We start from the raw sequence: 60,000 nt of genomic DNA, 5'->3' as shown, positions 1-60,000 counted from the left end.
CCAAATGCCAGGAGGTGGAGTCCTGCACAGCAGACCTGTAGGCCATGAGGACCAGAGGAAAGTGCGTGTCCCAGTCCCGTTGGTGCTCTGCGGTGAGGATGGCCAGCTGCTGCACTAGGGTTCTATTAAACCATTCTACGAGCTCATCACTATGGGGATGCAGGGCTGTGGTCCGAGTCTTATGCATCCCCAGACGCTCACGGATTGTGGCGAAGACTCGCGACTCAAAGATCCTTCTCTGGTCGCTGTGGATAGTCTCTGCCGCTCCAAACCTGCTTAACATCCCCTCAACGAGGGCATCCACCACAGTCTCTGCCACCTGATCCGGCACCGCATATGCTTCTGGCCCATGACGTCAACTGCTACTCTCTCCATCGGGGCCCCCACCGCCAGCTGTTGGAGCTGGGCATGGAACTGACCTGGGGGCAGCACTTATGGGCAGCACAGAGTTCACAGCGGTGACAAAATTCTTCAACATCCCTTTTGAACTGTCCCCAGTAGAACCCCTGACGAAGGCGCTGAAAGGTTTTGGAGACTCCAAAATGCCCTGCCCCAGCAGGACCATGACAGATTTTGAGCATGGCCTCTTTCAGTGTTCAGGGGACCACCACCTGCCACCATCCCTCTCCTGTAGCCAGCTTCTTCTAGGCCCTCTGTAGCACCCCATCACTCACCCGCAGAGCCTCAAACCTTGCCCACAGTCCCTTAGATGCCGGCTGGCGTTGGTACCCAGGATAGACAGCAGGGTGGGGTCTGGGGGAGTGAGGGTGGGGGACATAAACAATGCCCCCTGGAGAGAGCTGAAGGCCTGCTGGCACTCTAGTGTCCACATGAAACTCCTGTCCTTTTGCAGCAGACGCTACAGGGCAAGCTTTTCATCTGTATATATATTTATATTATGTGTGTGTGTGTGTGTGTGTGTGTGTGTGTGTGTGTGTGTGTGTGTGTGTGTGTGTGTGTGTGTGTGTGTGTGTGTGTGTGTGTGTGTGTGTGTCTGTGTGTGGCGGAGCAGCCGTGGCTGCAGACAGCTGCATGGCTTCCTTCCCACAGCTGCCCAGCTGCCCCCTTGTCGGCCTAATCAATGATTAGTCCTGTCCGGGGCAGGGAGCTTTCTTAATGTTTGTCTGTCTTGCAGAAGGGATTGGCGCACAAGCTTGTCAGCCATCCAGGAGCCAGTGTGAAACGCCATTCCTCCTGCGCACGGATCAATCCTTGTTTATTATTTATCCTTTTGGCCAGCAAGCCTTTTTGTTAAGCACTGTAATAAAAACTCTCACCATGTCGGCAGCCCAGTGCCAGTGCCATTCTGTCTCCCTACCTTAACCCCTACCAGTGGGCAGAAACTTGCACAAGTGTAATCCGAAAAGGGTGAGTGAAGGCCGAGTGAAGGTCCTCCGGAGCCAATCCGCTGACTGTGGAAGTGCCTCACGGACCCGCTGGCCAACGATCACCAACAGGGAGCCAGCCAGAGGACCAGACCCACGTTCAGCGACAGGTCCTACGCGGGCTTCACCTAGTCCCAGCCCCTCCTGACTCTCCGGAGGAGAATGGCCGGGGCCTGTTGCGTCTGACTCCAGGAGCCACACAGATCTCGTTGGGTCCCCAGCCCATCCCGACGCCCCGAAGCATAATCAGGGAAGCTGTGCAGACGTCTGTGCAGGGGTGCAGGCATGGGGATATTCACATGCATTTGATGGTGCGGTTTGAAATTCTTTACAAGAAGAAAAAGCATAGGGTAAAGGCTGCGGTTAGTTCCCGCCTGTCGCACTCCCTGATTTTGGGGACAGATTTGCCAGGTTTTGATGCGCTGATAAGAGAGGCTGGGGGAGTGCATCCACGGTTGGTAGGGAGATGTAAGTGTTGCGTGCAACGCAGTGACTCGGAGGGGTCATCAAGCCGGCGTGACAGGTCTGGATGGTGGAATCCCAAGTGGGATCTTCCCCGGTTCCCTTGACCTTCCTGATGGTTGATTTTCCACTGCAGCAGTCACGGGATGATACCCTACGCTGGGCCTTTGAGGAGGTAATTCAAATGCATGGCGTACTGATGCATCCAGACACAGCACTCACTCACCCGTATTTTCCGGTAATTAGGGACAGGTTATATCGAGTGAGCTGTGACACTCAGACAAGAGAGGAAAAAACCCAATTGTTGGCCCTGAAGAGCCACCAGGAAATGCTCTTCCAGGCGGCTCACCATAACATGAAGGTCAGTCACCTCAGTCATGATAAAACACGACACGACAAGATAATGGCTCGCTTCTATTGGCCAGGGATTTGGGCAGATGTGCGTAAATGGTGCGCAGTGTGTCCTGAATGCCAGTTACTCAACCCCCCAGCTACGCCAGGAGCACCGTTGAGGCCCATCCCCCTAGTTGAGATTCCTGTTCAAAAGGCTTGATATGGACCTCATCGGGCCGTTAGATCGCAGTGCCCACGGGTATCGTTTTGTGTAGTCCTAGTGGATTATGCAATCCAGTATCCCGCAGGCTAGCCTGTCTGGTCCGATCCCACATAAGAGCTACTGTAGCACAAATTGCTGAAAAAGTTAATGCTGTTATGATAGAAAGGTGTCAGAACACACAGTGCATCGCAGCTTGCTGTGTATGGGGCTGCATAGCCACACGGTCAGAGTGCCCATGCTGACCCCTGTCCACCGCTGAAAGTGCCAACAATAGGCATGTGAGCATCATAACTGGACCATGGAGCCATGGAAGAAGGTGGCCTGGTCTGATGAATTATGTTTCCTTCTACATTACGTGGATGGCCAGGGTTAGGGTCCGATCTGATCGAGCATCTGTGGGATGTTACACAATATTAGTGGTTATTAGTGGTGCTTTTAATGTTGTGGCTGATCGGTGTATATATACAAAAAGTAGTTTTGTGACATTCAGCAGCAATGCACAGGGCACTTCCCACTCTCTCCAAAGCCTCTCCAACCCAGGATCTGGCATCTTTCATTAGTGGGAAGGGTTTCACCCAGATTTCAGTCCTGGGACAAATGATTCTGCAATAGTCACGGGAATTTATCAGCTCCAGTTCCAATCACCAGTGATTGGAACTGGAACAGTGAACATGACACCCGGGTCGACATGCAAATTTTCGGTCCTTTACCGGCACGATGCAATGCGTATTGAAGTCCAGATGTTGAGGCATAAATAGACAGGAATAGCCATATATAATTTGATCATATCAAACCCAATTGAGAATCCAATATCAAAATCCGAACTGATTGATTTTTTTTCCCACATGCAGAACCATGAGATGTTTTGAGTGTGGGAACCGCTCTGTGGGTCACTACAGCTCGCTTGTTTTAGTGTGTATACCCGCGTTTAAAAAACCCGGGAATACCCGCTAATTTTGGTATAAAACATTAATTATTTAACATGCAGCACCATGGACTGATACTAACACTCTGTGCATCTATGCCTGAGCCACACCACTTCAGGACAACAAGGTGGAGTGTACACTGCCGGACCGTCTGCATTAACCCTCTCTTTCTCAGAGATTCACAGCAGGTGGTACGAACCTTGATGACATAGAGGATATGCTAACAGTTATCTGCATTTCCAGATAATGGAAATGCAAATTGAGACACCCTCCAAACAGCAACGTGGATCTTCACCTCCAGGTTCCTCTGACGCCTTCCAGCAACTAGGAATAGCGCGACATTGAGTATCTACCGATACCAATCCGATACCGATATTTTTCAATCTCATAAACAACTAAGCTGTTAATAAAACATTTGTCAGGATGCACTTTGTTTAACCTAGCTAAAAAACATCAGGCTCAAACTGTAAAACAAATATTCTACTCCCCTAAAGAAAGAAATACATAGCCCACAACATGACTCAGTCATGTTGAGTCAGAGTACCTATCTTCTCATTTAGCTTCTGGTTTTCTGGGACCTGAAACTCATACAGTAGTCTTGGTGAACACAGGTGTGAAATCTGCCACTTCCACTGCTGTCCTAAACACACAATGCTGCTGTTCCTAACACACGCGCATGCATGCGCGTGTGTCGCAGTCCCTACGGAGTGAGGGACTATTTTTCCATCTTTCTTCATGTTTAGAATTTATTTTGATGACGGGTATTGTTTTTTTGTTGTGGGTCCGCAGTGATGTAGGACTTCACCAGGTTGACACGGAAGCACAGCGTTAAGAGCTCCGCTGCTTTCCTGTGTTCTGTGGGCGCGGCGCAGGTTGTGACACATTTCTCTTCACGGCTTGCCACTCAAAGTTGAGTCAAGCATTTACATGAGAGTTCAGGCCAGGGTTGCCCACTCTTTTTTGGCTTGGGAGCTACTTTTAAAATGACCAGGTCAAAATGATCTACCTTCATTAAAAATGCTAATTATATTAATTTATATGTATATACTGAGTATACTTCATATATACAATATATGTTGGCGTACCTTGCATCCCTGCATGAACCCTTACGACAAAATAGCATTATATACATTTATGGTCACTACCTTACTCTGATGACTTGCACTGAATGGAGTTGGCCAGGGTTGCATAGTCTGTACAGTAGCTGCTGGTAGCCAGCCTCAAGCATGCTTCCAAATGATCATCCGTCATGGTGGAACGCTATTTGGACTCAAAAATCTTCATGTGGGAAAAGGCTGACTCACATAGCTAAGTAGAGCCGAATAATGCCGTCAAGGAGGTAGCACATTTCCTCATGTTTGGGTAAATTTTCCTCTGTGAGTAAGTTCCAAAACGGTCCATGAGCCCTGGACTTGAGCTGAATGTCAGCCTGTAGTGTCAACATCTCATCCTCCACTGCAGACCAGTTCAGGTGAAACAGTGTTGCAATTTTTGATGCGAGTGAATCAACCTCAATATCTTCCCTAAATGGGAAGCACATAAATGTAGCGATAGCCTCGAGTAAAGCACCTTGAAACCGTTTGTCAAAGTCTGACAGACAGTTTTCAATCTGCTCTGTGTAGCGGGTACTGTCGGGGCGCTCCTTGCACCCCTCCCCTCCCTGTCTTCCCTAGGGTCTCCAGCTTTGATGCAAGGTTTTTGAAAGTTCCCCAATTCATGGCGCCTCAGCTTTGAGAACAGAAGTTGCACTACTGAACTGAACTGATCATGTTGACCACGGTTTTGTCTTTTGTCCTTTGTCTCTATTTATTTATTTTTTTTGAATGGCGTGCGATCTACCCGCACTACCTTCGCGATCTACCGGTCAATCGCGATCGACGTATTGGGCACCCCTGGTTTAGGCTAATGGATCGGATTATCCTTTTTTTCGTGATATCCAATCCAGTGGTTTTGGCCAGTATTGGACCGATACCGATACTGAGTATCAGATCGGCATATCCCTAGGAGGTACCATGACTCTGTTTTGTTGTCTCGGCTGGGACTGTGACAACAAACGGCTCCGACTTTCACTCTCTTTCCCTCGCTTTTACCTACAACCCATTTTGTCCCCCTTTGATCAAGGCAGACCTCCCATGAACAGCCTGTCTCCAAGACTGGAAGGATTATTTAGGATTATTTCTGCAATTGTTTCTATGGAAAATGATCCAACTCCCATCACTGTACGATGTCAATTGGCGAAGTTACACAACCTTATTTAAAATGGATTAATTTATCATGTTGCCAGATTGCTATCTAGTGGCCGATGGGAGAAAGCGTAACAAACAATCAGTATTACAATATCCTATTGTGGGTGATATTTTCAGATTAAAGATGATGATTTAATTTTTTATTAGGAGTGTTGAAGTTATGTTTTTATAGTTCATAATTAGAAACAGTCTTAATAGTTAAGTAATAACGAATGTTATGTTACCGATGGAAGGATTTTTAAAGATGACTGATATTTGAATCATTTATTTTCTTTTTATTCTTTTTTTGTCGGCAGGGGTGTTGTGCGACCATGCAAGCCACGACTGGAGATGTGATCAGATACCAGAGAGAGGGAGAAAGCCGTTCTTTACATTTCTCAAAAAAAAAAAGTAAATTGTTGCCAATAGATTTTCTGATCTTATCTATTTATTGTGGCAGTTTCGCCTGCCGCATGCCACCCCAGTGTCGTTTTCAGGGCCCTCTGAGGCAGAGACACAGGCAGAGATGTTGCAAACGCACCAGTTTATTGTAGAGAGTGGCGAGATGGTACAAGCTGGGCGCCGATGAAACGTTGTCATGATGCTCTAATGAGCAACAGGCTACCCTGGTCCAGGGCCCAATTACCTAGACCCAAGACAGGTGCGGCTGCTTAAACCACACCACACCCACACCACATGTCCCCAACACTAGCCTTTTCCCCTGCCGGAGAGTTCCTGTTCAGCCTGTACAGACTCCCCCTGTGTGTGAGGGATGGGGGCTTTACCTTTTGCCCGTTGTTTGCTCTAACGAGCAACAGGCGTACAGCCATCTGGATCCCGGGCCCAATTACCTAGACCCAGGGCAGGTGTGGCTGCTTCAACCACATTACCCCCACACAACATTTATTGATTTGTTGCACGGTTATGATTATGATTATTCGTAGTATGGTTGTAATTATTTGTAATTATTTATAATTTTTTCTACAATGTGGATATATGTTTGACAAATGTTTTCTTTAATATTGATTTCACCTGCAGAATGCTACATGCACTGAATTCTAACACTATGGGCAAATATTTCCCAGCTCTGTGCACAACAACAAATATTCAATATAAAAAAAATCTCAGTCTGGGTTTAAGGGAAGCTAGAATGTCTCATCCTCCTGTGCTAGACCGATAGAGAGCAGAGAGCCTTTAGGGGAACACCAACTTAAAACAAATGACCAAACCCAGTGCTATCAGTGCTGCTATGGAGTGACTGACGGACAAGCTGGTCCTCGTGCTCAAAACGAATGAAACGTTTAAAATATTAAAACAGCTTCAGTTTATGAAAGAAGTAAGCTCTGTTTTGGGAGCCGCTTCTGTATTACAGCCAATAATTTTAGCCTGGCATGCCCACTGAGAATTTACATTTTGAATTAGTGTCTTTTAAATATTTATTATTTTGCTTTTCACACAACAAGCAATTAAAATTTTTTAATCCTCTCAATTAAATGCAAATAAGTGATTACCTTTCTCTTAGCTCTGAGTTGTCCGTGGTAGTTATCAGAGGAGTCCCCTGGGATCTCGCCTCCCCACAGCGTCACCCCTACGATGGTGTAGGTGATCCCCATCACCACTAGGGGCAGCAGGTACACCAGGAGGGTCACTATGATGTGATACCTGCGAGGAAAGTTGTAAAATAAACGAATATACAGAAAGGAATCCAGACCACAGATACGACTTCCAGATATCCGAACCTTTAAAAGGGAACTCCATAAGATTGTCTGTGTTGGGTGGATTATGTCACAAAGAACGCTACGAATTCCATTCGACAACTGCAACTAGGGATGCAAATTTGAAGGAATTTCTTTAATCGATAGTTGTTAACCTTAACAAACAATCATTGATTAATTGCTAACATAAATCTAATGATGTCACCAGGGGGCGGCGCCGTGGCGCGTGGGGACCTATGTAACGCCCCGCACCTCTGAGATTTTGTGACTTGGCGCAAGGAGCATTTCTCCTCATTTAATTTCATTGCAACAATAAACATATCGTTTTCTACGCACAGCCATGTTTGTTGTTCGTCATTTTTCCGGAAGCCTCCACCTAATTCTATGTCCTACTCCACTGGGAATTTTCTTTCTCCACTGCCCCCGGTCGTTCCGGTGAGTACTTCTACTTCCTGGCTGGGTATTTTCATTCTCGAGACGCCCTGCGCGCCACAAAGACGCCTGCTGATACAATAACCGATCGATTGATTCAATCCTTTTGGCAATTAATCGATAGTCAATTAATTGTTAACATCCCTAACTGCAACATTTGAGTTTACCCTCATCTTCGCTCTAAAACACTTTCACTTTCTTTTCACAAAAGTAAATCTTCTGATCGATTGATTTTTTTTGAATGAGGTTGTTGTTGGTGGTGGCGGACCCATGGGCTAACCCAAGGGTACCATTGAGGATCAATCACCACCAGCTCAACCAGGTGAAGGAATTCATCCTGATATGTAAAATATAAAGCTTGGGAAAAATATAAAGGGCAGAGCAGAGATACAATAAAAGGGTTAAGTCCTTACATGAAGGGGTCGTTGGCAGGTCGAGGCCAGGCCAGGTAGCAGAGCGTCCTGCCGGGAAGCGTCCGGATGGTGGAGAAGAAGCAGAGAGGGAAGGCCAGCACCACGGCCAGACTCCAGATACACACTATGATCACTTTGGTGGTGGTCGCCGACAGCCGCGGTTTGAGAGGATGGATGATGGCCATGTACCTGGAGGACAGCCAGTGGGTCAGGAACAAAGCCCAAATGTGTTGTCTCCAGAATCATGTCTTTGGCTTTGATGTCAGTCCAGGTGATGTGTGTTTCTTTTCACTTCAGACATTTCATAACAAATGCAATTGGATATACAATGGATGAGGTAACATGAAGGTTATACAAGGTTTTTCACCCAACAATTCATTGTTTTGAAAGCAAAAACCCAACGACACTTTCCTTTGGAGTCCAAAAGAGGAGACCTCCTTACAAGTGACAAAAGGAACTAAAGAAAGAAAACACAACACTCGCTGGTTTTTCAACCAAGCTCCAAGCGTCCAACTTTGGCCGTTATTATATCAGCCTTGATATCAAAATGCAAGCGGCTGGGGCTCCAAATTTAATCTATTCATGGGACGCCAACAGAATAGGTCCTTGAGGAAAAACGGATCTGGCACCCCGGCCACCTCAGGGATTGATCTCTTGAAGACATCATCACAGGTATCCTACCTATCCGCATCAGCGGCATCCTGGCATTTATCCTGAGTGGTTCTCCCGGTCCTTGTTGGGGACGGTGCATGAATAGCTTTCTAAATTCACAATCAGGTTGATAGCCTGTTGCTGTCTGGGTGTTTGAACCCTGCCATCCGTTGCTACCCAATAGACTTGATTGAATTGTCGGACCTGGTCGACAGTTGAAGTAAACATCAATAACCCTTGTATAGTGTCATTACGCTACACATATCTGACCGGTCCCTTGTGTAACCACTCGACCACATCAAAGCACAGCCAGACTTGGCATTAACAAAGCGTGACCACTGCGATGACACAGTGGCAGTGGAAATAATAAATTCAAGGGAGTTCTTTGAATCGTTTTATCTTCTGAAACGTATGCCTCATACTGTCAGAACAGGCCCTTGAGACAATGCCTTTCCAATCCCTTCTACCGAGACACTATTCTCGCGTGCAATGGCTGGTACTATTGCCTTTCAAACCGGTATTTACCTTGAAGTTGAGTTAAAGCGTACCGTAGTGTAAATGCTGTTAATCTGCAGTTGGCAAAAACTGTTAACTGGTCTTAGATTTGTTCCTTGTTTTCCAAAGAGCTCAGAAAACCCAAAGTCCATGAACCATATCGCTAACTGCGATTCCTTCCCCAAAAGCCAGCCATTTCTGGAAAGAGACCCCTCTCTATAGTATCAGTGATTACCAACCTTTTTTGTGCCAGGGCACACTTTTTACAACGAAATAATTGCACAGCATACCACTGTCTTTCTACAGTAACTGCTAAAAACTGTGTCTTATTATTATGGCTTACTCATAGCGATGCTATTTGTCCATAGTGAAAAAATCTTTTAAATGTGAATCTTCAATTCACAAACTGAACATAATTAACAATCACTGGAAGTCCTCCCTTGCTCACCAGGCATTAGATCAACCGAATTAAATGTACAAATAGTTTCAAAATTAAATGACTCATTTAACTGAGTGACTAGTCAAGAAACGAATCTCAAAAATTAGTCAAAACGTTCATAACTATGAATAATCATCACTTTCAGAGTGAAACTTGTTTGGCTGGAGCTGCTATTCCGGCAGGAACTGATCAATTATATGAATTAGTGCAGCCTTGTAATTTTGATCTTTTATCACAAAAGCTCCATTATTTCTTTTTTTTAAGTAAAATTTAAAAAATGTTCACGGCCATGTTGTGTTTTTTACTTCATCTAACACTGGTCTATATACAGTAAGTGCCAAACAAGGACACTTGAAATTATAAATCTCATCTATCCTAACTGTAAAATTGCCAAGCCTTCAGCAATGGCATCTTAAAATACTTCATACCTTTCCCGCTGTACAATAAACTGCTGTTATTCTGTTTAAAAAATGCCTGTGGGATTACTACGGTTATGGATAAAAGGCAAAGCCTGAAAAGGACGCAGATGTTCGCAAACTGTGGCCTCGTGCCATTTCAAGACTCCTTGAAGGGGGAGACAGCGCTGGACTTAACTAGACCTGAGGTTACATCTGCAGCACGGAGGTCGTATGAATGTTCCCTTCCTCGGTTCAACGGTTGACGAAAAATCAAAGGGACATTCGAGACCAGACCAAAAATACAAACACATTTAACTTGCTGCCTTGGCTGAAGGAGAGCCAAATTGAGCAGGGCCTGGGGTGGTGAACTGTCGTATGTAGGCAAGACAATCTCCAATATGGTCTACCACTACATAATCAATGCATTCTTCTTTTTTCTGGCATACTATACTACTACATAATTCATTTTATTTTGGTCTGTATCTCAGTAGCCTCCTGTGTCCCTCTGTTGTCTGTTGCATCACTGCTTATGTCACGGTTATGAATGGATATCAAAGCCTGTGGAAGCCCCTTTTGATAGTAATTGTGTCATTTTACGGGGTGCAGGAAACGGCATGGAGATGTACGGGGATGTACGGACGAGATGAGGGAAAAATGACGATATGTGTGTCCGAGAGGAAGAGGGAGTGTTGCACTTGAAGGTATTTACCGAACTTCAGCTTTTTAAAATACAGAAGCTCCATGCATGGATGAGTCATTCCTGGAGCCAACACCTGTGGACTATAGATTCTGTGGAGGAGGCGATGTTTGACACCTAGCGGAGCTGCTGCTATTCAACTATGATCTAAATCATGTGCGAGTAATAAAATAAACTTCAGTTCATTAAGTATTGAAATACACTAAACATCACACAATAAAAAAAGGCCATTGTGCTGGTTAAAATGGATGTAAAAGAACACATTGTGCAGGCTCCTAATTACCCACAAACACTTCCATCAAAGGAATTAATGGGTGCGTACGACTTTTGTGACACACACCCTGCAGTGGCCATAAATAAGTTATCACTGCCTGGATGAAAGCAGTTCTAGGGTGGGAAGAAAAGATAATTTGTCAAATGACTTCATTTGCATAACATTTTCGGGGCAGAATATTTTATGTGTGGCACCTATGTATGCCTTGAAATAAAAAGACAGATAAAACCCAAATCTTGGTCTTTTTTTGTGAAATGCAATTTGCCTTTTGCAGCCCCATTACCCTCCCCAAGTTGAAAAAGAGATAGATATCTATGATAATAATCAGTAAAGCTGCGATAAAATAACAACTGGGTGTCAAAGATACATATATGTCCAGATGTATATCCATGGTCTGCACATATGGCCTGGATATGGCTTCAGGCATATTGATGGCTGCAAGCCCGAATCATTCATTTTGGAATCAGGAATGTAGGGTCTATGTCTTAGTTTTCATGTTATTTCATAAGCAATGCTGAAATTAATCCTAGTCGGAGAAGAAAACTGCATTTATTCCCAGGTTTATATATCCATCTATCTCCCACCCGACACCATTAAGACTGGTGGGAGGGGAGAGCAAGAGGGGGAGAGAGTATCCACACACCATTCCTTCGGTAATGTCCAAGGGCCAAATGGTAAATAGTAAATGGACTGCATTCTTATAGCGCTTTTCTAGCCGTGCGAGCATTAAAAATTACTGTACTGTAGTTACTGTCCAAGCGTCACATTCAACCATTCCCACACATCCATACATTGACTGTGGCGGCAACCGTGCAAGGCTCAACGAGCGCAGTTAGGGGGTTCAGTGTCTTGCTCAAGGACACTTGGACGTGCGGCCAGGAGGGGCCGGGGATCTAACCGGGAACCCCTGGTGAACCTCAACCCCTTCTGGTCACTGGACGGCCCGCTCTACCCCCTGCGCCGCAGTCGCCGCGATAGTTTGGCAATGACTGTTGGTGCGTTCGTAAGATATTCGGACACAAGACATTACTGAGAAACAACCATTCATGTGCATATTATGCCCAAGCAGGTGGAGACAGCCCTAAAATACAGTCCTTACATTGAGATATTGCAATAATCAATATCCCAGACGATATCTATCTATATCGCAAAAAAATAAAAAATAAAATCGATACATCGCACACCCCCAGAATGCAGTCCTGACAACCATTTTGTACCCCAGGAGCACTAGCTGGACGTCGAGGTGTCAGCTCATATGGATCCTTATAATAAACAAATAAAACCAAGGAAATCATTTGACTATACCGCGATTTAAAAAAAAAACTAGAAGATGGAAAAAAAAAAAACCCGGCGATATATCGCCTCATATCGCGATATCAAGACTACAGGCACTTGTTTTTACTTCATCAGCCTTACCTGTCCACGGCTATGGCGGTCATGGAGTAGATGCTGGCGAACACCGCCGTGACGGGGAAGAAGTTGTGGAACCTGCAGTACGCCTCTCCGAAGTACCAATCCCCGTGGGCCGCGTAGATGAAGTTGATCAAGGTGTTGAACGCCGCCATGGAGGCGTCAGAGAAAGCCAAGTTCAGGAGGAAATAGTTGGTGACGGTGCGCATCCTCTTGTGCGCCAGGATGATCCACATGACCACCAGGTTCCCGAACACGGCCACCCCCAGCACCAGGCTGTACGCCACGGACCACAGCGCGACGCGCCACGGGGGCTGCACGAACTGGTTGGTGAAGTTGCCCGCGGTGGCGTTGGACGCGTTCTGTCCAGCAGCCATGCTCTCCTGTTTTTAGTTTCGTTCTTTTTAGTCACTCCGATGGATGCATTCACCTAAGGGACTCGGCCCCCAAACCCTGATTTGAGATTGAAGAGCGAGCGCCGTGCGTAAAAGGCACCATAGTGCGCCGAAACGCATCCAAAAAAGTCCGTCCCAGGTTGGGAGGGGGGTTGGATGCCTACCGGGATGTGGTGGTGGCGGATTCACTGGTGCGTCCAGTCCACGTCCACGTCCACAGGCTGCGGATGACTGGGGGTGTGAAGTGGGAAGGGAAGGGTTCTCTCTTCCCCTCTGGCAGCAGCAGCCGCCAGCCCAGTGCGCCCTGCGCCCCGTGACGCACGAGTGGCGCGCTTGGTGTCGGCGTGAGAGTCATTGATGGGTTATTCTGAATGATGTCCTTTTGTTTTTTTTAAACAGTAATGATAAATGCGATTGGCTACATATTTGTTCTTGTTATTATCGTCAGCATATCGATGGAATGCCAATAGTCTTAATCCTTTTGCATGTTTGAAGTCATGTCCGTTACCAGTTGGTCGTTAACAATCGATTCTCAGTTATTAATTGGTGGATCTGTCATTTACTTATGCTGTTAGGGAGCAAATTAACCTGTGTGTGTGTGTGTGTGTGTGTGTGTGTGTGTGTGTGTGTGTGTGTGTGTGTGTGTGTGTGTGTGTGTGTGTGTGTGTGTGTGTGTGTGTGTGTGTGTGTGTGTGTGTGTGTATACAGTATATGCGTGGTCTCATAATTTCCCATTTTTTGTCAAAATGGGAATTTAGGTGTACTCCCTGTATTATTATTACGTAATACGAATCTGTAAAATATATCAATGTTATTATTATTGGCTATTGTTTGATGTGGGCCGCAATTTCACTTCGCAGATGAATAAAGTATCTAATCCACTACTGTACTGTACTACTAATCTACTATGGTACTCTCAACTTTCAGCACACTTTCAATGAACAGCTGCACAGATTTATTGGGTTATGCTGTCCAGCAATACAAAAGCAAATTTATACAATTTACTCTTGTTGAGAAGATGCGTTGGCCGACAGATATACCAACTCAGTGTTCTGTGTTCTTCATTTATTGAACCAATTTTTTTATTTGTTAACCCTATTTTTACATTTGTTGCTTTACAAAGTGTTACGTGTATGTGGATGGATTATTAATTTGCACTGCATTGCGCAGGCCCACGTTCACATAGAATTCTTCGCTTTATGAAATAACAAATATATAGGGAAATTAATCTGAGTCCCTTGTGGTGATCAGTTATGATTAAAGGTTTTGATGGGACGAATTTCAGATTTCGAATTGGGCTCCGGAATTCTAACGTTTGGTAATGGCTGCTCTATGGAAGTAGTACCTTCATAGAAAAAGAAAAATACATTTGTTACTAACAGTACAGTATGCTGCTTTCACACATGCACTGTATACCTGAAATTATCCGGACATTACCCTAGCTGCTGCATAGGCTAGGGCAGATTTATGATTATCAGCGACCGATTCTATAGATCGCGATTGACATTGATGACGGACTATTTCTTGTTATTCTTTTGCATCCGTCAGGAAAAATCCGGGCATTGAAACAGCGTACGCACGGTTTACCGTGTTCTGAAACTGTAGCGGAGAGAGGGGGAGAGGGGGTTCTCGCCCTCTCCGCTCAGCGCTGTTGAGAAACAACCCCGGATCTCACTTCCCCTTCCTACAGTCCTGCACACAGACCCCCAGCTTCGGTTCTAGGCATTTTGCCACTCTAGGCAAACGGAGCAGCACAGCGGAGCCTGATCACTGGAAGGAGGTGACGACGCACTCGGCTGCCACTCTATATGCAGATCTTGTAATAATAGTTTAGCAACATGTAATATAGTCCCATATGGTAAGATTTCAATTTGATTTCTTTCCTAGTTTCTTACTTCTATGGAAAACAAAAAACATAAACCTAACCCAAAGAGTTGGAATTTCTTTCCTTTCTCCTCCAGACAGCGGTGCGCTACCAATCTTTTTATTTTAAAATGTATTTATTTTTGTTTGTTTCCTACATGTCTACAACAACATTTTCTTAAATACAACTGAGTGAAGGGACTGTCCCCTTCCGTTCCAAAAAAACCCCCATTGTTTCAATGCTTGGATTTTTCCTGATGGCTAAAAAAAATAATAAAAATAGTCTGTCGTCAATGTCAATGGCGATCGATGGAGTCGATCGCCGATAGACGATTTCATCGTAAATCGGCCAAGTCAGCTACGCTCTGTGCACGAAGATCTGCACGAAGGTAAATAACCGGTGCATGATAGAGACGTCATCAACACGCGACACGCCCACTCGCTCGCTGTGAATGATCCGGACAATTGCCTGCTCCATTCACACATGGGCCCAGCACCCTTGGACTTTGTACAAGGGTGCTGGGTGGTTAAAGTCTGGGTAGTGTCAGGTAATGTCTGGGTCAAATCAATTAGACATTTGTGTTCACACATACATCTCATCCGGGTATAGTCCGGATTATTTTAGGTTTACAGTGCATGTGTGGAAGCAGCTTAATACTGTCAGCTTGTTGTGGGAGCAGCAGCGATGCACTGTGGAGAAGCGTTGCGCATGTAATTTCTTTTTTAATATGTACAGTATATCTTAAACTTGCTTCAATATCCTTTGTTTGAACATACAGCATATTCCTGATAAGCAAGAAGGGCCATCAAAAATAGTCAATTCATTTAAAAGATTTAATCTGAGATTTATAGAATATAAAATTACTTTTCAACCGCATGGTCTAAATTAAAACCGTATTGCATTGTACGCCAAGGGGACAGACACAATTCAGAGAACAGCACATTTCTACACTATTTGAACATTTCAATAAATGAGGCCTGAGGTCTGAGGCCTGTAACACTTTGTTACACCAATAGCAACATTTTAATCCATGCCTGAAATTTTGAAGGCAACATTGGTTGAACTTAAGCACAACAAATGCTGTTCTGTATACTTGAAATGTCTGTTTTTGGTTATATTTTGTTCTGTTTGAGTAATGTTCAACAGTGTCATTGGTACAGTGGAACCTTGACTTACGACTGTAATTCCTTCTATAAGAACGGTCGTATGTTAAAACAGTCGTATGTCGAAGCAATTTTTCCCCATATAAATTATGAAAGCATGAAGGGTGAAAATAAACAAAATACACAGCACAAACACAGTAAATATGAAAAAAATATCGGTAAGCCACGAACTACATGCACACACGATGTAGGTCGCCCGCTGACTGACTGCTGACTGGCCGCCGACGCACCAACTGCAAATTATCACGGTCGTATCTCGGAGCAGTTGGTCGCAAGTCGATACAAATGTTCTCAATGCTGTTGCCCGGATCTCTGTCTTGAATCCTCACCAAAGATCTTCAAACGCTGAGAGAACAACCGAGAAAGCAGAAGTGTGGACATAAACTATCCTCCTTGGGAGTCTATTTAAAACAGCCAATACTATTCCAGGGTCACAAACTGCGACATTCCTGTATCAGGAAAACCTTTTATTTAAATTATGAAAACATTGTTGATTAAGTGGTCAACAGTTTAAGTGGCACAAGATCACAACTCTGTTCTTTTTCACTAATATATTACTAGTTGATTCTAAATGTATGTGTGTAACCCTTCCATACTACACATTTCTAAGTGTAATTACAATTGTAATGAAAAGTTGCACACAGCTTATGTATGACAATATTCAAGAAAGTGTGATAATTGAACATATTCTGGAAAATTAGATATTTTTATAGTAAACAAAGATAAAGAAAATGCTGCAAATTTTCATTGTCAGATGTTTTTATTTATTTTATTATTTTTAATTGTTTTTATAAAATTACACAAATATACATCTACACATGAACTGATGCTGGTCTTAGAAGTTTTCTTTGGGAACGAGAAAATAAATCCTTTTTTGCCCGAATATTCATTCTGTTCGTTCATTCTTCAACTTGAGACAGCAATCACCACAAACATCACACCCCGTTCTCATTTTGTTTCGTTGTTTTCCCATGGTATTCCACAGTAATAAAGCTTTCATTTATGGTAATTCATATGCTGAGAGCTGAACATGTGCTCGCAATTTGTAACAAGGGGGTGGCGGGGGTGGGGGTGGGGGTGGGATGTGGTGTGGGCGGGGGTATTATGGTCATTTTGGTGAGAATGTTTTTGAGCTTAGGAGCGACTGACAGCAATTCAGCAAAAGCAAACACAAACAATATTGACGCATTTAGGTCCATACCATGACACATCTCTTTGGAATACTCTGGAATTCTGATTGGTTGATGGAGCAATATAAGCCCCTTGAGAGTGATACAACACCCGAACACCCAGCTGCACATTACTCCTCCCATATTGCAGCTATGTCAGTTTTAACTACAGCAAAATGTGCTAAGCATTAAAATGGTGATGGACGGTAGTCCAAACAACAGCAGAGTATTCTTCCAAGGACCTGTAGAGGGGAAAAAATGCCCCCCGCTGGGAGTGTGAATCTCATGATGTCTTGTGACGGTTTTCCCTCAGGTGTACATGGTCCAGCCTGACTGAGAGGAACCTGATGAAGAGGGGCCAGGGGCCTTGGCTCAGCCTCGGTCCATCTCCTGGCCTCGGCAGCAGCAGATTTGCTCTCGTGACTGACATGATTTCGATTTCTGCTTTGTTGTTTCATTTGTTTTTGGATGGGTTCCGTAGTCCTGTTTTCGCAGCTTAATTTCTGTCAGGTTTAGTCTGTAATGATGGTTTAGGTTAGAGGGTTGAAACCCAGATCCTACAGCCCATTGTGAGTTGGTCTGGGGAGCTTCTCTTCGTTTTGTCACTTTTGGCCGGCCCATCAGTCTTTGTTATTGGCTGTTGGTGTTGATCTGTGGTTACTTTGGTGGTCAATTCTGCGACTACTCGACTCGTTTGGTCATGCTGGGCCTCATTTGTGGAGAGCCTTTCTCAGGGGTCGTACCACACAAATGATCCTAGTGTTAAAATGTGTTACCTTTGTTTTTGGTTGTTAAGCTCAAGACTCATGCATCCCTGAGTGGTCACTTGATGGAGGAGGGCGGGGTTGAGGAGTGCAAATTGTTCCAATCAGAAAATATTATGGAAAAAATATGTCAACACTATGTGGACTTTTTACTTTGTTTTGTACATCACGACTCTCATTTCGCGTTCAAACTGATTGAAGTTGCTCCAAGATTTGATTGTTTTGGTTGCAGTAAAGTGTAGAGTACATTTAATATTTTCCTCCACATCCCACTGCGGCTTTCATTTCCAATTCCATCAGAACAAACATTCCCTCACATTATTTTATTTTTTTGCTCATAATAATGGCAGATAGCAAACATTCTTGTCTCCGGTTGCTTTCTTTTTGAAGAACCGTCACTCAGGGTGATCCTGCGGTGTCTCACATCCCAAACACGGTATATCTAAAGATCAGAGCTTCGAGAACACAGCGACGAAACCACTTTCCGGTCGTAGGAACCGACGCCCCCCGCGTAGTATTTGGACCGCTCCTCGCAATATCCTCCTCGGGGATCCCTTTCTGTAAACCAGGTTAACAGTCCACGCCGTGGATTTGATAAGATGGTGTCAGTTTCCCCTCCTCTCTCTCCCGCTCAAAGGAGATTTCTAGGAGAGTTGAAAGAGGATCCCTAATTCACTTTGGTGAAAGACCAATCGGACAGTCAAGCTGATGATAACCTGAGGGTGATTCATTAATGTCGTGGGAGGGAGGTCTAATCTCACATGATAGCCCCTACACCGTGTGGACAAGCAGCCGTTTTGGGACCTTTTCATCACACCACCACCACCACCACCACCACCACCACTGACTCCTTTGAAGTGATGAAAATCTGAAAGAGACAGAGACCACCAGGTACATCCGGTCCAAACACAGTGTAAAGATTTGAAATAAACGGGGCGGAATGACCAAAACAGCCCGCAACACTCCCACCCCGTCCCACCCCACCGCTCCCGTTCTCATTTCATTCCTTTTTCTTTTACTTAAATCCTAATAATGCCTGCTGTTCGACGCGGTACACACCAAACAATCACTCTTGGAAACATCCCCTTTGGGAAATTGCCTTCTCTGTCTATATGGTCATTTCCGCCGAGACCAAGTGGACGCTGCATTCTAGTTTCAAATCACAATCCTACCCTGGCTTGACCTTTTTTTTTTTTTTTTTTTTTTCCCCCCACTTCCCAAGTAAAGACGCGTTGTAGGAGTGTGAAAGCCAATCAACAAACAACATTAGCGCCTAATGGCGTTCATAACAAATAGATTCTCGGGGACTTTTTAAACGAGTCTCTCTCTCTACTAGTGAGGACCAGCCAGCTCCGCTAAGGGATGATGGAGTCGTCTCTTCACGCTCCATCGCCATGGCGATGTTATCTAGAAATAAAATGTTGGGGGGGGGGGGGTTCTCTCAGCCACCTTTATAAATCTGGCTTTTGCACTTAAAAACCTGCTTGGTGGCGGTGGAGGCCGCCATCGAGGGTTTAATCAATGTTGTGTATTTTGATTTGATCATCACCACCACCGTCTTTGACGATTGGTGTGTTTACTTTTTCTTTAATTGTTTTCCATTGTGAGACACACACACACACACACACACACACACACACACACACACACACACACACACACACACACCGCACACACACACACACACACACACACACACACACACACACACACACACACACACACACACACACACACACACACACACACACACACACACACAATGAGTTGAATGCCCAAACAAAATCACACATGTCACCATCGATTATTTTAATTAATCTATTTTCACCACCCCGAAGCATGCGCCCACTCTAGAATCCCTGTGGCTGGAAGCCGTGTAATCAATATGTGTTCACACCACCCACCTCATACATAAATGAGAGAGCGGGCGGGCGAGAATCCAACCATCATCAGTGGCTGATCACAAGCCCAGGGTCGACTTTGTGGATTTTTTTGGTTTATTTTCGGTATCTTTATGGCAGTCAGATTTACCGCTCACTGTTTTGAATTGCACCATGTGCTCTCAGTAGGGCATCACATCAGATAATTGTTTTCTAATGAATTGATTGATGATTGATTTAGCTATTTATTTATATTTTCAAATGTTTTGTTTTCCATGTTTGCGATATTGCTCCTTTAGTTCCTGTATGCTTTCAAGGGATGTAAAAATATACAACAAAAGAAATAATTTATAATATACGATTTAATTGCATTTAAATACAACTGTATAATAGAGATGAGTCATCAACTTGGCGCAAAGGCCCAAGTATCAACATTTCTGAGTTTTGGAGAATATTGTAGAAAGACAACTAGCTACATAAAGTGGTCATTTTAATAACTACAATTAAAGCGTTTATTATGTGAGTGCTCTGGCTCGAATGACCTCTTCACTTCACCCCTTCACTCTGCTAACATGGTGGCGGTGGGGGATGGGGGGGTATGATGTGGCGAGGTCAAGTCATTTTCCGGGACAGGAATAAAGGCTGTGACGTCCAAAACACAACACTGTTTTTCGATAACATCACTGTTAACACTAAAATAGAACACCTGCAGCTTGGAGGGGTAAAACATGTCATTGAGCGGTGTTACTAATAAGAGCGGGGCATTCTAGCAGATAGATAGATAGAGAGATAGATAGTTCGATTACGCCTTAATGGTCGTAGGCCAAATTGTTAGTACTTACTAAGTACTTATAAGTAATCCCTTGCTATTCACTGTCCTCCTGTGGCCACTTTTGGTCACTGCAGTGGTAAGGTGAGTTCTGCAACAGTGAACAATATGAGGCCATTCATTCATGTTTCTTTATGAATTATGAGGACAATCTCAAAGAAAATTGTGCCACAGATATTTATTTGAACGTTGGCATTATCTTTGGCTGTGTTGGAATGATCTCTGCTCCATTTATGAAAATGTGGGGTTAGATAGAAACCAGAGCTAATTTTAAGATGCCTCGCGATTTTCTTCTCTCCTCCGACATGTGTTGAAAGGTTATATACATGTGTTACAGCTCACATTTAGCAAGCAAACCACAAGAGGAACACAAGTTCCTGAGGTGGTCAGACTGCTGGTCAGACTCTGACATACATCTCTACCATTGCCGTTGTCTCTACTTTTTCTCCTCTTCTTCAGCTTCATCTGTTCTCTCTTCTTCTTTTGCCGCCACAGCTTCCTTTTCATCTTTCTCCTCCTCTATTTTCTCCTCTTCCTTTGTCTCCGCCGCGTCCTTCTCATCTTTCTCTTGCTCTTTTTTCACGTCCCCGCCTTTCTCCTCGGCCGCTTCCTTTTCATCTCTCGCTCCCTCTTTTTTCACGTCCTCGCCTATCCCCTCCACCGTTTCCTCCTCGGCGCCTTTTACCCCCTCTTCCTTCCCGTCTTCCCCCTTCTTGTCCTCCCCCTTTTCCTCCTCCACGGCCACCTTTTCTTCCGTCTTCTGCTCCCCTTCGCCGTCGTCGTCTTCCTCCACCTCCTCTCCGGTCAGGCGCTCCATGTTGCTGATGCGCTCCTTCAGGTCCTTCTGCCTGGCCTTGTGCTTCCCCTGCAGCTTCTTCAGCTTGGTCTGCATCAGTTCCATGGTGCTGTACAGGCGGTTGACCTTCTCCTCCAGCTCCTTCACCTCTGGCATGATGTTGGCGGGGTCCAGGTCGATCAGGTTATCCTTCATGAGGATTTCACGACCTTTTTCCTCCAGCATGCCTTTGGCGTCCGGATACTCCGTTAGCGATTCCATCAGGTCGTCCTTCGACAGGCAGAAGAGATCAGAGTATCCGATGCTACGGATGTTGGCCGTCCGCCGGTTTCCCGCTTTACTGCCCTTGATGTTCAGGATACTGATCTCGCCAAAGTAGCTGCCGCTGCCCAGGACGACGAACTGCGTGACCCCGTCATCGGCGACAACCGCAAGCTTGCCATCTTTGATGATGTACATCTCCCGGCCAATGTCCCCCTTTTTGCAGATGTAGTCTCCGGGGCTAAAGACCTGGGGCTGGAGCTTGAGCACCAGCTCGATCAGGAGGCCGGCCTCGCAGTCTGCGAAGATGCGGACCTTCTTCAGTGTCTCCATGTGAACCTGGATGCCGATCTCAGCCTTGAGCTTGTCTGGAAGGTACCTCAGCACCTCCCTCTCATTCTGCGCCTTGCCATTGTTCCACAGGTAATCGAACCACTTGATGACCCGGATCTCAAGGTCCTTGCTGACCTTTCGCACCTATGAAGAGAGAGAAACCAATACTAAAATGTCAGTTGAATGAAATGGAAAGAAAGGTGCGAAGTCTGTGTTTGTTAGGTAATAGACCTACCTGCATGTACTGCTTGATGTTGTCAATGCGGGCTTGAAACTGGGCCTGGGCTGCGTTCATGTTGGAGATCATGGTGGCAATGTTTCCCACAATGGTGGCGAAGATCAGAACCCCCACCAAGAAGTCCACCACATGGAACAGGAACTCCGAGTCTAGGGCCGGGGGCGGTGTCTCTCCGATTGTGGTTAGGGTAAGTGTGGACCAGTACAGGCTGAAGGCGTACTTCCTCATGGGCTCTCCAAACGCAGGCTCCTCCGGGTCGTCCAGAGCCGGGTACACCCAGTCGTCGGCGCCAAAACCGATAGATTTGGAGAAGGAGAAGTACAGGCAGGCATTCCAATGGATAATGATGATGATGTACATGATGAGGTTGGCAATGCGGAAGATGTTGGGGTAGTTGGTTTTGGTCTCTGTCCTCGTAAAGAACTCCGTCATGCGGCCGATCCTCAGGAGCTTGTTGATGCGGATCTCCGGGTAGTCCAGGCCCAGGACGACGTAGAGAACGTCAGTGGGCAGCATGGAGGCCACGTCCAGACGGAACTGGAAACTGTTGATGTAACGATCCCTCAGAAGCTTCTTGTCTTTCACCATCAGGCCTTGCTCCAGATAGCCTGATGATGGAAAAGGAATTAATCAGCCCATCTTCCAATTATGAGAAATGGGTTCATAATGTTTCACAATATGCTTCAATTTAAATGTTTAAAATTACACTCAGATGGCCATTGACAAACATATACGTCTTATGTCACCTGTTCTGGTCCGAAAGGCCATGTCAGCAAGGTACATAATGTCAGAGGTGTAATCCAGAAAAACCCAGTAAAGGATGTAGTTATGTTGCAGCTCCTCAAAGGAAGCCCTAAATGCAAGAAAAGAGGCACAAAACCCAATAATTGTGTAGCAAATTACCCTGTAACTTAATACATAGTAGATACATACTTAATACACTAGTGCTTTCTTCTCTATATGACATTGAGGAATTTTACCTAATTGAGGGCACCATCCAATTTGTTTACTCCTTATTTTACCCCGTACTGTTTACAAATGCATGAGGATGGGTGTTGTGGAAGAATTCCCTATCATGGTCAACAAAGAACCATACACAATTTTTGGTTGCACTGAACTACATTAAACTACATTGAATAAAAAAGTATGATACAAGGATAAAAGTCAAGTTCAAGTTTTCAAATTGAACTCCCATACCTCATACCTACCCCCAAAGCTTATCAGTCATGTGTTCTTAAAACCAATCATTTCTAATATAAAATACGTTTAAAGGAAATCCAGTAATTTGAATAAAGATAATACATACTATAATGGCTCCATAAAGAATACATAAGTAATTGCCCTGAATGAAATTGAACAGGATAGAAGTGTTTGTCCAAGAGCCTAACTTATTCAGAAGCTTTGGAAATTTTGAAAAAGAGTGTGCAGATAGTGACCTGGCGATGATCATGGTCCAGTTGTACATGACGGGCAGAGTGATGATGAAAAGCCAGTTGTAGTACAGATTCCCTGCTGGGTTGATCACAAACAGCTCTTTGGGTCTAAGAGAAGAAGAGACGGGACGTCCATGGACAGTCTAAGATTTAAGGAACTTGAAAGGTTTCGGCTCAGTGCACTGGAATGTCGCTGGACCTACTTATCCTTCTCCCTCTGCTTCTCTTTCTCCTTCTCCTTCTCCAGCTTCTCCTTTGCCTCCTTTTCCCTGTCTTCCTTCTCCTTCGCTTCCTTCTCCCTCCTCTCCTCCTCCCTTTGTTAAAAAAAAACACAGACATTTTGACATCAAATGCTTTTCTCACACCAATGAAATGAAATTGGGACAAAGTGAAAGGGTCGATATTCTGCCTACTCTTTCTTCTCCTTCTCTTTCTTCTCCTTCTTCCTTTTTTTCTTTTTCTCCCTGGAAATGAAAGAAGTCGTATTGAGTAGACAAAGTGCAATAGCCTGCGTGACACATGAAAGGCGACTTGCATTCTCCTGTCTTTGTTCTTACTCTTCATTATTGTTGCTGTTGTTTGCGTTGAGGGGATTCTGAGAAAGAGTTGGAGGTTCCCCCCTGCAATACACAGAATATTAACCACCATTACAATTAAATGCACAGTTTTTATGCTATGATCCATTAGCTATAGATGGTTTCACCCACATTTCCCCCTCGCTCAGCTCCTTCATCTCTGGAGCCCAATGTTGAGTTAAATGAGGCACGGTGAGGTAGGTGGACACCCTGGCTGAGGCCATGGAGGCAGATGTGTTGTCTGGCCTAAGAACATACAAACCTTAAACAGTGAGTATCCATGTGTATCCCAAATAATATAGATACCCAATGAGCACCAAGTAATAATACACAACAGAAATACAATAATAACAAAACATTGTTTTTTTCCATTAACAATGGAATTCATTAATTTATGACACAGAAAGTATAAACAGACAAGGCATTGCTTTGATTTGGTAACAGGTTAAAAAACATATTGACATTATTAAGCATTTTGGTCAAACAAATAGGTTGTATCATTTCCTTTGACCGAATGATAATGAACCAGTATCCCATCCTTTTGCTGATATATAAGTTTTGCTTTTATTTTTTTGTTTCTTGCATATACATATTTATTTCTTCGTTTTCAATTATTTTATTAAAATTCTTTCTCACTACAGCCTTCGTAATCTGCCCTTTTATCATTTCAGAGCAGCGCTCTTGTAGGACTGCATGTGACGAATAAAAATCTTGAATCTTGAATCCTAAAGTGACAATTTATACTTGGAAAAAATAGAATGTGTTTAGCTTAATGACACTCACCTTACCTTTTCCTCTGGCTGTTTTAAAGGCACAAGTCCATATTCCTTAAATCTTCATAGAGGCTTTGGAAATGTTAAACCCTGTTTCGGTTGGGTAGTTTGTAAATTGATTAATAAATACATTTTACGCCTATTAAGACTTGGAAACACAGGTACTTGTGCTGCATTGAGACCAAGTAAGTGTGTCCTGAAGTCTGAGTGACCCTGAAAAGGATTTGTGGATTAGACGATGATAGAAGAGAGAGGTCACTCACTGCTTATTCACTCTGTCCACTGACAATGAAAGACAAAGGTATAAAATATTAAAGTGGTGAAATAAATCAATAAAATAAAAACTGCATTTAAAAAACACAACCTAAAAATTTGTAATTGGGTGATAAAATGTAAATTTAAATTCCAGGAAGCTCTTGGTTCACCTTTTCTCTGGGGGATAGAGAACAATAAATTTATATTTTTCAAGGCTCATCATTATTATATGCTGCAATTTAAACTTCTTCTTTATCGTGGCACGGCACACACAGACACACACACACACACACACACACACACACACACACACACACACACACACACACACAGACACACACCCACACACACACACACACACACACACACACACACACACACACACTAACCCACACAAACCCACACACACACACACACACGCACTTCCTGCTGACTCAGTGCTTTGTGTCATATCAACGGCTGATCCTATTACAGCGTGGCAGTGGAGAATTATCTGACCACAGATCTCAGAGCTCTTAGATCCACTGGCTTTTATGTTGATGAGAATCAGAATAATGGAATGGAGTCTGAAAAAAAATCAAAAGCCTCAGCCTCTGTCAACTTCGAAGGAGCAATTGTGCTTTTGTCTTTTGTCGTAGTCTTTTGATGTCTAATTTGTGACAAAATGGGCTACACAGCCTACACGGAAAATATAAAAATTGGATGTAGAGTCTGTGACATCACCAGTTGGTTTCTGAAGAGATGCTTTGAAATCTTGAGTTTGGCTTTGCGCTCACCACCCTGGCAGGAAGGAGCCAGACAGAACCTTACAGATTTGGGCAGAGGGGGTCGGAGTCTCACGGCCAAGGCCCACGGTGAATGAAACCATCAGATGGGTCAGAGGAGGGAAGAGACACGCCCACCTTGCTTGAACCAGAGCGTGAACGAGTGACCTGTCATTCAGGCCAGCCACGCCCCAGATATGCACATCTTTAAGCCAAAGGACCTTCTTAATCTAGGAATCGTTCTCAAAATCCATCCTGGAGGCCAATTATAAGAAGTAAAGTTAGATATTAAGGTCCTAAAGTCTTGTGGAAAAAATATTGACTATGTATTTCTAGTAAGAGCTGTGACAAGTCTGTTGTCGTGCAGGGTAGAAAGATGGACCTTGATGAAATCAGACTGTGCTGGCTGTTTATTTACCAGAAATAAAGACGTCACATAGCTCTGCAACGGGAGCCCAGCCTTGCTGTCAGGAGAGAGAAACAAAGAGAGAGGTGAAACCACAGCAGCTCTATAAGACCAAGACTCTCCTGCAGCTGTGTCCCCTTCCGGTTGCTAGTGCTGGCTCTCCCCACCTGCAGATGGTGCTCAAACCACTCCCCACTGCCACAGAGATTTCTCGCTTTTTCCATTGAATTCAAGTTGAAGGTTTTCTGGAGGAGCCTCCAGTGGCCATTAGCTACATACATGAACTGCAGTTTGAAGCACTTCTGCATGGGCTTCAACACCAGGACATAATGGCTGCTGCTTGATTGAATCATATTGGTTTCTGGTTTCCTGAACAGTTGAATAATTAAGTTGGCCAAACAAAATACCACATTCCACTTAGACATTAAATGTTTATTATCATAAAAAGTATCACAAAAAAAATTGTTCAAGTGTTAAAAATCAAATGACTGAAATCCATACTCCAGTGTGTGACATAACTACACCTGACATTTTCCATCTCTTTGTGCTGACAGCTTTCATTTGCAACAGAAATGAAAATCGAACAATTTTCAACATCAGAGTGCATGAACCGAACAAACCTCAGCATCAACAGGGAGCAACATCTACAGCAGCATCAACGGGAGCAACATCTACAGCAGCATCAATAGGAGCAACATCTGCAGCAGCCTCAACAGGAGCAACATCTACAGCAGCATCAACAGGAGCAACATCTGCAGCGGCATCAACAGGAGCAACATCTGCAGCAGCATCAACGGGGGCAACATCGACAGCAGCATCAACGGGAGCAACATCTACAGCAGCATCAACAGGAGCAACATCTGCAGCAGCATCAACAGGAGCAACATCTACAGCAGCATCAACAGGAGCAACATCTACAGCAGCATCAACGGGAGCAACATCTACAGCAGCATCAACAGGAGCAACAACAGGAGCAACATCTACAGCAGCATCAACAGGAGCAACATCTACAGCAGCATCAACAGGAGCAACATCTACAGCAGCATCAACAGGAGCAACATCTACAGCAGCATCAACAGGAGCAACACCTACAGCAGCATCAACGGGAGCAACAGCTACAGCAGCATCAACGGGAGCAACATCTACAGCAGCATCAACGGGAGCAACATCCGCAGGTTCTTCTTCTGATGCAGGTTCGACTTTTGCTCCCTCGACCTCTTCGGCCTCCTGTGCACCGTCCTCACTGGCCTCATCAGAGCCGAGGGCAGCACCAGCGCCATCAACAGCAGTAGCCTGGGAGATTTTAAAGATGTGACTTTGAATTAAAGCATTGAAAGTTCTGATTCTGTTCCAGTTTGTCTGAAAATGAATGCTGATGTTCAGGGCCTGACGATAACTGGTTGCCCAGTTGCCCTATATTTGGGCTATTGTCAGCAATCTTGAGTGGTCTAGTTTCCTCTGTGCTGCCGAGTTTTTGTATAGTGAGGATATTGAAATATGAATTATAATTATATGGGATCATTATCAATTGTAAAATGAGAAAGAATTGGCAACCATTTTGTCAGTCTTGGCAACCAACAGTTTATGTATGGTTGCCAATTTGGCAACCACCTCCAAAAGTCAATTTTGGGCTCTGCTTGTGTCTGTCAAAAATGGTGAGACATATTGAATTATGTGTTATAATTACATAGGATCATTATCAATGAATTATAAAATTATAAAAATAATTTGGAACCACTTTGTAAGTCTTGGCAAGGCTGTGGATGATCATGACTGCTCATGATCTGCCCATGTAGGAAATGTGACTGGACCGTCTGATTATCTCGCCATTTGACATCCTGCATAATTTTAGCAATCTTTTTTCTTCCTATATCTGGTTTACCACATTTTCCTACAATTGATATAGGAAATGTGTTAAGACCAGAAAAACAAACTGGGGCCCACCCCTTTCTCCTCCTCCTCCTCATCTGAAGTGTCTCCAGCCACCACGGGAGGCACTGCAGGAAGGATGGGTTTCACTGTTCCCTGGAGAAAACACACACACACACACACACACACACACACACACACACACATGGCATAGTTTTCATTATTCATTAAAATGATTAAAGAACCAAAACTTTCTTCATTAATTATGCTCATTCATTGCATCAGCAATTGTTGGGCCTCCAGGAAATGATTAAACCTTCTCTGTGCCCTGGTTGTAAAAAGACCACTGACCTGGTGCTTGAGATGTCTGTGTATCTTCATCCACTGCAGAGCAGCATTGGCACGCTCCAAGTAAGTAGAAGCATCATTACTCATCAAATATCACATTTGATTACAATAGATAGATAGATAGATAGATTGATTGATAGAAAGAAGAAACAGTCTTTATTTGTCACACGACACTCCACAACACATGCTTGCACACACACACACATGCACATGCTTGATGGTGGCCGGTGAAATGGCTCCTCTGCTTTTAACCCATCCTGGCTTGTCCTTCCTCTGGGGGCACAGCCAGGAGCAGTGGGCAGCATACGTGGACGCGCCCGGGGACCAGGTGATAAGTGTCCATCGCTGGTCAGACGATGATGGTTGCATGTTTTTTGGTGGGGGTCCTTACTGACGTGAGGTGGAGGAAACCCCATGTGAGCACGGGGAGAACATGCAAACTCCACACAGAAAGGCTCCTGTTTTTTTGGAAGATAACCCGCCGGAGCACGGTGCCAACAGCGCCCCAGGCGGGAATCGAACCCAGGACCTTCTTGCTGTGAAGCAGCAGTGCAATGCACTGCGCCACCGTGCCACAAATAGACAGATAGATAGATAGATAGATAGATAGATAGATAGATAGATAGATAGATAGATAGATAGATAGATAGATAGATAGATAGATAGATAGATAGATAGATAGATAGATAGATAGATAGATAGATAGATAGATAGATAGATAGATAGATAGATAGATAGATAGATAGATAGATAGATAGATAGATAGATAGATAGATAGATAGATAGATAGATAGATAGATAGATAGATAGATAGATAGATAGATAGATAGATAGATAGATAGATAGAGTACTAGTACTAGTACTTTGTCGATGAAGTCACGTTTTAAAAACTTTGAACCCAGACAGGTAATTAACACAATTACCATCCGCCTGACAGGAAAATAACAGTTTATGGCGTGACAGAAAAACATGATTTGACCTGCCGCATGATGGAAATCCTCATGGAAAAACAACCCCTCCCACCCTCCCAATAAATAAATATTATTATTATTAGTATTATTATTCTTATTATTATCATTATTATTAATAATAATAATAACAATAATAATAATAATTCTACTAATAACAATAATAATAATAAAAATAATAATAATAAAAACTCCACCTACATGATTCCTTTCACCCTCCGGAATCTGGAAAACCAAGAATTAGAACCAAGTGAACAAGAGACAGAGCCATGTATGGACTCCACTAATATATACTGTAATAAAAGTGACAATAATACTGTATTTTTTAAAGGTAAGTATCTGTAGTTAATTTTTTAATTCTGGAGAAAAAAACAACTTACTGGGCCAGCCAGGGCAACGGCCAGCATGCACAGCAAAGCCACAACTGGGGTCATCATTCTATTACTCCTGAGAGCACTGGAGGCAGAGAGCGAGAGACAGAGAGACAGGGAGGGAGAGAGAGAATTTGAGAAAAGAGGAAGAGAGAAAGGAGAATGAAGAGACACAAAAATCAAACACGAAAAAACACATGGCCTCCATCTCCCTTTGGAACTGTGGCACAAATCAACATATCCATAACCTGCAAAGTTTACGTCTGTTCATTCATTTCAACTCACCCTTTTTCCTGAGAAGTAGCTGAAAGTGTGTGTTTCGGGGAGAAGAAGAGGTAATCTACTTTAATCACTAAAATACACAAGGGCTATTTATATGTTGGAAGGTGCGCGTGTCAGCCAATCAGGTCGTGGTGCACACTGCAACGGCGGAGGCCTTTGTAGCGGGAGAAATGCCCTTACGTTTCAAAACTGGAGGAAAAAAAACAAAACTTGTAAGTTTCGATTCCCCTCTTATGTGTAATTAAATGCTGTGCACATATTTGCTTGGTAAACATACTTGTCTTAATTGCCCTGAGACCAAATTTAAAAAAAAAAAGAAAACAAAAAAAACAATGACCTTGAGTTATTATGTCAGGTTATTATACTGAAACTGAGTAGTCTCTGTCAGATCATTTGGATAAAGAACTGTTTGAAAGAGATTATTCTATTTGTGTATTTATTTATTTATTTATTTATTTATTTGCTTGTTTCTTTGTTTGTTTATTTATTATTATTATTATTTATTATTATTATTATTGTTATTATTATTATTATTATTATTATTAATAATAATAATAATGTGTGAATGTAAGAATGTAAAAATAAGTTTTATATTTAATATTTTTATCTTTTAATTTTATAAAAAAAATATATATATAAAATCATGTACATCAAATATAAAATAAAAAAATTAAAACATAAAAATATTATTATCATCATTATTTTGCTGTTAATTAATATTAGCAGCAAAATCTATGGCCTTTTTTTTTTCATGTTAAATTTAATGTTAAAATGTTAACACCTAACAGCTTAAATGTTCAAATAAAAAAGATAAGTGGCAGATGCAAACACAGCAGACACGTTTGTTTCCCTTTTTTTTCCATGTAGTCTGGATTGTTCTTCCAGAGGAATGCCCGGTGGTGGTGTAGCGTGTTGGTGGTCGGTATGTTTTTGTGAGCGTGATGTTTCCAAGTCAAATAATGAGAGACACGCGCTGTAATCTTCAAAACTGTGTTCCAGGAATTCCTCCACGTGAATCTGTCCCGAATGTGCTACGCCGATAGAGACGAGATGGAAATCTTATTGTTGAATTCTTTCGGAACTTTTCACGTTCTGTTGCCCTGCCAGTTTTTAAGCTGAGGAGGAAAGGAGAAGGACAAAATCATTTTCATCCATCGTGTGCCCTGAGCCCTGAAGTTTAGTACAGCGGAGAATAATACGTTTTTTTAACAGAAAAGGACAAACTAAATATCTCGCTTCAATCTCAGGCAAAAACCTCGGGGCCTGTTTTTTATCAGGACAGGTACAATCCTCGTGATCTGGGTGTTAAAATGGGCCGCAGGCTGTTCTCCCTCTCTAATCTCACCTGGTTTGGAACACTCACGGACTGTTTTAAGATATTGCAAACAACATTCACATATTGCTTAACAATTTGTGTTCAACAGTTTGTTTAGCCAGGAAGGGAAAGCCGAAAACAGCTACCTTACTCAGGCCAGGCGAGTTTCATCCTGCAACTAAAGGAGGCCATTGTCAACATCAGTACTACCAAAAAGAAAATGCTGATGGGTTTTCGTAGACGTTGGACAATAGTTTCTTTCCCAACTCCTTAGCAGTTATTACTCTAGAAGCAGCATGTACGGCTTGTAAGGGCTTTATTTGTCATACCATGTAACATTTAATCATATCAAGGAACGGCTATGCCTTTCTCCCATTCAAGGTTGGGGTCTGCCAACTAACCCAGCCCCAACCTGGATTGGGGCTGGTTTGGGGCTGCCTAGTTGCAGGAAGGGAATAATGAGGGCATACAGTGCATCTGGTTTCTTGTCCTCCAAATTCAACATCCTGCAACCCAACAGGTAATTTTCGACTACTTACTACCACAAGGAAGGGGCTGATGCTTTTTGAGGAATGTGAGGTAGTTTCTTTCTTTCCCCGCTGCCGAACCCAGCCCCAAGCGGCGACCGAGATTGGGTCTTCGTTGGAGCTGCCTAGTAAGCAGGAGGGGAAAAGTAGGATATGCAAGAGCCAAAAAGAACCAGCTGGACTGTTGGAATCGCGAAGGTAACAATGGCTTTTGGAATTGGCTTGATACAGTATCCATGTTTTTTTTTTTTTGTTTTTTACCTGTGCTGTCAGCATGCTGGGCACACAACACAGAGTATTTGTGCCATTGCATCAGGACGGAGTGAGTCTGCAAGTTGAGTTCAAGTTCTCAACCTGCAATGCCGCCTGTATGCGTGTGTGTGTGTGTGTGTGTGTGTGTGTGTGTGTGTGTGTGTGTGTGTGTGTGTGTGTGTGTGTGTGTGTGTGTGTGTGTGTGTGTGTGTGTGTGTGTGTGTGTGTGTGTGTGCGTGTGTGTGTGTGTGTGTGTGTGTGTGTGCCTTGCCACTATAAAGAAGTGTAAATTGCAGCATATAATAATGATGAGCCTTGAAAAATATAAATTTATTGTTCTCTATCCCCCAGAGAAAACGTGAACCTTCCTGGAATTAAAATTTACATTTTATCACCCAATTACAAATTTTTAGGTTGTGTTTTTTAAATGCAGCTTTTATTTTATTTATTTATTTCACCACTTTAATATTGAATACCTTTGTGTGTGTGTGTGTGAGGTGTCCGGGAGTGTACAGGACTAATCCCAATTGGTTCTGATGTATAAGGTCAGTATTATGTCGTGGCGCCTCCAAGCAGCGAAAATGTCCAGTGAGCCCACCTCTTTAATATTTTTTGGTACGGTGTTCCACCATTTAAGTGCATCGTGGATGAAGGCAGCCCTAACCCCAACCCTAACCCTAACCCTAACCCTAACCCAGCTAACCCTAACCCTAACCCAAATTATATTCTGGGGGACTATTGGAACGTTTAGGAGAGTGGCTATGGAGGACCTAAGGGTGCGAGTTCTGAATTAGCTGTAGTTGCTCGATTGACTTTTTTGGAAGCCCAGCAAAAACAGCATTACAGTAGTCCAGTCTACTTGAGATAAAAGCATGAATGAACAACGGAAATTGGCAATATTTCTTTGGTGGAAGAAATTGTCAAGCGCTGGCTTGAGAGACGGTAGTGGAACCCCGATGCAGACAAGACAAGAGGAGGTTGGGGTAAACTGAGAATAATCTTTACTGAGAAGCCAGGAAACATCAAAAATGGAGGGAGGACGAACTAGCACCAAGACACTGAGGGAAGGGGATAAAAACACATAGACAACCGCTGAACGAGACAGGAACCAGGGAGACAGGAGGGAGTTCTCCACGGGAACAAAGACAAACTGCAAGACAAGAGGGAGAAGGATGAGAAACACAAGGAATAATGACAGAACACACAAGAGACTAAGACTGAACAATGCCAAAAATGCTTTTTGCTTTTCCTTTGGCTTTGGGGCCAACTAAGAGTATATCTGTGTTATCTCTCATTTAATTTTCGAAAATAAATGCTCCACTAATGAATTGCAGACAGACAAGTAGTCAGGGAGCATAAGACATTTACGTCATTCAGCTCGTCAGAAATGTATAGGCAATGTAGTTGTAAGATTCAAGTTTCAAGAGGTTTATGTGTCACGTACATATACATAAGTTCATACAAACAGTATATGCAGTGAAATGTCAGAGTATATGCACAATAGTTACTAAACCGAACATAATAGCTAAACAAATTACTACCTAGATAAATAACTGAAACTAACAGATTCCTAAAACATATTGCAGTCAGTGAATAGAATAGAGATAAAATAAAATAAAAATAAAATTAAGTATAAATGTGCATCATCAGCATAGCTATGAAAATTGAACATGTGTTCTCTGTTAATATGACCTAGCGGTAGCCTATTATAATGTTGAGAGAAGGGGACTGTGGCCGGCCAAGGGGGGCGTGGTCAAGCCGCCGCTCCAGACGGGCGGTGCAGGCTCCCATCCCGGGGCCGCTCAGCTGCCGCGGATCGGGCGATCCCAAACGGAGGAATAATAAATGCTTTGTTGTCCCTGCAGTGAGGATCAGCGTGCGTGCGGGGCATGTTGGACGGGGCGAGACGAGCCCAATATGCAAGCCGCCGGGCACGACGCGGCGGGAGTGCTCTTAAGCACCCAACTGCGTACTATATTTATATTGCCTGCGAGCCGTGGATTTATCATTTTGGCCCACCAGCCACCCTTTGTTTAAACCTGTAATTAAAAAACACGCCGATCCGGCGCTGTTAGGCCTCCGCCCGCCTCCTCTTCCTCGTTGCCTGGCCCTGCGCCAGAACACACCCCCGCAGGGACCAAGACAGCTTCCTTGTGCAACACCAAAAGATACGTCATATTTCTTTGATATGCGATTTCCCAGACTAATGTAAAATTGTCTCTCTGCAATTTTTGTTCGTAACCAGTTAACAGCACATACAGAGAGACAAACCCAGTTTTCTAGACGATTCAACTGTGTCAAATGCAGCACTCAAATCTAAGAGAATAAGAACTGAGACCTCGTCTGCAGCAGAACCTGAGTCTCGCTGACTATTTTAGTTCGAGCAGTGTCTGTATGGTGACTAGGTTTAAAAACCTGACATTAAATAACCTGACATTAGAATACTGTTTTCATTTGAAAAGTTTTTAGTTAATTAAAAACGACTTTTTCAAGTTCCTTGCTCGTGAAGTGTAAGTTGGATATAGGCATGTAATTACTTAGCACACCATAGTCTACATGGTGGTTTTACAACAGCAGTTTTAAATGCCTTGGGGAATATTCCAGTCTCCAAACATATGTTAATTATTTTAAGAACAGATGTGGAGACACTATTAAAAAATATATATTTTCAAATTTAGAAGACATGACATCAAGTTGAAGGTTTACTCTGTCTTCCGATCTTACATCAGCTCTTCATCAGAGATGCTACTAAGGCTCCTCATAACTGCCGGCCTCTTAGAGAGCAGACCATAATGGTTTACAAGTGTTTCTGACGATACCGGCTCTAATAGTTACAATTTTGTCGTTAAAGAATTGTGCAAATTCTTCACATTTTGAGGCAGAAGCCAGGCCCGATTTACCGTAATCATCAGGTCAGTAGTCGAGAACGGTGCCCTTGACTTGCTGTCATTGTCTACAATGATCTTTGAAAAGCGGGTTCTTCTCTCTGTGCGGATAGCATTGTTATAGGTAGAAATGCAAAATGTTACGCGTGCCAGGCTAAGAGGTTCACACATTCTATAGCCTTCAAGTCACTACTATTATTGATACGAATATTCATATCTCCACTGAGGATTATTCAGTCATAACTAGTAAGAGTGATGGACAGGGAGGGTTCAGAAACTCTAGGAATAAATACTGAGGATTGCTTTGGTGATCTGCATTGTTTAAATGAGCACATCGGATTCAGCGTTGAGCAAGATGGCAAGACATTCAAACGATTCAAAATTTGCCTCAATTCATCTCAGAACAACTGAGCTGATTGGGGAAGATACTGTAGCTGCTATACCACCCGCTCTTTTGTCCAGTCTTACTGATTGAAAGGAACGTATACTGTAGTTAGGGGAACAAGTTCAACAAGAGTTGCAGTGATATCATTCTTTTCACAAGAGACATCAAATGTAATTTAACTTCAGAAGTAAAATCACTGATTAAAAAACATTTTATTTGTGAGTGATCTTACGTTGACACGTGCCACATTGATATTCCTGTCTAACTTCGTATGGATCAAGGGTTTTGTTAAGACGTTATCCAAATGACTGAGGGCCTACATATTCACTTCACAGTAATGACAGATGGAATGAGCGATGAAGGCGAGGCGTCGGTGTGGAATGGTACAGGTAGTATTGTTACAGACAGTAAAGGGTCGCTTTAATCTGCAGTTTGTCAGTCGGTGGTCATAAATAAAGTGACAGACGGACGTTGGTTTTACTTTTACAAGGGTCGGATCGGAGATGTGCTATGGAGCGGCTCTCTGAGACGCACAGTTTGGTGTCGTTTTGTCCACAGGTTGGCAGCGATGTGGTGAGCGGGGAGACAGTTGTGGTGGTTCAGTTGGCTCCGCTGGTTCCGTTGGGGTCATTTGGCTTCAGTTGTGGTTATATATGGGTTTTAGTTAATAATCAGAACTATTGTCGATGCTAAATGTGTGTAGCTTGGAGTGGGTGGAACTCAGTGTTACGATCTTTGCTGTGTGGTGGCAAAGCTGTGGATCCTGGGCGAGGTTAGTCACACACACACATTCACACATCATCAGCAAAGCCCATGCAGTTGGAATCTCTTCCAGAAACTTCTCTCGGTACGCTCCAACCCTCCAGCTGCTCACTTTCTCCTATCTCCGTTCATGACTTTGTCAGTCCATTTCTCATCCACTTTTCCATGTCGTTTTATTTCCCTCACAATGCAATAACATTACCGTCATCTTTACCCCAACAGCACTCAAACAACATTAATTTCAGCAATAATGCTGCAGCACAAAATACAGTGCACACGAGGAGGAAACAGACATTCTACAACTACCAGTCTTGCCACGTCCCAGACAGTCAACACTAACACCGATTTTCAAAATGGCTCTGCACACCTTAGTTCCTATGGGCCCTGTTGACTGGCCGAGTCGTGGGTCAGACCATGGTCCGCGGTTCAGACCATACAACAAACCTCCATACTCTCACAGATTCTGTTTACACACAAGACACAACACTAATTCATACAACACTTAACACACAGATAATGTTCTCTGCACAGGAATATTGCCACAATATCTGCATTTTTACTGTATGTTTGGCTGGTACTGAAAGGGTGGGGGGGCTTTTGGTTCTGTGACAACTCCGCTGCTGGAAGATTGTTGATAAAACAAACTCTGTGAATGGTGCCAGCGAGCAGATAACAGGTGGCTCTGCACTCACGGTTGGAAGGAGAAATATGGATTACACAGTACAGAATACAAAATCATTTAGCCTTCAATAAAAAATGGAATAAAATAACAAAGAATAAACCATGGCCTGTACTCACTATATTCTAAGAATCGTACCACTATAGCTAGAGAGCTATGATATCATCTTGTGTTCCCCTGACCTGGATACAGGCCACAAACACTCACAAACGTATTTGACTCTGGCACGACGAACGCATAGTTAAAAGACCACTGACTGTGGACCTGAGAGTTCTTGCTGGTTTGTGTATAATTAGCATTTATTTTATATATTGAGGTGCAAGGCCATTTATAGCATTTAGACTCCTTCAAGTTATATAATTTTATTTTTATTTATTTATTTATTTATTTATTTATTTATTTATTTATTTATTTATTTATTTATTTTTATTTATTTAAAGATTGCCTTCTAACCTAGGGATTTCCTTTGTGTCAATTTGTGTTTATTCTGCGTTTTTATCCATTTCACGTACCTATTTACCGTATCAATAGATAAATCACATTGTACTTCATGTACTTTACGATCATCAATAAAACTGTGGAAACCACATTTCATTTGACGTACTTTACGATTATCAATTAAACTGTGGAAACCACATTTCATTTCACGTACTTTACGATTATCAATAGAAGTAAATATAGTCGTCATTATATTTCCAGGTTTCTTCTAAACCTTGGTGAGAATAAAACACTGCACTTTAGGAAAATCCATTGGTATTTGGATCAAAAAAATCCTGATTTTAGATCTGATTTTAAATTGATTTATTTATTAGAAACCTTCTTTCCCATCATACAACATCTGTCTTACCCCGCTTTCAGGAACGTTGATCGAGGCGGTGCCCCAGAGTCCCACCGAGAACGGTTCTCCAAACGAGGCTTTAAGTCTATGCCGGCTCCGTCGTCGATGGTCCCCCTGGACACAGCATGATCCTGTTCCGTGATGCCAAATTGTTACAGAAATTAAAGGGTCGCTTTAATCTGCAGTTTGTCAGTCGGTGGTGATAAATAAAGCGGCAGACGGACGTTGGTTTTACTTGTACAAGGGTCGGATCAGAGATGTGCTAAGGAGCAGCTCTCTGAGACGAACAGTTTATTTTCAGGGAGTCAGAGAATATATGGTCAGTTCGACGTCACAGATACAGAGAATATACAGTGAGTTGACCTCACAGGTGCAGAAAATAATTGGTCAGGCCAAGATAAGGCTATTTAATGGGATCATTAAAACCCGGTGATACGAGTTCACAGCTGTAATTAAAATCAACTGGCATCGGACTCACCCATACATCAATTGTTCCGAGGCTTTTGGGATATCTTGTCTGTACAACATGGCCGATCACCCTACCACAAAATGAACACGCCGAATTCGACCACGCACACACACAAACAGTCACGCCCTTCAAACCAACATAATTGGCGTGCACACAATTAGGTTGGGCAAAACGATAGTATTATTTCAAATAATAAATAATGCAGTCGCACACCGCATATTTCATTTTGAAGAGTTTATTATAAATGTAGAGTTTTCATTTGGTTACTTTGTTTGTTCTAACCTTTCATTTGTGCAGTAAACAGCTTATCACAGCCGGCACCTCCGGGTCGGGGAAAGGACCCATGGGCTGCGTGAGCTGTCCTCGTACGTGCCTGTTTTAGGGTGCTCATGCGCAGAGTGTATCCCACACCAAATGTTTATTTTGTTTTTTGTATAATATAGGTAACTTTATCTTAAGTATAATGGTAGTATACCATATTATAATGTATAAAGCTGCCTCATTGCAGGGATCTCATCCAATGTTGTCAGAACAATCTAAAAGTCACCCAATCCACCAAAAACCAACCAGATGGCAGGTTTGATTTGGAATAACAGTGTACCGGGACACTATCACGCCTCTTGTAAAATACAAAAGAACTGCCAGTTTTTTCACAAAGCAGCCAAAATTTTAGGTACACTCCCAATGCTATTTTTTCCAGCCCGATGTGATCAAAAGTAACCCAATTGGGCGGAAAGACAGCAATGGCAGAAGGTGGCCTGGCCTAAATCACGTTTTCTTTTACATCATGGGATGGTAGGGGTTAGGGTCCGATCCGATGGAGCGTCCGTGGGATGTGCTGGAACAACAAGCCTGATCCATGGGGGCCCCACCTCACAACTTACAGGACTTAAAGCATCTGCTGCTGAAGTCTTGGTGCCAGATACCACAGGACACCTTCAGAGGTCTTGTGGAGCACTTTGATGGGTCAGAGCTGTTTTGGAGGCACGAGGGAGAGCTGCATGATATTAGTGGTTATTGGTGGTGGTTTCAATGTTTAGGCTGATCCGTGTATGTGTCATTAGTTCTGACTTCCTCGGCCGTTATGACACTCTACTCTTTGTGGAAAATAAGAGTGAATTGTGAAGATGCAGTCACGTGAAGCGGGTTGAGCGGGTTGTCTAGTAAGAAGAAGGTTGCCGGTTGGATCCCAGGCTCCTCCTGGTAGTGGCTGTGTCCTGTGTCCTTGAGCAAGACACTTAAACCCGGGCCCCTCTATATGGCAGCCCGATATATCAGATACTAGAATGGGCAAAATGCAGAGAAATTGCAAATTTCTCTGTTGTGGGGCTGATAAGGGTGTATAAATAAAAAAAAAAGAATAGGGCAGAGCCTCTTCAAGTCAATATTTGTCGTCCATTATGAAGCTGAAACAGGCTTTGACCTTGTTTTTATCTTATGATTTTCTGTAGCACAAAAAAATAAGTTCAAATTTGAAGCTTTTGCTGAATACTTGGTAAAAGTATGATTGTCCAAGTTGATGCACGCAATTACCATGAGAAGCAGCTATTCATTCCCATTCGTTCTACCTCTTTGCAACCAAGCAACTGTAAGGTTTCTTTATACAACGCTTCACACATAACGCATTTTGTAAGTGCTTTGCGGTCCTAAAAAAAACTGAATAGAAGGTGGAGAGAGAGAGAGAGAGAGAGCGAGAGAGGAAAAATCTGTATGCATGCAGACACACACAGAAAAACACACCCACACACTCATGTAAACACACCTCGATATGCATAGAATATACACTTACAACCCTATACATAAACTGTACACAGCAGCAGTAACTAAGTGCATTTTCTTGAATACTGTGCTTGAGTGCATTTTTCAAGTATCTGTACTTCACTTGAGTAATTTTTTTTTTTAACTTATGACTTTTACTCCACTACATTTGAAAGACAAATATTGTTCTTTTAACTCCACAGCATATAGCATTGTAGTTAGTGGATTCATTTTATTTTCTAGGCAGTCATAAAGCTTGAGTTGTGTAACTGGGATTTTAAGGTGAGTTGGTTGTTTTATTTATTTTTCTATTTTCAGAAATAAGCTGCATCTACAGCACACACACACACACACACACACACACACACACACACACACACACACACACACACACACACACACACACACACACACACACACACACACACACACACAAGAGACGACGGCTGTCCTTTGATCGATTCAATTGATTTTCTTAAGACATTTCTATTGGCTTTGTAGCATATTCTACAAGCTTTTTATTCTACAGGACCTACAAGCAAGTCAATTCGCAAAAGGATTGCGCAGCTTTTGCACAAATACAAAAAAAAGCTTGCGTCTTATTCAAAAAGCCCCTGCAAAAGGTGCAATGCACCGCTAATTGCGCTGCCACGGAAATAGCATGGGTGCGCCGGTGCTATTTGCCCGTATTTAAATGAGACAATTCATTTTACTAATTTTGACATATGTGTTTTAACAGGCAAGTAAATGCGTGAAGTGCCCCCGATGGAGACCTCCCCCCCCGGTGCAGATAGCGGGCAAAAGATGGGCAATCCATGGTAACCATCTCTAACCTTATACCCTAGTTTAAATATCTCTAACTTTGGACCTCAACTCAACATCTCTAAAATCTCTAACCTGAGTGACTTCCGGTGAGAGCTGCCACTTCCAGTTCCTGCTTGGTTTTGCTGTTGTTGCTGCTGGTGTTGATGTTGCTACTATTTCTGTTGCTGTGGTTGTTTCTGTTGTGATATTACACTTAGAGGATCATAAGAAGGGTGTGTTTTTGGAGAGAGAGAGAGTCAAAAGGATCTCCCTCCCGAGGTCTGTTTGGAAACTTGACCCGTAATTTAGGGACACTAATTAAAGGACCGTGACTGGATTAAGATGAGATGGTGCACACAGTTGAAATTTCCGTTTCCGGTGAGGGCTACCACATCCGGTTCCGGTGACGTCTTTGCTGTGCTTTACTTCGTTGAGATGAGATGGTACACACGGTTGACTCGATACAGATGAGGAGATGGTGTGGTCCCGGTGAGAGCTACCACTTCAGGTCCCGGAGATGTCTTCGCTTGTGCGCTGTTGCTGTTGCTGTTGCTGTTTTTGTTGCTGCTGTTGTCCGCTGCTGGTATTGACACTGCTGGTGTTGTCGTTACTGATGCTGTTGTTGGTGCCCCTAACCTTACACCTGAACTGGTTTTGTCGTTGCTGCTGCTAACCTTATACCTAAACCTAACTCTCGCTGGCATTATACCTCAACTTAACGTTACCTTATACCTCGACTTAACCATCTCTAACCTGAGTGACCTTTCCAGTTCCGGTGAGAGCGTCCACTTCCGGTTCCGGTAACGTCCTTGCGTGTACGTTGCTGCTGTTTTTGCGTGTATGTTGCTGCTGTTTTTGTGTGTGCGTTGCAGCTGTTGTCGATGTTGCTGCTGCCGCTGTTGTTGTTTCTATTTTTCTTTGTGAATTTGCATTTGAATTTTCTGAGTCATTAGGTTCTGTAAATGCATTGTAGCAAAAATACAACAATGCGTTGACAATAAAAACGAAAATGTACTTGTGAATACTTAACTTTTTTAAAAGCAAGTACTCTAGAATTTTAACTCATGTAACATTTGGAGTAATATTTGACCAGGGGTATCTATACTCAAGTGGAGTTGTGTACTTTGTACACCGCTCCACAGCAGCAGTGTAAATCACGATGATATGCAAGACAACCCAAGTATGTCAATGTTTTTAGTCCATGTTCTTTGCTCTGCGACCATTTTTGATTGAGCTGAATTTTAAATATTTGCGATTATTTAATGTTAAATTTTCCCTTTAGTACAAAGCCTTGCCAGAGGCATTCTGAACATATAAGTGCTTATTAAAGAGGATAAGTCAAACTGCTTATTTTATAATATACAGTATATGCCAATATAAATAATATTAATTAAGATTTACTTAATACCACTTTAATAATACTACTTTATTATAAAGATTATTAAATAAGATCTTACCCTGCACTCCCAGGTGTAGAACAGGATAAAGTTGGGCCACCGTTTAAATAAATTTGACATGCACAAAGCGCCCTTCGGACATTCCCACCTTTTCCCCCTGATCCTTCTGACCCCTCACCCCAGCCTTCAGCATTGGCCCCAGGCATCACCCTGATTGTCCTCCCTCAGAATCAGAACAGTTTCATTGCCAGGCAGATGGATGCTTGTAATTTGTGTTGGTGTTACATAACAGTAACAACAAACAACAAAAGAACAAAAACAAATAATGTACAACACAGACACAGAAGCATATTCCACAGCAGCATTAATCAACAATCCACATAGCACATAAAGTGCTAGGTGCCTATATGTACAATCTGATAATAGTAATCATGATTATTATTATAATTATTCTCCTCTGCCCTTTTCAAGCTAAAAGTGTCTGGAACAGGACAACCACTGCAGCTTCGGACAAATTTGTGCATTACCAACACGCCAACATTCTCAAACTTCCAGTTGGGCAGTGCAGTAAGATGAGTTTGAGATGTAAGATGATGTAAGATGATTCCATCCATCCATCCATCCACCCATTATCTATACCGCTTATCCTCGTGGGGTCACCGAGGGGCCAGAGCCAATCCCAGCTGTCATTGGGCCAGACAGCAATATTTACAGGTTGTGGCTATGAACGCACATTCCCGTTCAGTGTGTGTGTGTGTGTGTGTATGTATGCGTGTGTGTGTGTGTGTGTGTGTGTGTGTGTGTGTGTGTGTGTGTGTGTGTGTGTGTGTGTGTGTGTGTGTGTGTGTGTGTGTGTGTGTGTGTGTGTCTGTGTGTGTGTGTGTGTGTGTGTGTCGCCTTACCTGCTTGTCGTCAGCGGAGCATTTTGTTTGATATATTACTCTTTTGCCCATTTTGAAAATATAAATACGTTCTGTTCCATCGAACCCGGTGCCGTGACCCTCCTTATTTTGCAGCGTTCGAGCCAGTTGTAACACGCAAACTGAAAGAGTCAAAAACAGTCCAAAACATATTCTGTGTTTGTGTCCTAACACATGGAGTTTGCTTGCAGCTCCAGAGCAACAGGTTCAATTTTTTTTTATTTAGTCCCGAAAGTTTAAAAAGTTGATGAAATGTCTCTGAGGGACATGCGGTGTTCAATCCGTTTGAATGGAACCCATGTTGTTCTAAAGTGTCTGGAACACGACAACCACTGAACACACGGACATGGTTGAGGCTTGTTAACACCGGGGTGTCTCAAACATCTTGTGGTTCAAATTTGATCCATATTGATCCACATTTGGAGCAGGAATTAGTGAAAAACCTACGAAAACATTTACCGGAAGTAGCAGAACGTTGGCGTACCTTGATTCCTTTGTGGAGTGCCTGCTTTGTGACATCATCATTCAACGTTATATTATGTCCAGGTTTCGTCTCTGTGGAGGCTTTCACACCCGGCGAGATGCGCGCTCTCAGCCTTATTCGCTGCCGACTGAAAAGTCCGATAATTGCAGAAATTAGAGCTACATTACCAATTGTCCGTTTGAAGAAAGATGGTATGTGTATGTGGGGACTATAGTGGTCGCACATACGTTAATGATTTCATTACACTGGGGATGGCACATTTAAAAAATGTTTATGTAATATGCCAAATGTATGTTTTTTTGCACTTACTAAACGGCATCTATGACTGTAGTGGTCACCATGCGTTCAGTCAATACACTCAGTATGACACCTCAACAAAATGTTTAGAATAATATGACAAAAGCGTTTTTCACACACTTTGTAAATTGTGACCTATGCCTGTAGTGGAGCCCATGGATGAAGGGATTAACAGGAATGCATATTTACCTGTGTGTGTGTGTGTGTGCGTGTGTGTGTGTGTGTGTGTGTGTGTGTGTGTGTGTGCGTGTGTGTTTGTGTGTGTGTGTGTGTGTGTGTGTGCGTGTGTGTGTGTGTGTGTGTGTGTGTGTGTGTGTGTGACAAAAGCTCCAGGCAATAAACACTTGTAAGCAGGAGACCGAAATAGTTAGGCAGCTCGGCGCCAGGAGACAGGAGAGAGAGTTAATGGAGGAACCTGTCGGTACAAGTTCCACTCCCCGGGAAGGAAGGAGCAGTATAACATGACCACGGACCACCCTTAAATAGCCGAGTAACGTGGTAAAAAATACTGTTTGTCACAATTTGATGTTTATGCAATGTGTGCAACGCTATAATCTGTAGAGCAGTGTTTCCTGATGTGTGGGCCGCAACCCCCTGGTGGGCCGTGAAGGTACTGCAGATGGTCCACGAGAGGTCATTTGGAATAGATTGTTAAAAAAGTTGTTCATTTTCAATTTGGTAATTAAGTTTGAAATAACCTTAAAATACTTATGACTAAATATTTACATTCAAAAAAGTAATCAAAACTCATAAAACAAAGCCATGGCAATGAAATAATGTGTATTCTTCATTTGTTTGACCTGTTTTTGATCCGCATCATATCTCGTCATTGAGTTTTGATGAAAGGTTTGGGTGGGCCGCAGAAGCTTTTCGCATTTCAAATTTGGCCGTGGCATTCTAAAGTTTGGGAATGGCTGCTGCAGAGGATCAAGGAGGATTGAGGAGTTTTAATAATTATATTCAAAGTATAAAATTAAATTAATAATCAAAATTGTTCTTCTTCTTCTTATTATTATTATTATTATTGTTATTATTATTATTATTATTATTATTATTATTATCATCACTCGTTTCCTCAAGCTATTTTTTATCACTGAATTGAGTCAAAATGAATAAAGTCACCAAAAAATGTTGCTTGTAATATTTTTTTATTTTGCTTCACTACGAGAAACAATGTTAAGTTAGACATTCAACACGTACAAAAAGAATATTCAGAACATGATACATGGATCCAATGCACATTATGCAATGTAGCACTTGTTCTATACCATTGAAAATTCATACTATCACATTATTTATTTAATTTGAAGTTTGCCGACAAAAGTGTCTTTCTTCGTTTTCCGTTTCCACTCATTCTACATTACGGGCTTCCTGGAACCTGCAAAGAGAGAACAATCATGTTTTGATTATTTATCTCAAGGCGAGTCTATATATGATGAGTTAATTTCTGTTTTGGGCATTTGACATTTCCAAAGTACAGAGGAAATGAGTTGAAGCGGCCTATTCATTTTGGATATTTATATTTGAAGTTATACGGCTAAATTATACGTTAAATCTCTGTTGTGGTGTAAACATTTAGGTTGGGTTTGGACCTGGCGGGTCTGGTCCTGCTGAGCCGTCTGGAAAGGATCCGGGGACTGATGGCGACCCGTGTCGAAATTAGGCATCTGGGGAAAAAAATGGGAAAAGGAAATCAGATGAGCTTTAAGTAGAAGCTTTGTATTTAATTCGGACATTTTGGTTTTGAACTTTGACCTGGTGCGTCTGTGCACGCTGGTCCTGCTGAGCTGCTTGGAACGGGTCCTGGACCTGGGGAAGATTGGCGTCGAAAGTGGGATTCTGGGGGGGGGGGGGGGGGGGGGGGGGACACAGGAAAAAAGGCCAAACATTCAGAAAAGAAAACACATTTTGAAGAATAACAAAATAAAAAATAAAAAAAATTAAAAAATATATATATTAATCTCATTTTTCCTCACATTGGCAGGTTGCAGGGGGATGCTTGGAGGAGGATATTCAGCTGGGAAGAGCTGTCACAAAGTAAAGAGCAAGGCGTTGTTTAAGAGACGCTCCAACCTTTCCATGTATTTAAATGGAAAAAAATGAAATAGCTTACCCTCTGCTGCGAGAGGTCAATAGGGTAGTACTTGAAAAGAGAAGAGAGAGAATAAGACAAAGGTGTCAAAAGTGAAATAAAAACAAAGATGTAATCGTGGTTGTGCCAAGTCGAGAGCAATCAATGGTACATAATCGCTAGTTTAATGTCGTATCATTTGGAGTCCAGGTTTCCAAAATGAATCCCATCATGCCCCAGGAGAATTTATGGTTTGTTTGTTGTTTTTTTTTTGTTTTGTTTTTTTATAACCAGTTGGAAAAAAAAAATAGAGTAAAAAAAAACTCACAACTTCCTCACTCTTCCTTCCCGGCAGCTTGGGGAGGGAATATTTTAGGAAGGCTTGAGAGGGAAGCGGCTGTGGAGGAAAGATCGAGGAGGAAATTGGAAAATGGATTTAAAATGAGAAATAAAGGCAGCACATTTCAGGATATTGTAGCGATAGGGAGTGGTGGGTAAAAAAATTCAAATAAAAGAAATGAAACCCATTGGCTTCCATTGCCCACCGATGCAGGGTTAGATCCACCTGCAGCGCCCCCTACTGGGAATCTTGGTGCATAAACCTTGATAAAATAAGAAAATAGAATAGCTTACCATATCAAATAATAGTATGACATTAATATAAAGACTCTAGACTAAAACATTTGTAATAACATAGTCATAACTGATACCTCATATACCACAATGTACATATGACAGTTATCATAATTACTGTATATTTGGGGGTTTTTTCAAATTTTTGCAAATTTTCAGACCAGAAATGAAATACAGAAATTCCTTGAATTTGAAAATGTACTTGGTGAAATAAATAGATTTAGAGGAGCGTGACCTACTATTTCCATGCTGACCCAGGGTGGGGGCTGCGCTCCCGGGTAGATATTATCCACCTGAGAGGGAATAAAAGATCTTCTATGCTGAAGAATTCAATATACGCCGTATATACCGTCTATGCCGTCTATGCCGAATAAACATTAGATTTTGCTGTACATTCAATTTTACAGCGGTCTCTTTTCCCTGGCGTCTAATTGCACCCCCAACCAGCCTTTCTGGAAGGGAAATTCCTGTTCCCTCAAAGGGGGTTCAGGGGGTTTCTCCTGTTATTTCAGGTTCTCCTGTGGATCTTTTAAAGCCCTTTGACATTCTTCCACAGGCTTTTGCTTGTTGGGACCCCAAAGTGGAAAAAAGTCAGTGATTTTCCATGGTGAAAGTAAATTTTTAGTATATCATTTGTGTTTTCCTTTTTGTGTTTTGGTCAATTTAATTCAATGCATGAATTAGTGCAATTAGAGCATTGCTTTAGTATACAGGTAACTGCTGTAAGTGTAGTGAAAGTACATTTGGTAATATCACTAAACTATATCGAACCATTAATCTAGCTTGGTCTTTACTTTGGTATACAGTACTTGTTAAAAGTGTATGATTTTAGTTGTCAAAAGTAACCAAAACTAAATGAAAATATATTTCTAATATATTTCAGCACGTCTGAAGTAAAACTTCTAACAGGCTACCTATATAAAACCCATAAAACAGTGAATTACATTTTGGGTGATTACCTGTGTAGAGGGAGCAGGCTGTCTCGGACGCCCGTAATGAGACAAGTAATTAAGGTAGAACTGCACATAAATGGAGGAATACACAAAGAAACACAGTATTACTAGTATTCCACTAAAAATTATTTCATTTCCTTTGCATTGGAAAAAAAGTGCATTAAACGTCTTCTCCAACTTACCGGTGCAGCAGATGCTGCGCTGACCAGAGAGAGCAACAGGATGGTACGCTCCATTCTGCAGCTTCTTCAAACATAGAAATGAAGAGATTTTCTTACATTCAAATAAACAGTGTAGAAAATATGCAATGCAATTCCCAGTTAAATCATTTTCACAAGGTGTGATTTGAAATGGATACCCCAGTACAACCAGCCATACTTTAATTTACTTACGGTATATTCACCTTGTAGGTATTTCACCCTCTGCGTTGACTCAAGGATGCAGATGATGGAGATGCTGTAGAGGCTGCAGATGACTGTTGGTCCGCTATCTGGACTTTTATACGCTGTGGCTTCATCTCTGAACCAATCAGAGCAGAGAGCATTAATATTACCTGGTCTAAAAGTACGGCTGTCTAGCCTGAAGCTTTAGTAAATAACTAGTGGCCAAGTGCTCCTTCTGGGTAATCGCAGACTGTTGGATTACATTGTCTAGCACCCTACCCACCTGAGGAAAACTCCCTCATATTCTCTACCTGAATGCAATATTTATGATATACAGTATATATATATATATATATATATACACTTCTTTTTGTTTGTAGATTTCCAATTGAAGTACCTTGGCATCTATGACAGAATTTATAGTGAAGTTGTTGAGTTGATTTATCACCATACTGTATTGAAAGGATTTACTTTTGCCACTGCAATACAATTACGGATGCAAAACAAACCATGCCGACTGTTCCCTGAAAATATAACGTTTTTCAGCCTAGATTTAAACATTGTAAGCATGATAACAAATCTGGTTCATATTGGAAGCGCAAATTTGGACTCGTATTTTGACACATCCAAGCATTCATTTGTTCAGTCCATGGCCAACTGGTGAGAGGGTTATGTCGATGGTGTACACAGCATAACTCTGGTAGGCAGTTTAGATATTTTGCCTCATTCGGGTGCACAGGAGCACATAGAGGTTAACTAAAAGAGACCCGAGCATTAAACCTTGGGGAACCCTAGATGCATACTGTAGTTGCCAAGGGATGAGAAATAGACTCCGTTTTGTGAATAATGTTTGACATACAGTAGGTCTGTATTTGTAAATTATGGAAGGCGACATTTTGTTAACTTTGGCTTAATAACTGCTGCTTCCAAAACCTGTGGAAAAGTGTTGCAGTTCTTATGGCTTCCTTTAATCACTAATAGAGTCACAAATAGCTAATTGACACTAATTGTCCATTGTTACTGATTGAGCATCGTACTGAATTGCATTAAGCACCTAAAAACATTTTAAAATAAAGAACGCCAAGGCAGCAGATGCTGCACCGTTTCCAAAAGTGTTTTAGTCAACGGCATATAATTGTGTCGTGTGAAATTACTTTTATGTGAATCCATTGGTGATTCGTTTTTGGCATTCCCTGCATTTGTAATTATGTGTCCATGTGATCCTTTTTTTTTATTATGTAGTTGTAAAAAATATTTTGAGAAAAAATAAGTAATGAAGTGAAACCCAATTCATTTCGATAGATTACTAGGATTGAATATTAGATGGGGATGAATAAATAATCTATGGAAATAACAGTCTAAAATAGAAAAATAACTATGCTCATTCAAAAACTGACAACTTGGCAATCTGTTGTAGAGCAATAATACGTATTATGCATAAACAAAGCCAGAAATGTATTTAAATTTTATTGAAAATCAGTTGACATACAAGTCGGGGATAAAGAAGCGAAAAAATGTAATTTGGGGTTAAAGCAAAATGTAAAATAAGATATTTCTTTACAATGCTTTAAACATTTTTTGGGGGGGATTTGAAGAGATTAAGGCAATGTTGTTAGATGGGGAGAGGGGTCACATTACTCTGCAGTCGATCTTAAGGCTCTGGATGCCTGAATAGAAAAGAGAAATAGAACATTTCTGTTTTTAATAACGTGTAGGTCATAAAAAGGCAGGGTCTATGTGCGGGTGGGTGCGAAGAACATTACTGACTCACATTTTCAATCATCCTCATCATCCTCATCACCATCGTGAGCCTGAAATAACAGAGGTTTTAAAAGTAAGACTGTCAGCAGGAAGCACAGACACATGCTGTGGTCAAACCTCAGCAGAACAAACAGAGTAAAACTTGTTTTTCTCAGAGCAGTTGCCAATGTAGTATTGCGACATTTTGCCGTTCCTCTCATTTGCCAAATTTCCACTACTTTGCGACCAGTATTCATGAAGCTTATCCTGCCGGTCAGTCTGTTTGACCCTCTTATGTCACGGATACATGAAAAGACGTCCAAAATACTTTCAATAGACAGCATCACACATGTGAAGACATTGTTTTCCCATCCCATAGGTGCACACACTTTAGGATTTAGCAAGGACTGGTGATCACTGGGGATCACACGTTTTAGGATTCTACCAAACAGGAGCCAGGAGGACAGGAGCCAAGATGTATGAGGTCGAAAACCGAGAAGACTTTGAAAGAAGGAGCCGAGACCCAAGACTTATAAGACAGAAGGCTTAGAAGACGGTGAAAGACAAGGCGACTTTGAAAAACTTTGAAAGGTAGAACACTTAGAAGACTTAAAAGATCATATAAAACCAGCTAACAAGCAACTTGTAGATTACACTCTCGTCAAATTTGTACTCCAGACTAGTCTGGGACTGATCACAAGAGTTTCTGATCATCTCGGATCAGACGACTGATGGTGACAAAACCCCTTACGATGACCCTGACGACATAGATCTCTCTTGATCGCTCAAGAGATCTCAAGATATTCAGATCTTTGTCTGGGATGCGAAAATCCTCCAGAAAGTGACGCAAAAGTCCTTTGGTGTATATTAGGCATTAGTCATTAATTACAATAACAAAACCCCAAATCCCTTGAATAGATTGCGGTGCAAATCACTGGGGCCTCTTACCACAACAGGCGCAATGGGCACAACAGGTGCAACAGGTGCAACAGGTGCAACGGGCGCAACGGGCGCAACGGGCGCAACGGGAGCAACGGGCGCAGCTGGCGCAGCTGGTGCAGCTGGCGCAGCCGGTGCAGCGGGTGCAGCCGGTGCAGAGGGTGCATTGGGTGCAGCGGCAGCAGCAGGATTGTCAAATCCAAAGGGATAGAACTGATGGAATTAAAGAAAAGACAATGAATGCATAGAGGGGACAATTTATTATGAAATGCGTCCTTGTAAACGAGATTGACTGAAAGATTCTACTTACAAACTCTTTGCTCTCCAGGCCATTTGCTTGGGGAATTTTGTACTTGATGAAACCATGGACCTTTATATAAACACAGTTTATAAGTTCGACAACAGTAAGAGCTGCAATTGAGCATATACGAATTAGTTTCAACTCACGGGTCCTCCAACAAGCCTTTCGTCGGCGTCTACAGGAAGGAGCTGGAAGAAATTCAATGCAGATCACAATGATAGCGGAGGGTGTTCTTTTTTAATATTCATGCATTTGTAAATAATAATTACTGTAATTCAGCTTTTACCACTTCCAGATTATCGACTGCGGCTCCAGCAGGTACAGCCTGAGCAGCCTTAAAATATAAACAAAAATCATAGCAATAAATTCAATGCTGTCTTCATATCAGGGGGACAAACTCACACAGAAAGAAAATAACTAGATGGGATTTAAAATAAAAGTGCAGGGGTTAAAAGTTTGGACATCTCCTTCGAATTAAAAGCTTGTCTCTACAAGTAATGATAACAACTGCAGGTAAGGGTCATATGAGGTTGTGTGGATTTATGACTTGGTTCAATGTAAAAAAAGAATAAAAACATCTACTGGTCAGTAAAACAATGACCTCTCACCTGATTTGGGGCATGGTCGAAGTCAAATTCCTTGTACATGTCCGACTGTAGATGGAGATTGAAAATATGGAGAAGTAACAGATTTTGATAGAACTTAATAACATGAACAGGCACTGCTATGATTCAGTTTGTTTGTTTTTTATAATCAAAGGATTTTTTTTTTTCTAGTGCAGTTTAATATTCAAGTACACACATTTTTATTAGTAGTAGGTAAATATGAAAAATAAGAAGGAAAAAAAATATTTAAATTAAATTGATTAAATTGAGATTGTTATTGTTCTTACTGGGGCGCAGATCGCAGTCCCAATGATGCAGACGACCAACAGCAGAGATTTCATTTTGGATGAAGCTGTTAAAGACGGTTTTTAGACACATATTCACCAATTAAAAATAAAAATAATAATAAAAATAAATAAATTAATTAATTAATTAATTAACAAATAATAATAATAATAATAATAACAATAATAATAATAATAATAATAATAATAATAATATAACAGTTTAGGCTAATGAAAAATATATATTTTCCAAGTTTACTAGTAAACTTTTTAGATATGAATTACCTTTTCGTTTTAGCACTGCACAAGCTGTGAAGGAGTCTTGAGGAGGGCTGGGATGTCTGGAAGGAAATGGCTTCCTATTTATTTGATTCCAAAACCAAGGATGTTGAAACTTTTGACAGGTTTTGATTATCAGCCAAGTTATTTTCTTTTATAACTTCAAATCTGCTTTGGCAGCTTTTTTTAATCTATCTGAAAGATCTCTACAGAGAGTTTTGGCTTGAAATGTACATTAATTATCCCAAGTGTTTCATCATGGTTTTCCCCATGGCAAAACACAATGGAATAATGGAATATGATGGGTTTTTTTTAAATACAGCTACTTGCCAGTTAGTAACCCTGTTAACCTTTCAAAAGGTTTGAGGGATTTTTACAGTCAATGATACACTTTAAAAGTTATTAAAGTTATGTTAAATATATTTGGTACATAGAAAATGGATCACCCATGGTTCATTGGGTTCAGTGGGTTTAATCACGGGTGCAATAATTTGTCATTTCAGGTGTAATAACTTGCAATAAAGCTTAGTAAATGGCCTTTTTTTGGTACCACCACGAGTAAGAATAACAACGAAATCCCAAGGTATTCGTTAATTGGTCAAAAATGCAATATTAACAACAGTTGACAGTTAATTCATAATTTAATATATTATCATTGTCCTCATGGAATACAACATTTAATACAAAAATATTACATTTTCTGAGGTGCTGTGAATTTTTTTATGATTTTAACTGTGTGGGTTTTGGGTTTTATATGACCCGAAACCAGCCCAATAAAAATACTATGAATAAAATGTTTTCGTCAATTCAGTATATTTATCTAAAATTCCAGATTTTTACTCAATATTCCAAGTAATTCCAGACTGGTTATAGGCGTTGTGACATTTTTTTAGTCAATACTGTCAATGAGTTCATATGTTGTTGTAAATTGAATGTGATTGTTTTGTTTTAATCATCTAGTCCTTTCATTTTTGACCCATACATATTGTCATAAGACATCCATACATATTGCTGAGAGAGAGAGAGCAGTTTATTAAAGTTAATAAAAAGAAATGAGTCTAGTGAAACACGGAAATAAATATAAAATGAATAAACACCTCATCTATAAGATACAGTATGATTAGATAACACACTTTATTCATCTGTGGGGGGAATTCGGGAAACGTACGTTCTATATACATTCTGTCAATTTTTCCCTTTGCAGTATTCAGGGGGCTACTTTTCATGGCTTTATCCCGTAACTGATGTCGTTATTGGACTCTTTAATAGCGACCGCAGCTCTGATTTGGGGAGAGGAAGAAGGAGGAGCAGCAGAAGCCACAGGATGATGGTTCCGGACCAGACCCGCGCTCTGGTTCTTCCCAGGGCTCTCCAGCGCCGCAGGGATCTCTTTAGCCTCGGGTCCTGGTCCAGGGATCGACCAAACGGCTCCAGCCATCCCAGGACTGAGGCGGAGGATGCCTGGGGAGGACGGGAGGGACGGGAGACTGAAGACCGGGGGACTGGGGTTGGCTGGTCCAGAGGCTCGGGCCTCAGGAGACACTGGTCTTGCTTCAGGAAGCACATTGGGCTCGAGGCTGGGCAAAAATAAACCCATTTTTCCTATTTTAGCCGCCATCTGAAACACAGAGAGATTTAATGTATCTGGGGGGACTTCCTAAAAGACCCAATGTGAAATGACCTAACAAAGCAAAAACTGAAACGGAACATTTGACGCTTTAACCAGTTGTTGGGCATCACATGTACTATTAGTGGTGAGAAAATGATGACAATCAATATGCAATAAAAAAATGTATGACTCAATAAGTGGAAAATGGGCTCTTAATGAGCCGGAAATCTAAATAATAAATAAAATAATCTAAATAAATTCAGGTCATAGGGGAACAAATTTGAAATAAAACTAAATTGTTTTTTTTTTTTAACATGGTCAAGAACTCTAGTCAATTGCCACAATTGGAACATTTGTATTTTATGTGACTTCAGTTCAGTTCATACTGATCAACATTAAAATTATTATTTTTTTGGACATTAAACTGCATCACAATCCTTTTAGAATGCCACTATCTGTGTAACTGAGTTCAGTGGGTCCATCAGGTTCAACACTTGAAAAAGCAGATTGAGATCTTGGCACTTTTTACCTCGAGTTCCTCAGAGCTGAGGCCGCCAAGCTGAGAAGCCTGGGGAAGAATGACAGAACAAACATCATGAAAAAACAAAATGTTGAGCCAAATATAATGGGTTCACATTGATTGATAACTTGGATGCTGTTTTTACCGTTGGTTGATGAAACATGTAGAGGATTTGAGGGTTCTGTGGATGGAAACCAAATAAGTGTTATAAACACACCGCAAAAACCTTACCATGCCAGAAAATCTGGGAAATAAAGCGTGAGATGGTTTTAAGCTGTACTTAGAACAGCAATATATTGATGTTTCCCCAAGGAGAAATGTTCAGGCATTTTTCCTGACCTGATCTTTCCGGGAATGTTTTCTAAGATGACAAAATTATTAATCTCACAAGGGTTGTATTTGTTAGATTAAGATGTTAAACACCACCAAAAAAAAGATTTTGCTTAATTCTAGTATTCTTGTATTTCTTCTACTTTTCTAACATTGTTTTTTTTTTGTTTCCTCCACGTCAGTAAGGACCCCCACCAAAAACATGCACTCATCATCGTCTGACCAGCGATGGACACTCGTCCCCGGGCGCGTCCGCGAATGCTGCCCACTGCTCCTGGCTGTGGCCCCGGAGGAAGGACAAGCCAGGGTGGGTTAAATGCAGAGGCCTCATTTCACCAGCCGCCATCCAAAGCATGTGCGTGTGTGTGCGTGCATGTGTTGTAGTGTGGTGTGATGATTAAAGATTGTTCTTCTTCTATACCTGGACCCCACTCGCACTGACCCGCACCCATCAATCTCATACAGATCTCTCCCCCCTTTGCTTTAGAAGAATTTTCTAACTCTACTCATGCTACTTTTTTCTAAAACGTTCTAACGTTTCACTGGCTGCAACTGTGATATAAAGTTGGTTTAACCGCTCCTGACAAAAAGTACTTACTGAGAGTCACTTTGGACAAAAGCATCTGCAAAATTGCAATGAATGTAAAGGAATAAATGACAGATACCGGTTTCTGCTCCTTGGGTTGAGGTGCCGTTGCAGGAGCGATGTGTCCCGGAGGCGTTTCTCCAGCTGCCTGGACTGGAATATTTGGTGGGTTTGGGACTGGAAATCCAGGGTTAGGGAGAGGTGGTCCCTGGAAAACCATTGGAAATGTGTACGGCGAGTACTGCTGAAACTAAAAAGAATAGAGATTCTACATTTTTACAATTTTGAGTCTGTACAAAAACTTACATAAATAATAATTGAATGACCTAAATAACTTTTCTTTCATTTTGAATACCCTGCCCATAGCAGTTTATGATATATTATCACATACACTAAAGATAAATCAGCCACAAGTTGATACACTCTTTCTCAGGGTTGTAAATCACATTACATATCACATCAAGACATGTCTGAAAAGGCTATAATGTTTTGTTTGCACAACTCTCAGGTGTAAAGAAAGCAGATTTTATTGTTTTGAGTTGGATTTATAAAGTATATATATACTATGTATATACATACACACACACACACACACACACACACACACACACATTTGACAGCAAACACTTGATTTATCTCTGGCCCTTGTTGGAAAAGAAAATCAACAACCCAGCTCTCACCTGTTGATTCCCCTGTGGTGATGGAACAACAGGGAAATACCCATAAGGAGATAACATCTGAAAATCACACATAATCACAACATACATGACAGAAATGGAAATGAGATTCATGCTCGAGGTGAGTAACAATTTATTGCTGCTGCTATTAATATGATTATGATTATTATGATTGTTATGATTATTATGATTATTATGATTATTATGATTATTTTGATTATTGTGATTATTATTATTATTATTGTGATTATTATTATTATTATTATTATTATTATTATTATTATTATTACTATTATTATTATTATTATTATTTATATTATTATTAGTAGTAGTTGTAGTAGTTGTAGTACTAGTAGTATAGTTAGTAGTAGTCAAAAGATTAAGGTTTTAAGATAAAAAGAACAAGACAATAATTTTAAAAAAGTGAGAAAAATGTGCCATAAACCTAAAAAAGAACTAAAACATAGAAAATGATGGCCATATACAATATACCTCTATATCAGCAATTCACAAGCTGACAAAAGTAGCAGCAGCTGTGGTTGTAATAATTATTGCTGTAATACCCGTATATATATAATGACAAAATCGTTTTCATATCGTGTGCTGCCACAGCCAATGAGATTAGAAAACACAAAGAATGTCACTTTTTTTCATTTTTTAAATTTCGTTATCGTGAGAACATGCTATTAATGTCTATCCAGTCTGGAGAGGGTAGCTATTATATTACTGTATATATAATTCTGTCTTTCTAGCTCCCTAGTTTACTCTACCAGAGGCCGCTGGTGCTGTGTGGCCTGACCAGGCAACTGAGCTCCCTGGAGGTTCATCTTAACTTATCTTATCTTATATTATCTTATCTTATCTTATCTTATCTTATCTTATCTAATCTTATATTATCTTATCTAATCTTATCTTATCTTATCTTATCCTATCTCCAGAAATCTAGTTCTAATAGTATGGCCTACCAGAGGCTGCTGGTGCTGTGTGGGCAGGCTGGGCAGTGGGGCTCCCTGCAGGCTGGGCTGGAAGGGCAGCATCAGTGGGACTCCTCCTTGGTGGAACCAGGGCTGGTGCTGCAGCAGGAACGGAGGAACCGTCCGAGGAACCGTCTCAGGAACTGGAAGCTGAGCGGCGGCTCCAGGAGGAGGCTGCTGGTGCTGCAGACCAGGGTGGATCTGGACCAGAACCTGAGGTCCAGCTTTAGGGGTCTCCACAGGAGCTGTTTGAGGTAGAAGGTCCGGTCCCCGCTGCTCTGGACCGGGAGACACCTGTTGGATGAAGCCCAAAGTACAAGACGTGTCCGCGTCAGAACTCACGTTTAATTAAGATCGTACTTTATTTATAACCTGTTGTTGGGGAAATTAGGGCGTTGCAGCAGCTCAGTGGGGAAGATAAATACAAAGTGAGAATGTAAATCCTATGCTCACAATATATACATTCAAGCATAAAAATCAGTAACAAGTAATGCACAGCTCAACAAGGTAAGATAAAATAAGTTATAAAGTAAGTAAAATATTTCCAAAATTACTTGCAGCCGTAAAAAAAATCATATTTTGCAAAACATAGAGAAAAAAAATTACTTACAGGTAATCCAGATGCTGTTATAGCGAGACACATCAATATTATCATCACAATCATCTCAAACACCTTTGAATCAGTCTCTTAGGATTTCAACAAAACGAAAAAATCCACTCTTGTGGAACACTCCAGCCAAAATGAAACCGAATGTGAAGGGACAGAGACTTATGCGCCCGCACACGGATCGAGAGCAGCCAATCGCAAAAGAGAAAAGCTGCTAAAATCAGACTCATCGTTTTTGGGTGAATTAGGCAACTGGTTTTGAAGACCTAGACGATCCACTGATTACCCCCGAAGTGTCTAATTTTGACCAGAAGTGTTGCTGTAATGTCTAGAAAAGCTGTGTGTGTGAACAATGACCGAAGAGAACCAGTGCTGGCGGTTTCCCTGTTGTTGACTTCACCGCTAGGTGTGGTGGACGTGCCATTGACTCACTTTTGTAATTATGGTCGACCAAAATGTACGGTCAGGCACGTCAAACTACGCAAAATCCATTGATTCATTAGCGGGACATCAGGAAGTGAAATAACCTAAACCAGTGATTCCCAACTTAGGGAGCAAGACCACCACGGGAGGTTGGCGGATGTCACAAATGGGCGGTCGCGAGGCCTTTGACGATTTGAGGCATATCCTCCCTAAAAAACAAATATTGGATCAAAAGCCGTTAATTCAAATATAAATTGTCAGAAAATGCACGACTACATGTTCAAATGTATTTCATGCCATAAGAAACTTGCTTTCTACTGATCCATCATATTAGAACCAATTCAGACGAAAATAAAAAGCAACTGCTGATAAATTCAAGATTCAAGATTTTCATTTGTCACATACATATACATACTTTCATACATATATGCAGTGAAATGTAATAAATCTAATCATCAGGCAAAAAGGGGCGTTGCAGATTGAATCAGGTTTGACTTAGGGGGGCCTCTGAGGAGGAAAGGTTGGAAACCCCTTCCCTAAATAATGGACGATATGCATGATTGTGATTCCCCTGAAAGGCAAGCAAACCAAATATGTAGCAATGAGACTGAAACGTATTTGCATTGCTCCCCATTGTTTCATTTGAAGGTGACTGAACGATGATGCATCACTTGATAAAAGACCTTGCATGATATCGTCCAAAGATTGTGGCGATGATGTTTTAATGGCAGGCGTTTGTGTAACCGTGCATGGCTGCTCCTGCACAGAGCTATGCATGTGCGTGCGTACCATTGTAAGACGGATTTAAGGTCAGGTCCAGACATGTAGTGTCAGTGCTGTGGGAGGCAGAGAGCACCAGGGAGCACAGTGATGTCAGAGACGTCTGCCAAGTCTCCCTCTGTCAAATGGAAGTTGGAGTACAATTAGAGTGTTGATTCCGGCTCCCTTTGCTGAATATCAGTATTTGTGTGACAAACCATTTAGTGTGACAAAAATGCGATAATAGAGGTTATCAGGAAGGGGGCAAACACTTTTTGCGGCGCTGTAGCTGTTTTCTTAAAATCTGTCAAAGTCTGTCATTTATACCCTGTATGTATGTACCCCGTATGCAGTGTATACCCTGTATGTATACCCTGTATGAACACCAATTAGTTTAAATAATTTATTATTAACCTGTGCTTAGAATCACATGTTCTATTTTCTGTACATCTTATGTATTTTACTATATCTGTTTTGTATTTTCGGCTTTTGTGTTTTTCCTTTCATATTAACTTTCTATTTCATTTTATTGTATTTGTTTATTTATTGATTGATTTATTTATCAGACTGTTAACCTTTGTCTATGCCAATCGTATCTGATTCAGATTCTCATTCTCATTGTTCAACAAAGTTTTCCATTGTTTTATTGTAGCCCTAAACAACAACAAAAAAGATTATCATTCTTTCATCGGTAACAGCTCATAACAAGTTGGCATGGAATTATAAATAGAAATTATTATAAATATATACAGTATATATATATATATACATATATATATGTATATATATATATTTTTTATATATATACAATAGGGAATATCACAGTATCATATCATTCCTGTCGCATATATTTCCACTTTAGAGTTTGATGTTATAAAACAGTGAGGAGTAGAGTAAATGCTGAGTAATGTTAACTCCACAGTACCACAGTCCTACTCCCAGTTATTACAGGCTCAGCACTAACCCCTCCTGCCAACTCACTAGGTATTATCCTGGGCGTCATCAGCCACCACCCACTGGTGTCACTGCTACCCCCTCCAGACATAATTATAATAATAATAATAATAATAATAATAATAATAATAATAATAATAATAATAATAATAATAATAATAATAATAATAATTATTATTATTATTATTATTATTATTATTATTATTATTATTATTATATCAATAATAACAACAAATTAAAACAATACGAAAAGTCATAGTTATACTCCTCATCATTATCATAGTGATAGCATTAACACAAATAACAACAACAACAAAAACAAAAACAATAACAATAATAATAATAATAATAATAATAATAATAATAATAACAACAATAATTTCATCT

The 60,000-nt window shown here is 41.7% G+C and overlaps 6 protein-coding genes across 8 annotated transcripts in view; all 6 read right to left on the bottom strand.

Moving 5' to 3' along the window:
* Positions 1–12,855, bottom strand: part of tacr3a (tachykinin receptor 3a) — a gene marked incomplete at both ends in the record, with an annotated part of 38,680 nt that extends 25,825 nt beyond the window's left edge. The window contains 3 exons of the mRNA XM_079999479.1: positions 7,066–7,216; positions 8,115–8,303; positions 12,485–12,855. Of these exons, the coding sequence (XP_079855605.1) occupies positions 7,066–7,216; positions 8,115–8,303; positions 12,485–12,855 (711 nt within the window). The remainder of the gene's footprint in view (positions 1–7,065; positions 7,217–8,114; positions 8,304–12,484) is intronic.
* Positions 12,856–20,978: 8,123 nt separating this feature from the next.
* cnga1a (cyclic nucleotide gated channel subunit alpha 1a) lies at positions 20,979–23,910 on the bottom strand (the record flags this gene model as incomplete). Its single annotated transcript, XM_079999478.1, has 5 exons — positions 23,807–23,910; positions 23,607–23,711; positions 22,917–23,023; positions 22,168–22,778; positions 20,979–22,076 (listed from the first exon to the last, which is right to left on the bottom strand). The coding sequence occupies exons 2-5, from the start codon at positions 23,633–23,635 to the stop codon at positions 20,979–20,981; spliced, it is 1,845 nt and encodes a 614-aa protein (XP_079855604.1). The 5' UTR covers positions 23,636–23,711; positions 23,807–23,910.
* Positions 23,911–26,793: 2,883 nt separating this feature from the next.
* On the bottom strand, positions 26,794–30,261 carry enam (enamelin). Its single transcript, XM_079999719.1, has 6 exons — positions 30,218–30,261; positions 29,942–30,017; positions 29,763–29,786; positions 28,597–28,650; positions 28,321–28,401; positions 26,794–27,669 (listed from the first exon to the last, which is right to left on the bottom strand). The coding sequence occupies exons 2-6, from the start codon at positions 29,996–29,998 to the stop codon at positions 27,004–27,006; spliced, it is 882 nt and encodes a 293-aa protein (XP_079855845.1). The 5' UTR covers positions 29,999–30,017; positions 30,218–30,261; the 3' UTR covers positions 26,794–27,003.
* Positions 30,262–45,138: 14,877 nt separating this feature from the next.
* Positions 45,139–48,162, bottom strand: scpp5 (secretory calcium-binding phosphoprotein 5). 3 transcript variants are annotated; one of them, XM_079999729.1, is made up of 11 exons: positions 48,036–48,162; positions 47,826–47,886; positions 47,650–47,709; positions 46,930–46,983; positions 46,603–46,659; positions 46,386–46,454; positions 46,100–46,129; positions 45,963–46,013; positions 45,742–45,825; positions 45,579–45,653; positions 45,139–45,364 (listed from the first exon to the last, which is right to left on the bottom strand). In XM_079999729.1, exons 2-11 carry the CDS (start codon positions 47,877–47,879, stop codon positions 45,347–45,349), a joined length of 552 nt encoding a protein of 183 aa, XP_079855855.1. In that variant the 5' UTR covers positions 47,880–47,886; positions 48,036–48,162; the 3' UTR covers positions 45,139–45,346. The 3 variants fall into 3 exon arrangements, with proteins under 3 accessions (XP_079855855.1, XP_079855853.1, XP_079855854.1); XM_079999727.1 differs by having other exon boundaries at positions 47,826–47,889; positions 48,036–48,103; XM_079999728.1 differs by having other exon boundaries at positions 47,826–47,889; positions 48,047–48,102.
* A 1,318-nt stretch (positions 48,163–49,480) lies between these two features.
* Positions 49,481–52,287, bottom strand: scpp7 (secretory calcium-binding phosphoprotein 7). Its single transcript, XM_079999730.1, has 9 exons — positions 52,181–52,287; positions 51,899–51,963; positions 51,615–51,659; positions 51,293–51,340; positions 51,153–51,194; positions 51,016–51,075; positions 50,715–50,918; positions 49,798–49,837; positions 49,481–49,693 (listed from the first exon to the last, which is right to left on the bottom strand). Exons 2-8 carry the CDS (start codon positions 51,950–51,952, stop codon positions 49,802–49,804), a joined length of 489 nt encoding a protein of 162 aa, XP_079855856.1. The 5' UTR covers positions 51,953–51,963; positions 52,181–52,287; the 3' UTR covers positions 49,481–49,693; positions 49,798–49,801.
* Positions 52,288–53,395: 1,108 nt separating this feature from the next.
* LOC307229478 (uncharacterized protein) lies at positions 53,396–55,583 on the bottom strand (the record flags this gene model as incomplete). The annotated part of the gene is made up of 5 exons (XM_079999477.1): positions 53,396–53,792; positions 54,313–54,351; positions 54,449–54,484; positions 55,299–55,469; positions 55,575–55,583. 5 exons carry the CDS (start codon positions 55,581–55,583, stop codon positions 53,397–53,399), a joined length of 651 nt encoding a protein of 216 aa, XP_079855603.1. The 3' UTR covers position 53,396.
* Between the last annotated feature and the right edge of the window lie 4,417 nt (positions 55,584–60,000).

The sequence above is a fragment of the Zeus faber genome, assembly GCF_960531495.2.
Source record: "Zeus faber genome assembly, chromosome: 4".
NCBI classification, from domain to species: Eukaryota; Metazoa; Chordata; class Actinopteri; order Zeiformes; family Zeidae; genus Zeus; species Zeus faber.
Note: the sequence above shows the minus strand (reverse complement) of the source record. Positions and strands in the feature narration are given on the sequence as shown.

Coding starts and splice junctions, on each gene's coding strand:
- scpp5 (XM_079999729.1), bottom strand. CDS start 47,879: ATGGAGCGTACCATCCTGTTGCTCTCTCTGGTCAGCGCAGCATCTGCT. Junction 47,710..47,825: donor GCGCAGCATCTGCTGCACCG/GTAAGTTGGAGA, acceptor ATTTATGTGCAG/TTCTACCTTAATTACTTGTC. Junction 46,455..46,602: donor GTGGATCTAACCCTGCATCG/GTGGGCAATGGA, acceptor TTTCCTCCACAG/CCGCTTCCCTCTCAAGCCTT.
- scpp7 (XM_079999730.1), bottom strand. CDS start 51,952: ATGAAATCTCTGCTGTTGGTCGTCTGCATCATTGGGACTGCGATCTGC. Junction 51,341..51,614: donor TCGACCATGCCCCAAATCAG/GTGAGAGGTCAT, acceptor TTATATTTTAAG/GCTGCTCAGGCTGTACCTGC. Junction 50,919..51,015: donor GCCTGGAGAGCAAAGAGTTT/GTAAGTAGAATC, acceptor TAATTCCATCAG/TTCTATCCCTTTGGATTTGA.
- enam (XM_079999719.1), bottom strand. CDS start 29,998: ATGATGACCCCAGTTGTGGCTTTGCTGTGCATGCTGGCCGTTGCCCTG. Junction 28,402..28,596: donor ACAGACATCTCAAGCACCAG/GTCAGTGGTCTT, acceptor TGTTTTCTCCAG/GGAACAGTGAAACCCATCCT. Junction 27,670..28,320: donor AGGAGGAGGAGGAGAAAGGG/GTGGGCCCCAGT, acceptor AAAATCTCCCAG/GCTACTGCTGTTGATGGCGC.